This window comes from Lepus europaeus, chromosome 21 (genome assembly GCF_033115175.1).
Source record: "Lepus europaeus isolate LE1 chromosome 21, mLepTim1.pri, whole genome shotgun sequence".
Lineage (NCBI taxonomy): Eukaryota > Metazoa > Chordata > Mammalia > Lagomorpha > Leporidae > Lepus > Lepus europaeus.
The window spans coordinates 52,181,333-52,247,905 of NC_084847.1; the positions used below are offsets into that span (position 1 = coordinate 52,181,333).

The 66,573-nt window shown below is 60.9% G+C and overlaps 3 protein-coding genes across 5 annotated transcripts in view; 2 read left to right on the top strand and 1 right to left on the bottom strand.

Annotated features, from left to right (window-relative positions):
- Positions 1 to 1,410: 1,410 nt before the first annotated feature.
- Positions 1,411 to 14,255, bottom strand: SSC4D (scavenger receptor cysteine rich family member with 4 domains). Its single transcript, XM_062180232.1, has 11 exons — positions 14,206 to 14,255; positions 10,782 to 10,982; positions 8,099 to 8,134; positions 7,511 to 7,816; positions 7,115 to 7,192; positions 6,236 to 6,550; positions 4,736 to 4,813; positions 4,304 to 4,378; positions 3,877 to 4,188; positions 2,889 to 2,957; positions 1,411 to 2,357 (listed from the first exon to the last, which is right to left on the bottom strand). Exons 2-11 carry the CDS (start codon positions 10,933 to 10,935, stop codon positions 2,041 to 2,043), a joined length of 1,740 nt encoding a protein of 579 aa, XP_062036216.1. The 5' UTR covers positions 10,936 to 10,982; positions 14,206 to 14,255; the 3' UTR covers positions 1,411 to 2,040.
- A 4,301-nt stretch (positions 14,256 to 18,556) lies between these two features.
- On the top strand, positions 18,557 to 28,204 carry ZP3 (zona pellucida glycoprotein 3). The gene is made up of 8 exons (XM_062180667.1): positions 18,557 to 18,862; positions 20,818 to 20,936; positions 22,073 to 22,176; positions 22,256 to 22,433; positions 22,524 to 22,641; positions 27,014 to 27,105; positions 27,202 to 27,329; positions 27,990 to 28,204. The coding sequence occupies exons 1-8, from the start codon at positions 18,557 to 18,559 to the stop codon at positions 28,202 to 28,204; spliced, it is 1,260 nt and encodes a 419-aa protein (XP_062036651.1).
- A 6,417-nt stretch (positions 28,205 to 34,621) lies between these two features.
- The window catches only part of DTX2 (deltex E3 ubiquitin ligase 2), a 33,661-nt gene continuing 1,709 nt past the window's right edge, over positions 34,622 to 66,573 (top strand). Inside the window, exons 1-9 of one of the 3 annotated variants that reach the window (XM_062179704.1) lie at positions 34,622 to 34,739; positions 35,749 to 35,907; positions 45,955 to 46,310; positions 48,922 to 49,561; positions 56,686 to 56,786; positions 61,621 to 61,761; positions 64,145 to 64,218; positions 65,028 to 65,186; positions 66,029 to 66,190. In XM_062179704.1, coding sequence (XP_062035688.1) covers positions 46,043 to 46,310; positions 48,922 to 49,561; positions 56,686 to 56,786; positions 61,621 to 61,761; positions 64,145 to 64,218; positions 65,028 to 65,186; positions 66,029 to 66,190 — 1,545 coding nt within the window. In that variant the 5' untranslated portion in view covers positions 34,622 to 34,739; positions 35,749 to 35,907; positions 45,955 to 46,042. The remainder of the gene's footprint in view (positions 34,740 to 35,748; positions 35,908 to 45,954; positions 46,311 to 48,921; positions 49,562 to 56,685; positions 56,787 to 61,620; positions 61,762 to 64,144; positions 64,219 to 65,027; positions 65,187 to 66,028; positions 66,191 to 66,573) is intronic. The other 2 variants (XM_062179706.1, XM_062179705.1) reach the window with 2 other exon arrangements.

The window sequence follows — 66,573 nt, forward strand, 5'->3', positions numbered from 1 at the left end:
AGGTTAACACCCTGAAGCGCCGGCATCCCATGTGGGCTCCGGTTCTAGTCCCGGCTGCTCCACTTCCGATCCAACTCTCTGTTACGGCCTGGAAAAGCAGTAGATGGCCCAAGTCCTTGGGCCCCTGCACCCGCGTGGGAGACCCAGAAGCTCTTGGCTCCTGGCTTTGGATCGGTGCAGTTCCGGCCGTTGCAGCCAATTGGGGAGTGAATGATCGGATGGAAGACCTCTCTCTCTCTCTCTTTCGGCCTCTCCTCTCTGTGTAACTCTGACTTTTGAATAAATAAATTTAAAAAAATAGATGAAAATAAACATCATGGAAGGCCTTAAGAGATACAAATAGAGAGGCACAGAGTGTAAGGGGATGCGCTGACGGGAGTGATGCAAACTCATGGCTAGCCGGTCATGAGCAGGCCCAGAACGGGGTGAGGCCAGCCCCGACAAGGACAGGGCAAGAAAGTGTTTTCTCTAGGTGCTCTGCAAAGACCACTGCCCTGCCAATACCCTCAAGGGGGCCCAGGGAGACCCACTTCACACCTGTGGCTTTGAGAACCGAAAAGATAATAAAACCACAACTCAATCCAGATCTCTCACGTGGCTGGCAGGGACCCAAGTGCGTGAGCTGCCGCCCGCTGCCTTCCCGGGTGCCCAGCAGCAGGAAGCGGGCGCTGGGACATGGGCGTCTCCACGCCCAGGCTGGAGGCCCACTTCCTGCGTTGTCTCGAAGCACTGCTTTCTTGCTGACTGGTACGGGGACCGGGGGAGGCTGATGCAGAGCCTGCAGGGAGCAGGACTGACACTGGCCAGTTGATCCCAGCACATCGTGCATCCCGGGGCCGGGAGAGGAGCTCTGGCAGGATCCCCCACTCCTCGGGGCAAGGCCTGAGCAGGCAGACCAAGGCTGCGGGAAGTCCCGCCGCTGGTTCTTTCTCCCTGGTCTCCCTCTGGCCTTTTCTCGAGAACCCAGGTGGTGCAGTGGTTAACCTGCCACTTAGGACACTGGGTTCAGGTCCCGGCTCCACTTCCCGTCCAGCTTCCTACTAACGCTCATCCCGGGAGGCAGCAGGTGACGGCGCCAGTAGTGGGCTCCCCGCTGCCCAGGCGGGAGACCCAGACTGAACTCCCGGCTCCTGGGTTTGGCCTGGCCCAATCCCGGCTGCTGTGGCCGTTTGGGGAGGGAACCAGTGGGAGGGAAGATTTCCTTTCCTCTTTCTCTCAGCCTTTCAAATAAATAAAAGGAAACGGATGTGCCAGGGGAACCGTCTGGGAGGCTTGGAGGCATGACACAGCGAGTCAGCATGTCCAGGGTGTGGCGGCCTGCCAGGAGCTCTCGTGGACCACACTCTTTGGCCGCTTCCTCCTGTCCTGCCCCAGGGGACGCACCGAGGCCCACACTCTGCCTTCCATCAACAGACCGGGCACAGTGCTTTATTGACTTGGCACCTGTGAAAGGGTGGCTGCAGGCCCCCCCACCCCCCGCATTCTTTGCGGCAGCAAAGTGGGAGCTCTGTGGTGGGGGCAGCACACGTGGGAGACGCTGGTTCCCGCTGCGGGGAGGGGCCCCTGTCCCTGCTTCGGCCCCTCCAGTCCCCTTGTCCAGCTGAGCACCATCCGAGTCCAGGCCCTGGGAGAGCAGGGCAGGGCCAGGGCCCAGGTTCTTCTGCAGGCCCTGGGAGACTGAGGCGCCCCATTCATGGTGAGGCCCCCAGGCTGCAGGTCGGGGAAGACAGGGGTCGAGGGTGTCGGATCAGGAGCCCCACCTAGGACAGGAGGTGAGGGGCGATTTCTCTTCCCCACATTTTGTTTTGGTCAAGCAAAACATGGGAGTGTCCGTGGAAGTGGACCCACAATAGCTGATGACAGGCCAGGGTCACACGGTGAGCAGGCAGGGCCGGGCTTCCCCCACCCCACCCCGCCTGCCCCTGCAGGACCACACCATCCGGGCAGGCTCTCTCCCAGGCAAGGGCAGGAAGGGGCGAAGTGAACTGCAGTAGCCACAGGAGGAGGAGGGGTGAGGGGTGGCCTGCAGGGCCGGCTGGGTCATAACGGCCGGCACAGGACGCCGGCGTCCTCGCCGTGGTCACAGTTGTGAGCGTCCCAGCGGATGTGCGAGCACAGGAGCAGTGTGCTCTCGTCCCCACGGCACTTGACGTTGTCCAGGAGGATGGGGCCCCGGCCTGGGCCGAAGTGGGCCTCGCCGGGGGCCGCCAGGGCCTGGCCACAGCCCAGCTGGCGGCACAGGACGCCGGCTGCCCGCAGGTCCCAGGCATCATCGCACACGGTGCCCCACTGCTGCCCCAAGAACAGCTCCACGCGCCCCTCGCACCGGTGGGCTCCGTTGGCCAGACGAAGGTGCCCTGTGTGGGCAGAGACAAGGGCTGGGGCTGGACGGGGCAGCCTGTGCCTGGTCGCTCCCAGGTTAGGCCAGGGAAGGGGTAGAGAGAGGTACGGGGGAGTGGTCGGGGACCCAGCACTGCCCTGGGAGCCAGTGGATGCTGAAGGCTAAAATGGGACGGGCATAGGGGCGTCAGTCTTCCTTGGGGTCTCAACACCCGCCCAGCCCCTCAGCCTCGGGCCCACACTTTGGGCACTGAGATCACAGCCCCAGGGGCCATCCCAGTCTCCCCGTGCCGCCCCCCACCCCCGAGCGCCAGGCCGAATTCTGAATTCTTCCGCCGCTCCCCCCCAGGACAGGATCTCGATCCCGGCTCTCCCAGTCTCTAAAGGGCTCCAGCTTGAAACTCCCACCTCCTTCCTTTCCCCAACTCCGAAATGAGGCCTCAGAGAAGCGCCAACGGACGAGCATCCCAGGCAGGGCCCCGTGCACACCGCGTGGGTGCTGGCCCACTCTGGTGCCTGCACACTGTCCGGGGGCCCTGGGCGCTTACCATCCCTGGGCCGAGGCGTGGGCACCCGCGTGGTCTCAGACCCCTCCTGCTGGACCAGCTCATCTGGGCCTAGCTCAGCAGAGAGGAGGGGTGGCTGTCACCCTAACGGACACGGTCCTTGGGGCCAGCTCAGCCCCGGCCCTCCCCCAGGGGCCGGGAAGATCCATACAGGGCGGTTCAGAAACGGGGCTGTGCTGCTTCGACTCTGGGGCCCAAAGCAAGCTTCCTGTGGCCCGGGCCTTGGGGGCCAGGGCTGTGGCTGGAGAGGAGAGGCCAACGACCGGCCAGCCTGCAAATGCCACCTCGTCCCACAGGTCACCCCTCGCCCGCGCAAGGCTGACTCCCGCTTTCACCAGCGCGGCCCCGCCCTCCCAGGTGGAGGAAGCAGGGCTGCCCTTGGGCCCGCAGCGCCGCACATGGCACCAGGCCGCCTCCCGCTGCAGAGCGCCAGCCCTTCCGGCCCCGCCCCTGCCGCGCAGGCGCAGAGCGCGCCGACGCTCGGGGCGCTCCTCTGCGGAGAAGGCGTTCCCCCGGGCCGCCGCCGTGCCGCAGAGCGCTCGCGCGCGGCCCCGCCCACTCCCCCGCCAATCCCGTGCAGCCCCGCCCGTGCCGCAGTGCCGCGTACACGTAGGCCCCGCCCACCTTACAGAGCTTGACTCGCCTACGCCGCAGTGCGCGCCTACGCACGGCCCCGCCCATCTCAGACCTGGCTCCGTCCTGTCCGCGCCGCAGTGCGCGCGTACGTTACGGCCCCGCCCACTTCTCACATCCGACTCCGCCCCGGTCTCGTCCCGCCCACGCCGCAGCGCGCGCGTACGCAGGCCCCGCCCACCCCTCACATCCGACTCCGCCCATCTCTCAGTCCCGGCCCCGCCGCGCCCGGGCCGCAGTGCGCGCGCACGGCCCCGCCCGTCGCTCGGCGTCTGCCCCGCCCCGGCCCCGCACCGCAGTGCGCACCTGCGCGCGGCCAGGCGGCGGCGGTCTTTACCTGCGCAGAGCGCGCCGGCGTCCTCGTGGTGGCCGCAGTTGTGCTGGCCCCAGCCCAGGTGGAAGCAGTCGCTGAGGCGGGCCTCGGTACCCGTGCAACCCACGTTGTCCAGCAGCACGGGGCCGCGGCCGTAGCCGAAGTGCCCGAGGCCAGTGGCGCCCAGCGCGGGTCCGCAGCCCGCCTCGCGGCAGGCCACGCGCGCGTCCGCGAAGTCCCAGTCGTCGTCGCACACGGTGCCCCAACCCCCGGCGTACAGCACCTCCACGCGGCCGCGGCACGGGCCCGGGCCGCCCACCAGCCGCAGCCGCCCGCCTGCGGGGCGCACAGGCCCGCGGCCAGAGGGGCTGGGCTGGGGCGAACGGCTCCCGGCCAGAGCCCCGGCCCGCCCACCCTCCCCGCCCCGCGGCCCCAGGGCCCTGCTACTTACTCTTCCTCCCCGCTGCCCAGGCAGCGGTGGTCAGCGGCGCCGGCTCCCCCGAGGGCTGGGCACCGCCCCGAGTAGCTGCGGAGAAGGGGGTCGGGGAGTCCCCCAAAGCTGAACCGCACCCCCCTCCGCCTCCAGCCCAGAGTGGCCGTGCCATCCCTGCGTGGCCGTGGGCTCTCCAGGAAACTTGATTGGAACGAGGCCAGGTCTAATGCCAGTAGCCTCTGATAGTACCAACCCTAATTCCAAACGCACTTTCTAACCGTGACTCAAACTTTTAATTCAACCCCTTTCACAAGCAAGGCCCTTCAAGGTCCCAAAGGCTCCTACTGCCCCCTCCCACCTTGCAGAATGCTGGGCTCCGCGGACCCACCTGCCTGCCTCACCCACCCTGCCTCTCTCCGATTCCAGCCTGGGGAGGGCTGGGGTCTTTACCTGCGCGCTCCGTGTGCCAGGCCGAGTCGTCTCTTGTGGCTGAGGGTGGCGGTGCTGTGGGAGTTGGAGGGTCTAGGACTGGAGCAGGAGAAGAGGGAAGGCGGCAGGCTCAGAGGTGGGGATGGGGTGTCTGGCGAGGAGTGGGGAGGGTGGCCCGAGAGAAGCCAACAGGACTTGGTTTGCATGGCTGGGAGCTGAGCCCCAGCTGAGGCACAGCGTGGTCAGCCCAGCTTGGACATCGGCTGTAATTTACTTTGGCTGCACAGGGACAGGCTTCACGGTTTGGACAGGGCCACGCACACACACACACACACTTTTCATTTCTCTCCAATGTTCTCAGAAGCCCAAGGCGTCCACGAAGTGGAAACAGAGAAAAAGACCTTTCCCACCAGGGCAGGCCATGCACAGTCCCCAGCATTGGGTAGGACAAGCTTCACCATCCCCAGGGTACGGGTGAAATAGGGCTAGACGGGGCCAGGGGTGTGAGCTCAAGGCCATGCAGCAAAGTTAGCCTGCTGTGCCCACGGCGATGCCCCGGCTCCCAGATGCCTGGGGGCGCCAGCCCTGGATTTGCTGCGAACCAGAAGGAGCCATGGGCAAGCACTGTCTGTCTTGGAGAGGTCCTAGGTAGGGAGAAAACGCCAACGTGGAGGCACAGTGGCTAAGTCACCACCTGTGACACCAGCATCCTGGTTGATGTCCCAGCTGCCCCGCTGCCCACACAGCTCCCTGCTAATATGCCTGGGAAAGCAGCAGCAGACGGCCCAGGTGGGAGACCCGGATGGACTTCCAGGCTCCTGGCTATGGTCATTGTTGCCATTTGGCGAATGAGCCAGCGAGCGAATGGAAGATCCCTCTCTCTCTCTCCCCCCCTCTAACACTGCCTTTCAAATAAAGAAAGAAATCTTAAAAACACAGCATCGGGATTACAGAGGGCTGTGCTAGGCAGTTCTGCTATAAACAGAGAACTCTGGGGTATCTCTGGGACGATTCTAGAGTATCCTTCCTTGGAAGTAGTCCATGGAGAGTAATTGGAAATTGCTAGAAAATTCGGGAGGCATTCTTAGGGTACGGGCCACAGGCCTTACACCGTGGAATACTGGCGGGGCAACACTGCAGTACTGCTGCCTGGGTGTGCAGCGTGCCACGGGGGTCAGCACTGAGATATTAAAAATCGCTTGCCCACTCGGGGTGCACTCTTATCGCCTGCAGCATCAGGACAGGGCCCCGCCCCTGGCCCCGCCTTCGCTCGCCGCCCCGCCCCGCCCCCGGCCGGCGCCCCGCACCTGCGCAGAACACGCCCGCGTCCCGGCCCCGCCCCGGCCCCGCCCCGCACCTGCGCAGAACACCCTGCGTCCCGGCCCCGCCCCGGCCCCGCCCCGCACCTGCGCAGAACACGCCCGCGTCCCGGCCCCGGCCCCGGCCAGCGCCCCCGCACTTGCGCAGAACACGCCCGCGTCCCGGCCCCGCCCCGGCCCCGCCCCCGGCGGCGCCCCGCACCTGCGCAGAACACGCCGGCGTCCTCGTGGTGCCCGCAGTTGTGCACGCCCCAGCCCAGGCTGGAGCAGCCGGCCAGCTGCGGCTCGTCGCCATCGCAGTGCACGTTGTCCAGCAGGATGTGGCCCGTGCCGTAGCCGAAGAAGGCGTTGGTGGTGGCGGCCAGGGCCGCGCCGCAGCCCAGCTGGCGGCAGACCACGGCGGCGTCCGACAGCCCCCAGTCGTCGTCGCACACGGTGCCCCACACCCCAGCGTGCAGGATCTCCACGCGGCCCTGACACGGGCCCGCGCCCCCCGCCAGGCGCACGCTGCCTTCGTCTGGTGCGGGGAGCGGGGCGCACGTTTCACGGGGCTGCGACTTCCACCCGTGCACGCCCCCTCCCCCGGCGCCCCAAGACCCAGGCGTACCCACCCCCAGGAGGCGCTGCCTGCCCACCGCCCAGATGGATTGGCTTGTGGATCCCAGGAGAGACCCAGCTTGGCACTCCCGGCGTGGGGTGGGGGGGAGCCAGCCACCTTGCCTCCCATTCTCCCCAGCTTCCTCCTTTCAAGCCACAGCCCTGCCTCCAGGAAGCCCTCCCTGATGGCCCTGATGGGACCCCCTCTTCCTCCCCCGAGTGCCCTGCCTCTTTGGTCCTGACCATTACAGGAAGCCCTCCCTGATGGCCCTGATGGGACCCCCTCTTCCTCCCCCGATTGCCCTGCCTCTTGGGTCCTGACCATTACTCCGTGCGTGGCCGCATCTCCGGCCGGATTCAACGGGCCGCAGCCCCCAGCCCCACTTCCCGCGCCATCCCCAATCCTCAGTTTGTTCCCTCCGCCTAGGGTAGGGCCTGGCTGGGGCTTGCCTCTCTGAGCGCCCCGCACCCCACCCGGGCTCACCTCTCCCATTCTGCGGAGTTGGAGGGGGCGCGCTGCTGGTCGGCGCTCTCCTGGTGGCGGACTGCGAGGGCAAGAATTCTGCAGAGGAGAGGCGGGGGGGGGGGCAGGAGAGGAGGTCAGCCATCTGCCCGTTCTCCACCCTCAGCCCTTGGCACCCCACCCCAGACCTGCCAAGAACCCCGAATCGGATGATTTTCTTGAAAGCTGGTAGCGCTGCTGTCCAGGTCCGAACCACCCCACCACGGTGCTGGGTTTCTTTCTGCTCGACTCGGGGACCCCTGCCCAGCACCGGGCGACGCAGCCCGATGGCCACACAGCCCGATGCCCCCCCCCCCGCCGCCGCCCCGGCCGTCTCTCCCCTGGTGGAGCCCACCGCCCAGCGGCCCCGCGGCTCACCCTCGCACAGGACAGCCACGTCCTCGTAGTGGAAACAATTGTGCACGCCCCAGCCGCGGCTGCCGCACTCGCTCAGCGCCGCCTCCTGCCCGCGGCACTCCACGTTGTCCAACAGGATGGGGCCCCGGCCCTGGCCGAAGGCGAGCGGCCGCGGCACCGGCAGCGCCAGGCCGCAGCCCAGCTGGCGACACACCACGTTGGCGTCCACCACGTCCCAGTCGTCGTCGCAGACGCTGCCCCAGGAGCCGTCGTGCAAGACCTCCAGGCGCCCCCGGCAGCGGGTGGGGCCCCCCACCAGCCTCAGCTCTGCGAAGAGACTGGAGCTGGCGCGCCACGGGCAGGGCGGAGGGAGTCCCTGCGCCCGACCTGACCTCCGGGCGGACCCCCGTGGCCAGAAAAACGTGGGACCCCCTGGAGTCAGTCCCTTCTGTGCAATGGGGAGACTGTGGCGGACCCCCCACCACCACACAGCCCGGGGCAGGTAGGGTCAGGGCAGGGGCCTAGTGGGTCCCCACTCCCCTGAGGTCTTCTCTCTGTCCAGCTGCACACCTGGGGGCAGGGGAGGGCGGGGATGGGCGGGGCACCTACCTGGGAAGGGCAGTGGAGTGGGCTGGAGGGCACTGGCTGAAACAGAGTGGGGAACAGCGTGGGCACCTCCCCCACGGTCCTCTCCATTCCCCCTGGACTCCTGCTTTTCCAAAGCGCCATTGTCTCTGGTCCCCGTAGGACCCCGCCACTTCACCCCCACCCCAGAGAGGTCTGCCTGACACGCCTGCTTCTCCCCCTCTCCCAGCTACCTGCAGGACTCCCAGCCCCTGGGCTCTCTCTGCAAAGCGGCCTGACCAGCCTCCCTTCCTCCTTCATCTCCCCTCTGTCTGGTCTCCAGGTCTTTTACCCCTTCTGGTTAACCCTGCTCGTTATAGCTCTGCAGATCCCAGACCCAGCCTGGAGCCCCTTCCTCCAGGAAGCCCTCCTGGACCCTCCGCTAGAAGCGCTGTTTCCTGGGCCCCACGTGCATGCCTCTCTCTCTCTCTCTGGGCCACCTGTGTGGTCACGTGGCCATGCCTGGCTCCTCTCTGCGTCCCCCAGGGCTTCAGTGCTTGGAGCCTGATGATACGCACAGGTGTGTGATGGCTCACCTGCCTTAAATACGTAAATCAGCTTTGGGGCTCCTGTGGGTTTCCCTTCCCCAAAAGAGTGACTTCCGTGAGCTCTGCTTCCCTGTGTGTGCTCACGGCTTTCTTGGTTCACTGCACCGTTAAGACAGCTTAGGAAGCCGCTAGGCACCTCGCTCCAGCCCTCCAGCAGATAAAGGGAAGAGTGGAGTCCCCGCCCACCAGCCACGGTGTGGCACACATGGTCCTGAGTGCGAGACCCCAGAGGAGAGGAGGCGGGGATGGGGCGAGCCGGCCTGGCAAGGGCTCAGATGCCTTCACGGACATTGCCTCCCAGAATCCTCTCCACACCCCCTGATGGGTGTACCAGGGGCATTTCCTGTGTGGGGGTAGGCGTTTGGTGCTGCTGCCCCCCACACCCCTGTCCCAGCGCCAGGGGCTGAGTCCTGGCTCCGCCCTGGATCCCAGCACCTGGGAGGCAGTAGGTGAGGATGGATCAAGTCCCGGGGAGTCCCTGCCACCCCACACGGGAGACCTGGCTGCCTCCCCCAGCTCCTGGCTCGGCACTGGCCCAGCCCAGCTATCTGTGGGCATTGGGAGCGTGAATCGTCCGGTGAGAGATCTCTGTATATCTGTCTCTCTGCCTTTCCAATAAATTAAGTAAATAATTTTTTTTTTTTTTGACAGGCAGAGTGGACAGTGAGAGAGAGACAGAGAGAAAGGTCTTCCTTTTTGCCGTTGGTTCACCCTCCAATGGCCGCCGCGGTAGGCGCGCTGCGGCCGGCGCACCATGCTGATCCGATGGCAGGAGCCAGGTGCCTCTCCTGGTCTCCCATGGGGTACAGGGCCCAAGCACTTGGGCCATCCTCCACTGCACTCCCTGGCCACAGCAGAGAGCTGGCCTGGAAGAGGGGCAACCGGGACAGGATCGGTGCCCTGACCGGGACTAGAACCTGGTGTGCTGGCGCCGCAAGGCGGAGGATTAGCCTAGTGAGCTGCGGCGCCAGCCTTTTTTTTTTTTTTAAAGTTCGTGGAAGGGGCCGGCATCATGGTGTAGTGGATGACTGCCACCTGCAGCACCAGCATCCCATGCAGGCGCTGGTTCGAGTCCCGGCTACTCCACTTCCAATCCAGCTCCCTGCTAATGGCCTGGGAAAAGCAGTGGAGGATGGCCCAAGTGCTTGGGCCCCTGCACCCATGTGGGAGGCCTGGATGAAGCTCCTGGCTCCTGGCTTCTGAGGCCACCTGGGCAGTGAATCAGTGGATGGAAGATCTCTTTCTGTGGAACACTGAATTTCAAAAAATAAATATTAAAATTTTTTTTCTAAGTTTGATGGGTGATGGAGTTAAAATATAAGTTTATTTCTTAAAAGAGATTTATTTATTCATTTGAAAGGCAGAGCGACAGAGACAGAGACAGAGAGACAGAGAGAGAGACGATCTTCCACCTGCTGGTTCATTCCCCCAATGCCAGCAACAGCCAGGGGCTGGGCCAGGCTGAAGTCAGGAGCCAGAAAGCTCCATCCGGGCCTCCCACGTGGGTAGCAGGGTCCAGATACTTGGGTCATCATCTGCCATCCCCCAGGGTGTGCACCACCAGGAAGCTTGAATTCTGAGTGTAGCTGGGACTCGAACCTTCTCCTGGTACTGCAGTCCGGGATACAGATGTCCCTAGCGTGGTCTTAATTACTGTGCCAAACGCCTTCCCCAATAAACTTCCCTCTGATTCTACTTGTCCATGAACTTTTTGAGGTACTCTAATACTAGCACACCCATTTCACAGATGAAGAAAACTGAGGTTCCATGTCTACCTCAGGACAGTCCCGAGGCCATTTGATTCTGTCTGCTCTATCAACTGCCCTTCCAACAGCTACTGGTGGGCCCATATCCCTCTTTCCTATTTCCAGTATCTCCTCAACTCCCCACTCTTGGGGTCCTTTTAGCTCTCACTTCCGGGCCCGAGCCCTCCGTACCCCCAAACTCTGCCTCTTTGCTCTTTGTCAATCCCGGGCCAACATCCGAGCTGGAAAGAACGCCGAATACCGGCTCATTCACAACTCACCTTCCACCATAATTGTACACCCTGGGACAAGGGCCAGGGACGTGAAGGGCTGGGGACTGCAGGGTAGGGATGAGGGGTGGCGGGGAGCACTCACCCAGTGGCAGGAGGAGAAGGAAGGACAGGGCTGGGGGCAGGGGCGAAGGGGCCGTGCCCCCATCTCCTGGCCTCCACGCTGGGGTCCTTTCATCCGGCTGGGGACCCATTCGTGCCTCTGCGTCCCCGTGCGTCCAGCCGGCCGGTGGTCCCATCAAGGGGCCGGGGAGAAGTCACAGCTGGAACATCTGGAATTCAAGACCTGCACGGCTTACTGTCCACTGGAGGGGGGCCAACCTCAGGCTGAAGGGCAGGCGAGGGCGGGGCCAACAGCGAGGGATGAGGAAGACGGGAGCCCACGAATCCCAGCGCGTGGTGCAGGTGCCATAGGAGCCCACGTCATTTCGGGAAGCTACAGGTAGACTGTGACTGTTTTCTTGTCATTAATTTTTTTTTTTTTAATTTTTGACAGGCAGAGTGGACAGTGAGAGAGAGACAGAGAGAAAGGTCTTCCTTTTGCCGTTGGTTCACCCTCCAATGGCCGCTGCGGTAGGCGCGCTGCGGCCGGCGCACCGCGCTGATCCGATGGCAGGAGCCAGGTGCTTATCCTGGTCTCCCATGGGGTGCAGGGCCCAAGCACTTGGGCCATCCTCCACTGCACTCCCTGGCCACAGCAGAGAGCTGGCCTGGAAGAGGGGCAACCGGGACAGGATCGGTGCCCTGACCGGGACTAGAACCCGGTGTGCCGGCGCCGCAGGCAGAGGATTAGCCTGTTGAGCCACGGCGCCGGCCGATTTTTTTTTTTTTTTTTTTTTTTACAGTGACTTCCACTTATAGCAAAGAACTGTGGTGGTTGTGTTTGCTTTTTCCTAAGATTGATTTATTTATTGACTTGGAGAGAGAGACAAAGAAAGAGAGAGACAGAGAAAGCTCTTCCATCCACTGGTTCACTCCTCTAATGACCACAGCAGCCGGGGCTGGGCCAGGCCAAAGCCAGGAGCCAGGAACTTGAGCTGTCACCGCTACTCTTGCAGGTGCATTAACAGGAAGTTAGCTTGGAAGTGAAGCGGCCAGGGCTTGAACCAGCCCTCTGTTAGGGGATCCAGTGTGGCAAGTGCTGGGTTAATCTGCTCTGCCACAGGGCCCATCTCTGAGCTCTGATATTTATTTATTTATTTATTTGAAAGAGTTACACAGAGAGCAGGAGAGGCAGGTTGGGGGGGGTCTTCCATCTGCTGGTTCACTCCCCAGATGGCCGCAATGGCTGGAGCTGCGCCAGGAGCTTCTTCTGGGTCTCCCACATGAGTACAGAGGCCCAAGGACTTGGGCCATCTCCCACTGCTTTCCCAGGCCATAGCAGAGAGCTGAACTGGAAGTGGAGCAGCCGGGTCTTGAACCAGCGCCCACATGGGATGCTGGCGCTTCAGGCCAGGGCGTTAACCCACTGCACCACAGCGCCGGCCCCCAAGCTCTGGTTTTCTATTCATTGGTACAACATGAGGGTATTTCAAAGAGTTCTTGGAAAAATGAAATCTAAAAAAACATGTTTATTTGGGGACGGGCATTTAGCCTGGCGGTTAAGATGTCCGTGTCCCGTATCAGAGCCTCTGGGTCTAGGACCCAGCTCTGGACCCTGACTCCAGCTCCCTGCTAATGCAGACCCCGGGAAGCGGTGGTGATGGCTCAAGTCATTGGGCTCAGGGCCGACGCTGTGGCATAGCAGGTAAAGCTGCCGCAAGCAGGGCCAGCATCCCACGTGGGCGCTGGTTCGAGTCCCGGCTGCTCCACTTCCGATCCAGCTCCCTGCTAATGTGCCTGGGAAAGCAATAGAAGATGGCCCAAGAGCTTGGACTACTGCACCCGCAGGGAGACCCAGAAGAAGCTCCTGGCTCCTGGCTTGGGATCAGCTCAGCTCCGGCCATTGCGGCCATGAGGGGAGTGAACCAGCGGATGGAGGACCTCTCTCTCTGGGAGAATCGAATGTTTGCCACCTGGGAGGCTGTGTGCTTTGGAGGGAGGAAGCCCTCGACCTTGTTTGTTTTCTGACCGAGGCATCAAAGCAGAAGGAAAAGCAGGGACCGGTGAACCAACACCACAGGAGCTTGATGCTTTCCCTTGAAGGCAACGGGGCAGGTGCACGGCGCACAGCAGGTGGGTTGGCTGCCCAGGTGCACGGCGCACAGTGGGTGGGTTGGCTGGCCGGGGGCTGATGCAGTCAGAGGATGAATGGACAGAAAAGGCACCTGGACAGCTGGACTGGCAGGACCTGGCTTCCCAGGGTTGTGCGGGAGCCCAGCCACCACGATGCAGCTGTGAGGCGGTGGTGCACACTACGGCTCCACGCGGGATACATTTGAGCCTGAGGTGCCCCTTCCGGGAGGATCCTCCCCCCTCCCCCCTCCCCCCTGGGCTCTCCCTGGCCTTGCCTCCTCCCGCCCTGACAGTGAAGATGGGGAGAAGAAAACCTATCTGCACGCGGACACGGGGCTTTCAACACCCATTCATGGGGCCCGGTGCAGCCCCAGCGGAATAATCAGCTTTTGTCCTGGGCTGGGGACAGCTGGGAGATGGGGTCTGAAGCCTGGGGGGAGGGGAGCCCCTCAGTGCAGTCTTGGCTGTGAGGTGTGGGGGGCAGGGAGGCACATAGTTGTCTGGGCTGACCCCTGCCTCCCCACCTTGGGCCACCTCCCTCTTAGCCTCCTGGGACACTGCCCCACCTCCACCCCACCCCAGCTGCCACCCTGCGAGTACAGGGACAACTTCCAGGAATCCTTGGGAGCCCCCTCCCCCACTCAATCCCCCCAACCCAGCCCAGGAGCATGGAAGAAGGACCCCTAATCCTGACCCCAGCAGTCTTCATGGACCTCATGAAGTCTGGTCACCTCCCCCACGGCCGACCGGAACTTGCTCCCCTTCCTCCCAGCCTGCTCCTGCCTCCCACCCTGGGGACCACGGTCAGGCTGGGGCTTCTTCCTCGCCAGTGCTCGGTGACTGTGGCTCCCCGAGGCTGTCTGGTTCCCTCTCTGCTCTCTGTAAAGTGCACCTGTCACCCAGGTGTGGGCAGGCAGCAGGACATACCTGCCAGCCTCGTGGCCTCACCCCGCACAGCCTCACTGTCCTCCTCTGCGGGAGTCACTCAGCCCTTATAGCTGTTGCTAGGCTAAATGAGCTAATGTTTGCAAAACTGTTAGTCCAGTGTCTGGCGAAGCATCAGGGTGGACGCCACTGTTTTGACTGTCTCCCCTTCTAGACTGTGAACCCCTGAGGGTGGGAGCTGGATCGTACCTGGCCCTGGGTACAGACCCGGGACATGTTTGTTGAATGACTGACTGAGGTTTATGGCTGCAGAATCTTAGAATGAAGCAGTAGAAGGGACCCAGGAGATCACCAAGGACACCTCCCCGTCTGGTCAGTGGGAAACTTGTCACACACGCGTGCGCGCACACACACACACGCACACATCAGCCACCATGAAGGGTTCATACCTGGCGGAATGTTCTGGACTCTTTCCGTCCCTTCTCCTACAGTCGGTGCGAGGTGGAGTCGCCGTCTCCGTGCCCGGAAGTTTAGGAGGGGGAAGACGCCCCCAGACGCAGGTGGCCACGGCCCTTTCCTCTTTCCCCTCTGAGGCTGCAAGGCGAGCAGGGGCAGAGTCCCTGTCCATGGGGCTGGCCGGTGGCCCCAGCCTGTCCCCACCCGACCTTGGGGGCAGAGGGAGGTGAAGGGAGGACTGTGGAGGTGGCCTGCACCGCCGGAGTCGGCCCCAGAGAAAGGGCGCCGGGGCCGAGGAGGAGATGGGGTGTGGGGGAGGGCTGTGCCGTACCCCCTCCCCGCCCCCGCCCCAGGAATCAGGTTTCTGAAGCCTGGATAGAGCTCCACCCCCGTGCAGGGCAGCCAAGCCTGCCTGATCTGAGACAGCCCTTAGCCAACCCTGGAGTCCCCGAGTGCCCTAACCCGCGTTGCCCCTGAGGGGTCAGGCCCCCTGCGTGGGCGGGAAGGGCCTCACCACCCCTCGCAGGTGCTGCCAACGTGGCCTTCCTGTTTGGCTCTCAGCAGCTCTGCAGTCTGTGGCTGCGTTCAAGTGGCGGGCCTAACGCTCAGAGCCGGAGGTGGAAGGAGGCCCTGTGTGCTGGGTGCCATGGGGCCTGGCCTCCTGCCGCCCCCCAGCCCCCCGCCTTAGCTCACTTTCCGCGCCCTGATTTTACTCAAATACCTTATCAACTTGAGGGAGTGATACGGCTGGCCCCACAGGAACCCTGAAGGCAGGACTTCATGGAGGGGCCGGCACTGTGGTGTAGTGGTTAAGCATCCACCTGCGGCACCGCCATCCCATATGGGCACCGGTTCAAGTCCCGGCTGCTCCACTTCCCATCCAGCTCCCTGCTGATGGCCTGGGAAAGCAGCAGAAGATGGCCCAAGTGCTTGGACCCCTGCGCCCACACGGGAGACCCAGAAGAAGCTCCTGGCTTCAGCCTGGCCCAGCTCCAGCCATTGTGGCCATTTGGGGAATGAAGTGTGTGCGTGTGTGTGTGTGTGTGCATGTGTGTGGTGTGTCTTTTTCTCCCTCTCTCTCCAACTCTGCCATTCAAATAAATCTTAAAGAAATAAAACAAAGGGGCTGGCACTGTGATTTAGCAGGCTAATCCTCCACCTGCAGTGCCGGCATCCCATATGGGCGCTGGTTCAAGTCCTGGCTGCTCCACTTCTGATCCAGCTCTCTGCTATGGCCTGGGAAAGCAGTGGAGGATGGCCCAAGTCCTTGGGCCCCTGCACCTACCTGGGAAACCCAGAAGAAGCTCCTAGCTCCTGGCTTTGTACTTTGTATTGGCCCAGCACTGGCTGTTGCAGCTATTTGGGGAATGAACCATACGATATAAGACTGACTCTCTCTCTCTTTCTCTCTCTCTCTCTCTCTCTCTCTCTGAAACTCTGCCTTTCTGATAAATAAATAAATTTTCAAACAAAACAAAACGTATCTAGGCTCAAGGAAAATACTGTTGGTTTCTGCATGGTTGCCGCCTTGTTGCCACTAGGGGGCAGCACATCTTTGAAAAATGCACAAGATCTAACATTTCCACGCGGCAGGTGCTGGTCCTGTCCCCTCCCTGGTGGAAGCCTTAGGAGTCCTGTAGTCCTCTCTCTCACGAAGGGGAATGAAGCTCCACTCACGTCGTGGGAATAGACTCACTCCCCACTCCCACACTGGTCGATTTCTTCCCGTTTTTTCTCTGGGGTTTTCAGAGCTGAGGGTGGATGCGCAGCCTCGGGGGGGGGGGGGTCCCTGGTCTCCCCTTCCCAGCCCCGCCTGGCCACGCTCCGGGGACACAGCCTGTCCAGCTCACTGCCCCTTGGGAGCCTCGGGCTGCAGCGGGCGCGGCGCCTGAGCTCTCGCCAGGTTCTCTCTGCCGCCCAAGCCTCCTCTTGCGGCACTGGTGTCCCATATGGGCACCGGTTCGAGTCCCGGCTGCTCCACTTCCCATCCAGCTCTCTGCTTTGGCCTGGGAAAGCAGCGGAAGATGGCCCAAGTCCTTGAGCCCCTTCACCCGCGTGGGAGACCCGGAAGAAGCTCCTGGCTCCAGCCTGACCCAATCCCAGCCATCGTAGCCATCTGGGGAGTGAACCAGAGGATGGAAGACCTCTCTCAGTGTCTCTCCCTCTCTGTGTCTGTAACTCTGCCTCTCAAATAAATAAATAACCTTTTTAAAAAGGAAGAAGAAGCAAACATTTGCAAATGAACGTGTACTTCCGTCCCCCAGGAATTAAACGCCATGAATGTGAGAATTCCCCTTCCCCTCCTAAAGGAGCTCCCCCCAGCTCTGGCACAGAGAATGCAGCCAGCAAGGGCTGCACCTGTCAGTCTTGCACCGTCTCCTGCTAGGACTAGTGCAGTAGACTCTCTCCTCTTGGGGCCCCCTTCCCGCCCGGAGCTGGCCAGAGCCTGCCCAGCCTCCCAGGCCGCTGCTCCTGCTGCCAGCGACCTAAGGCTTCAACAAGACCTGGAGCTCCAAGATGTGCCCAGGCCCAGCTGGGGCCCCTGGACGCCTCTGCTCACAGCTGCCTCTGCCTGAGCTGACCCCGCCCCTCTTAGCACCAGTCAGGGGATGAATTGAGCCACCTGTCTCTCATGTGTGCACAGTGGAAGCATTGGTCCCTGGGTACTTGTATTACAACATACTAAGAGCGAAGGTGAAAAGGTCGGGTTAGCAGGCATCGCCCGATCTGTGCAGCCAGGGGCATTGAAAGCAGTATTTCCAAACCACTAATATCGCATGTGTTTTCCCAAGAACGGGGCCACTTCAACAAGCCTGCGGAAAGTGGAATGAGAGGATAAGCATGGGGGGGGGGGCGTTCTGCTGCAGCAGGTTAAGTGTCTGCTCGACACCCACATTTCATGTCAGAGTGCCCGGTTCAAGTCGCAGCTCTGCTTCCAATGGCAGCTCCCTGCTGATGCACCCGGGAAGCAGCAGGTGGCGCTCAAGCCCTTGGGTCCCTGCCATTGACTGGGAGACCCGGATGGAGTTCCAGGCTCCTAGCTCAGCTCTGGTCACTGTGGGCACCTGGGGGTGGTGGTGGGGAGGTGAACCAGCAGATGGGAGATCTCTCTCTCTCTCTCTCTGCTGACTTTCAAATACAATGAACATTTTAGGGGTCAGCGCTGTGGCGCAATAGGTTAATCTTCCAGTTGTGGCACTGGCATCCCGTATGAGCACCAGTTTAAGTCCCAGCTACTCCTCTTCGGCTCCAGCTCCCTGCTATGGCCTGGGAAAGCAGTGGAAGATGGCCCAAGCACTTGCACCTGTGTGGGAGACCCAGAAGAAGCTCTTGGCTTAGGATCGGCCCAGCTCTGGCCGTTGCATCCATTTGGGGAGTGAATCAGTGGAGGGAAGACCTTTCTCTCTGTCTCTCCTTCTGTCTGTAACTCTACTTCTCAAATAAATAAATAAAATCTTAAAAAATGAACATTTTAAAAAGAAAAATGTTCATTTAAAAAGGCCCATCCTGGGCCGGCGCCGTGGCTCAACAGGCTAATCCTCCGCCTTGCGGCGCCGGCACACGGGGTTCTAGTCCCGGTCGGGGTGCCGGATTCTATCCCGGTTGCCCCTCTTCCAGGCCAGCTCTCTGCTGTGGCCCGGGAGTGCAGTGGAGGATGGCCCAAGTGCTTGGGCCCTGCACCCCATGGGAGACCAGGAGAAGCACCTGGCTCCTGCCTTCGGATCAGCGCAGCGCGCCAGCCGCGGTGGCCATTGGAGGGTGAACCAACGGCAAAGGAAGACCTTTCTCTCTCTCTCTCACTGTCCACTCTGCCTGTCCAAATAAATAAATAAATAAATAGCCCATCCCTTGAAGCAGGTGAAGTGAGACTTTTCTCAAAAATAAAACCACTAAAAAAACGCAATGTGCACGTGGCCCACAGGGGCTGACCATCATGGAGGAGGTGTGGAATCCGCCAAGGCCTCTCAGGTTCCCCTCCTCTGCTCTCCCACTGGAATCCAATCTCCCCATGCTTCAAAGCCTTCCTTACCCGCTCACCTGTCACGGCCCGGGCTGCACCTGTGGGTGGCAGCGGGCAGGTGGTGAGAAGTTAGGGCCGAGCGGGCTGCAGGCCAATGGGAATCACCTGGGGCTTTCGGAGCTGAGACCCAGGTTCCTGTTCAGTGGGCGGGGCAGGGAACTCATGCCCCTCCCCTCCCAGGTGTCCTTGATGCCCTCTGACCTCGGGCCTTGTTCTGCGGCTGCTGGGGCAGGGAGACAGGTGCACCTGCAGGTGGGAGCCGGCCATCGTTCCCTGGGGTATAAGATGGCTGGCCGGTGGCTGCCCGCCAGTCTGTCGGCACCATGGGGCTGAGCTACGGGCTCTTCGTCTGCCTACTGCTCTGGGGAGGCTCGGAGCTGTGCTACCCCCAGCCGCTCTGGTTCTTGCAGGGCGGGACCCGCCAGCCAGCGCCCCCCGTGACGCCCGTGGTCGTGGAGTGTCTGGAGGCCCGGCTCGTGGTCACGGTCAGCAGAGACCTTTTTGGCACCGGGAAGCTCATCCAGGAGGCCGACCTCAGCCTGGGCCCTGAGGGCTGCGAGCCCCAGGCCTCCACGGACGCCACGGTCAGGTTCGAGGTCGGGCTACATGAGTGTGGTAACAGTGTGCAGGTGAGGCTTGGGGCTCCTTGGCCCTGGTGGGCAGGTGTGGGGACCGTGGTTGTATGAGCCATAGGGGGTCGGCTGGGGCAGGCCCCTCTCGCTTGTCTGTAGGGAGGTGCAACAGCAGCGGGCAGCTCCCTGCCTGGCGTTCTGGAAATCAGATAGGTGGGGTGGAGTCCAGGGGTGGCCTGCTTTGGGGGCCCCTCAAGGGGGCACCCCCCCCAACTCCTGAGGACTTAAGGCTTCCTCCATGGCCAGCGTCGGGGGAGGAGGGTCCACCAGGTACTGGCTTGGAGGCCTTGGGAACTCGTTCATAGGAGAGACTTTCTATCCAATTCCTACCTGGCTTCCTACGAACGCACCTGGGAAAACAGAAGCTGGTTCAAGCCCTTGGGCCCCTGCACCCACGCGGGAAACCCAGATGGAGCTCCTGGCTGCTGGCTTCAGCCTGGTGTAGCTTCAGCTGTTGTGACCATTTGTGGGTGAAGCAGTAGTTGGCAGATCTTTCTCTACGTAAGTCTGCCTTTCCAAACTGTCTCAAGAGAAAGGGGGTACTGGAAGAGGAGGGGAGAGATCTTCCATCTGCTGGTTCACTCTCCAAACGGCTGCAACAGCTGGGGCTGGGCAAGGCTGAAGCCAGGAACCAGGAACCCATTCCCGGTCTCTCACACGGGTGCAGGGCCCCAAGCACTGGGCCATCTTCCGCCACCTTCCCAGGTACATTAGAGAGCTGGATTGGGTGTGGGGCAGCCGGGCACTCCGGCACGGGATGCTGGCGATGCGAGTGCAGCTTGAGCCACCAATACACAAAGCTTGGAAGAAAAAGTGGAGCGGGGTTGTCCTGCAGGCCTTGACGCTGCTGACTGGCTCCCCGCAGGTGGCTCCGAGCCGAGGGGGCTCATGGAGGCAAGAGACCTTGGCTTCCAGACCAGCCCCTCTCCCCCAAGTCAGTGGAGAAACGGGCTCCGACTACAACAAGGGGGCTCTCCCCCACCCCCCAAGTCCTGGAACCAGAGCTTGGCTGAGGCGGGGCCAGCTGGGCCCTGGAGCCTCCAGCCGGAGCTCCGATCCCACGTGTGGTTTCCAGGCTCGGGTGGTGGTGGCAGGTGGGGGTCCTTGTTTCCCTGGAGAGGGGGACCCCGGAGCAGCCGGGAGTTATCTGAAGGATAATTAAAGCTCAGTGACTCCCAAACTTCATGCGTTAGGATCACGTGGGAGGCTTCCGAAATGTCGCTGTCCAGGCTGCACTGGGTGCTAAATCGGAGCCAGGCACGGGGCTCTGCCCTGCAGCCCCTGGTCACCTCGAGGCCCAGAAAAGCCCAACAACTTGTCTTCTCCACTGCTGTGTCCCTGGAGCCACGGCCGGCAGACCGGGCGCTGTGCCTGCCCTCCTGCCCTAACCTGCAGTCCTTAACCCTAGAAGAGGGGCCCCTCAAGGTTTACCATGGGCTGGAGGCTGAGGCTGGGGCCGGGTGGCCACCTGCGCCCCAGGTGCTCCTCTCCCTAGGCAGGCCCCTCCTGCGCCCCAGGTGCTCCTCTCCCTAGGCAGGCCCCTCCTCCTCCCTCTGGAGGCCCCCTGGGGGGTGCCGATTGCCCTAGCTGCACCTGCCTGTGCTCTCCTGCCTCCGGCTTCCCTTCTGTGAAATGGGCCTGAGAGTAGGGCAGAATGGCGACAGGTGTGCAGGAAGTTCAAGTTCCTGGGACTCGGGCTGCTTCTTCGGAGCTCCCCCCACCTCCACCCCGAGAAAGGAACCCTTGTGAGAAGGAGAGAGTGGCCGGGTGCTGGGCTGATTCAGCCCTCAGGAGTGTCCTGTCCGTGCCCCCCCACCCCACCGGCCAGCAGCAGAGCCCGAGTCCTCCCCACCCCCCACACCTGCTCACCCTTGATGCACCCTTGCAGGGGTAGAGCGTCCCGGGGGCCATGACGCTGGTGGGCTTCACCCCTTCCCTCCTGCTCCCTTCAGGTGACTGACGACTCCCTGGTGTACAGCTCCTTCCTGCTCCATGACCCCCGCCCCGCGGGAAACCTGTCCATCCTCAGGACCAACCGCGCCGAGGTCCCCATCGAATGTCGCTACCCCAGGTTGGTGCGAGGCCAACTGTGCTAAGGTGGCTTCTGCGCTCTGCCCGTGGCCCTGGCCCCTGGTGTGGAGAGTGTCTTGCCCTGCCGGTGGTTCCCACAGATGAGACGGAGTCCCTCCCGTGCCAGGCTCGGCACAAGGCACACACCCAGCCCTTGAGCAGGCTGGAGGCTGGATGCTGGCACAAAGAAGCTGCTGACCCGAGAACTCGGCCACAGGCCTGGAGGAGGCTCCCGGATGACCACCCTTGCCCCGGGCAGGGTCGTGTGGGCACACGTCCAGGGCAGGGCAGCGGGCCCCTAGCAGCCTGGGTACCTAAAGTAAGCAGGACGAGCAGACTCAAAGCGTTCAGGTTGATCCCTCAGTGAGCGCCACCCAGGACGGGTGAGGATGGCCTCTCGCCCCAGGGGGTCACCTGAGAGCAGGTGGAGAGCAGGTGAGGAGCTGAGGCCCTCCCCTCTGACAGCCGGGGGTGGGGGTGGGGGTGGGAGGGACTAAAGAGCCGAGGGCAGGGTGCTGAGCCAGCCCTCCTGGGGCCATGGCCATCTCTGAACTCAGTAGCTCTACCTGACGCAGATGGACCCGGCCTCCAGGCTGCAGATGCCCTGGGGTGACCTGCTGTAGGCTGGGACGCTTTGACCAGCTCCGGGTACCTCGTCACAGGTGCGTCACTTGGAGAAGCAGCCCCCTGCCCGTTGACCTTGGGTCAGTGGGGTGGACGTCTGTAGCCACCTGGTCCCCCTCTCGCAGGCTGGGGACCCGCCTGTGCCCGGCACGAGCCCAAGTTCTCTTCTGGAGGACCAAAGCCCACCTGTGCTTGTCCCCAACGGACTTTCTCAACCTTGACCCCTGCCCCCGCACAGGAATTCTGAGGATGCGCAGTGCAGGCAGGGCCCCCTGCCCCGGACCCCAGGCTTGGCTGAAGCCAAGAAGGGGCAGATGTGGGTCCAGGAGCCAAGTGCTGAAGCTTGGATACCTTGGCACGCAGCAGGCGCTGGGCCACTCGTGGGTGCGGAGGTTGGGGGGGGGGGGGGGAGTGCGGTAAAGGGCTGGCTTCAGCCTTGGGTGTCTGTAGGCACTTCCGTTCTTAGCCGTGGGCCCAAGTAGGCAGGCCCGGGCAGATTGGTTCCTCTCCCAGGCAGGGCAACGTGAGCAGCCGGGCGATCCTGCCGACCTGGGTGCCCTTCTGGACCACAGTGCTGTCAGAGGAGAGGCTGGTGTTCTCCCTGCACCTCATGGAGGGTAAGCCGGGGGTGGCGGCTGCCTGGGGGGAGCTGCTGGGAGAGCCTAGGGCCGTCTCAGCCCCGGCTGTGCCTTCCAGAGAACTGGAGCCGAGAAAAGATGTCCCCCACCTTCCACCTGGGCGACACGGCCCACCTGCAGGCAGAGGTCCGCACGGGCAGCCACCCGCCCCTGCTGTTGTTCGTGGATCGCTGCGTGGCCACCCCGACACCGGACCAGAGCGGCTCCCCCTATCATACCATCGTGGACTTCCACGGGTGAGGGTTGGGGCTCCCTCTCTTGGGTGACCTTCCTGGCGGGGTGACCGGCCTCCCACGACCTCTGATGGCCTTCTCTCGTTCTCCAAGCTGTCTTGTGGACGGCCTCTCCGATGGAGCTTCCAAGTTCAAAGCCCCCAGGCCGAAGCCGGACGTGCTCCAGTTCATGGTGGCCGTGTTCCACTTCGCTAACGACTCCAGGCACACGGTAACTCTTGTCTATTCTACAGCCTGGAAGCAGGCGGGACGCTGGGTCAGGCTTAGTAACCCCCTGGTATTCCTTAGAGCTCATCAGCCTGGGACTTGGTGCTCGGCCCCCATCCGAGTGACAAGGGACTCCCCAGCAAGCAGATCAAGCCATGGGCTGCAGCGAGGTCTCCCTGGAGAAGGCAGGAGCGACAGCCTTAAGAGGCTGGTGGGAGACCTTGCAGGATGGAGAAGGGCAGGGGCCCTAGAAAAGGGGTGGGGGAAGAGAACTGGGACCCAGGAGACAGAGCTGATGGCTCGAGCGACAACTACGAGGTCTGGAGACCTTGTCCTTGCAAGGCCAGCAGGGCAGAGGTCCCGCCTCCTGCAGGCCTTCTCCAAGGGCGAAGAAGGTGGGTCTGGAGGTCTGGGCAGCGTAGCCTCGGTCCTAGGAGCCAGCTCCACCTGCAGACAGGTGCCTGGGCCCCACCTCTGGGGGTCTGGGAGGAGCCCGGGCTTTGCAGTCCTAAGGAGCTTCCAGGTGAACCTACTTCTCAGCAAACCACTAAGCTAGAAAGCTGCCCCTGAAGCCCAGGAGGGAGGTGAGGAAGGATCCTTCCAGTGGGCAAGGCCATCCCTCCAGGTCGTGGAGCAGGAGGCCAGCCCAGAGCCAGGTGGTGCTGGCAAGGCTCACAATGAAGACCAGGTAGCTCAGGCACCAGCTCCCTGAGTGGGGAGTGGGTGGTGGTGGTGGAGGAGTTTAACAGAACTGGTTGGAGGGAAGCGAATAAAACAGTTCTCGGTGCAAGCTCCCTGGCACTGGGCTGGAAAGGGGAAGCTAAGGCTGGTGTCCCCTGGCAGGGTGGGCCTTGGCCGCCCCTGTCTCCCACCTCTGCTTCCCCCACACACACAGTTGGAAGAGGTCTACAGCCAATGCCTCAAGAGTTCGACCATTAGCTGGGGTAGGGATGATCTGAGCAAAACGCTATCATTATGCTTGGAAGGGCAACAGATGCCACATAAACCTCAGGTGATTGCTTCCAAAAATCGGAGGCGGAGCCTGCGCTGTGGAGCAGCAGGTTAAGCCGCCTGTAGTGCCAGCATCCCATATCGGGGAGTGTTGCTTTGAGTCCTGGCTAAGATCCAGCTCCCTACTTACGTGCCTGGGAAAGCAGCAGAAGATAGTTGGAGTCTTAGGGCCCAGGAGATAAGGACGGCGGGCCAGGCTCCTGGCTTCGGCTTGGCTATCGGGGCCCAGATCGAACAACTTGCTCTGCCACTCAGCCTTTCTCTCAAATATAGCCGCTCTTTAATTTTTCTAAATTGAAAGAAGAGCTAGAGTGCCCCATCCAGTGGTTCTCCCCAAACACCCACAATGGGTCAATGGCCAGGACTGGGTCCAGGGTTCACTCCAGGAACTCGATCCTCCAGATCGCTCACCTGGGTGTTGGAGCCAACACCTGCTGCCTCCCAGGGTCTGCATTAGCAGGGAGCTGGAGTAGACACTGGGAGGCAGGTGCCTTAACTGTCAGCTAAATGCCCACCTCCCCACCACCAGATGACTTTTCTTTTGACAGGCAGAGTAGATAGTGAGAGACAGAGAAAGGTCTTCCTTTTTGCCGTTGGTTCACCCTCCAATGGCTGCTGGGGCCGGCGCATCGCACTGATCCGAAGCCAGGAGCCAGGTGCTTCCTCCTGGTCTCCCATGCAGGTACAGGGCCCAAGCACTTGGGCCATCCTCCACTGCCTTCCTGGGCCATAGCAGAGAGCTGGCCTGGAAGAGGAGCAACCGGGATAGAATCTGGCGCCCCAACCGGGACTAGAACCCCGTGTGCCAGCGCTGCAAGGCAGAGGATTAACCTGTTAAGCCATGGTGCCAATGAAGACGACTTTTTGTAAAGATGTGTTTAGTTCAAAGAGGTCTTCCATCTGCTGGTTCACTTCTCAGATGGCTGCAACAGCTCCGGAGCCAGGAGTGTGTTCCGGGTCTCTCCTGTGGGTGCAGGGGCCCAAGGGCTTGGACCACCTTCCACTGCTTTTTCCAGGCCATAGCAGAGCTGGATCGGAAGTAGAGAAGCCTGGACTTGAACCGGCGCCCATGTGGGATGCCAGCACTGCAGGTGGTGGCTTTACCCACTATGCCACAGCGCCGGCCCCAGGGCCAGGCGATTCTAACAAGTAATCGGCTGTGCAGTCCACTGAGGGCTGGGCAGCATTGGGGACACCAGGGGAAATTTGCAGACCAGTTCCACGGATGCTCCCTCCCTGGCCTCCACAGCCTTTGTAGGAAGAACAAGGGTTCCAAGCAGGCTGGTAGAGGGCAAGAAACAAGACAGAGTGGGCCTGAAGCTCTCCCTTGGCGGGCCGAGTGGGGTGGGGGAACGGACAGGTGGGCAGAAGGTATCCTGGCCCGCAGACGGGGTGTTAGGGTAGAAGATCCTGGCCGGGGTAGGGAGTTGAGGTTGGCTTCAGAAGTGGTTCTGTGGGGCAGAGGATGGGGAAACAGTGTCGGGGGGTGGCCAGCAGCAGGGGTGCAAATGGAGCTGGTGCCCGACTCGCAGGGCAGTGTTGACCATGGGTGGCAGGGATGGCCGTACCCTACAGCCCTAAGACCAGGAAGACCTGATTGAAGAGCTGCAGGGATCTCTGGCTCCGGGTAAGGCCAGAGGGATGGCTGGGAGGAAGCTAAGGACAGAAGTGGTTGTCTGTTGTAGGTAGTGATACTGAGAGGGCGAGAGGGAAGCCTTCCTCCTGGGATGGGGTGGGGGTAGGGGAGGGGGTGTTAGCCGGTCAAGGGCAGGCGGTAGACGAAGGAGCCCTGCAGAAGCTGCTGCTGGCAGGGTGTCCCCTACCTGGGCAGGCAGCGAGGGGATGGGTGGTGACTTAGCAATGCTCCACCCGGGGCTCATCCTGGAGGCTCTGACCCCTTGAGCCCAGGATGAAGCAGGCAAGTCTGGGAGAGATCGACTTCTAGTCTAGAATTGGATTTGCTACTTGGTGTGCAATTTTGGACGAATTAACCCCTAAACCTTGAGCTTGCTTTGACTTCATTGGAAAGGTAGAAAAGGACAGCTTCCCTCCTCTGGCTGACGTCTCCAATGCCATCGTCACGGTTGGGGTTGGCTGGAGCCAGGTGCCTGGAACTCAATCCGGGTCTCCCATGTGGTTGGCAGGCACCCAGCTACCTGGGCCACCACCTGCTGCCTTCTAGGGTGCCCACTAGCAGGAAGTTGAAGAGCCCAGAACAGAATGGGGTACTACAATATGGGAACTGAGCCTAAAGTAGCAGCTTTACCTCTGTGCCAAATGCCTGTCCCCTACCACTTTAGAGATGGGGCTCAGTCCTGCAGCCTGCTGAGGGCCAAGGGTCTTGTTAGAGCTGCTGGCCGCAGGATGCGCGTTAGAGCTAATGATGTGTCCCACATCAGCGTGCTTGGGTTCATTCCCCAAACGCCTGCAACAGCCAGGGCTGGGCCAAGCTGAAGCCAGGAACCAGGAGCTCCAACCAGGTCTCTGTGCTTGAGCCACTACCTGCTGCCTTCCAGGGTATGCATTGGCAGGAGGCTGGATCTTTTTTTTTTTTTTTTAATTTTTGACAGGCAGAGTAGACAGAGAGAGAGAAAGGTCTTCCTTTTGCCGTTGGTTCACCCTCCAATGGCCACCGCAGTAGGCGTGCTGCGGCCGGCACACCGCGCCAATCCGATGGCAGGAGCCAGGTGCTTATCCTGGTCTCCCATGGGGTGCAGGGCCCAAGAACTTGGGCCATCCTCCACTGCACTCCCTGGCCACAGCAGAGAGCTGGCCTGGAAGAGGGGCAACCGGGACAGGATCGGTGCCCCGACCGGGACTAGAACCTGGTGTGCCGGCGCTGCAAGGCGGAGGATTAGCCTAGTGAGCCGCGGCGCCGGCCAAGAGGCTGGATCTTAAACAGCATGGCTGGGACTTGGACCAAGCACTTGTATTGTGGGATGTAGGCGTCATCTATAGGGGCTTAACCCACTGCACCGTAATGCCTGCTCACCAAGGGGAAAAATTCTTGGCCAGTACTGTGGCACAGGAGGTTAAAGCCCTGGCTTGAAGCACCGGTTCAAGTCCCGGCTGCTCCACTTCTGATCCAGCTCCCTGCTATGGCCTGGGAAAGCAGTAGAAGATGGCCCAAGTCCTTGGGCCCTGCACCTGCATGGGAGACCCAGGGGAAACTCCTGGCTTCTGACTGGCACAGCTCCAGCCATTGTGGCCATCTGGGGAGTGAACCAGCAGATGGAAGACCTCTCTGTCTCTACCTCTCTCTGTAACTGTCTTTAAATCTTTAAAAGTTTTTATTTGAAAGTCACTGGCACAGCCTGGAGCTCTGCTCTGGAACTCGGTCTGCTCACAGCTGCTGTTTCTCCCAGGTCTACATCACGTGTCACCTGAGGGTCATTCCTGCCCAGCAAGCCCCGGACCAGCTCAACAAGGCTTGTTCCTTCAACCAGTCCTCCAGCAGGTGAGCAGGCCCGAGCCTGAGCACACCCCCCCCACCCCCACCCCTGCATCTGTTCCCTCCGAGGTGCACGGACCTTAGCTGCTCTCACTTTCTCAGATGGGTCCCGGTGGAAGGCAGTGCTGACATTTGTGAGTGCTGTGGCAACGGTGACTGTGACCTCATCCCAGGCTCCCCCATGAACCAGAACCATACTGCCCGGTCCTCTGTGCGAAGCCGCAGGCACGGTATGACGTGGGCCAGACACTGCCCTCCCTGTGGCCTCTGCCACCAGCTGTCACTCTGCTCTGTCAGGGCCGCTTAGCCCCAGGGGAAGGCAGACTGTTTCTTACACAGAAATCCTGGGGAGGACGGCGCCGCGGCTCAACAGGCTAATCCTCCGCCTGTGGTGCCAGCACACCAGGTTCTAGTCTCAGTTGGGGCGCAGGATTCTGTCCTGGTTGCCCCTCTTCCAGGCCAGCTCTCTGCTGTGGCCAGGGAGTGCAGTGGAGGATGGCCCAAGTGCTTGGGCCCTGCACCCACATAGGAGACCAGGAGAAGCACCTGGCTCCTGCCTTCGGATCAGCGTGGTGTGCCGGCCGCAGCGGCCATTGGAGGGTGAACCAATGGCAAAAAGGAAGACCTTTCTCTCTGCCTCCCTCTCACTGTCCACTCTGCCTGTCAAAAAACCCCGGGACTGGGTAGGAAGGGGTCCGGATGCCCACCAGGGTGGCAGCTGCTTTAGCTCTGCCATTAGCTTGGGCCCCTGCTGGTAGGCACATGGACAGAGCTGATGCCACTGTTCGAGGTCTGAACCAGTAGATTTTACACTGAGATGGAACTAAACCTACAACCGGACTCCTGGCTAGGGACCAAGGTGACGCTCGTGTGTTCTGTGCCTCTCACAGTGACGGAAGAAGCAGACGTCACCGTGGGCCCGCTGATCTTCCTGGGGAAGGCTGGTGACCCCGCCGGCACAGAGGGGCTGGCCTCCGCTGCACAGGCGACCCTGGTGCTGGGCTTCGGCCTGGCCACGGTGGTGTTCCTGGCTGTGGCTGTTGTGGTCCTGGGCCTCGCCAGGGGGTGCCACACTGCTTCCCACCCCAGGTCTGCTTCCCAATAAAAAGTCATGACTTCTCGGAGTCCTTCAGTGGGGACAGATGGGTGGGGGGAGTGGGTCAGAGTTGTCACCCAGAGTCTGGCGATTGAGTCGCCGGTGAGGGGCCAGTGCTTGGTAGGCCCACCTGTGACCTCTGGCTTCAAGTATCACAGTCCCTCCTGGGGTCCGGGCTCCTTCTCCAAGGGGCACATGGAACCTGTTGGTGATAAAGGCGTTGTGGGCCCAGCCAGCCTCCTCCCAGCTCAAAGCTCTGGTCTCCGGGTCCCATGGATCTGACTCCAGGGAAGCAAGACTTCCCGATCCCCCTTCCCCAGGGGCCGTGGGGGTGGGGGGTCTCCACATCCACATTTGGGGGGCCCAAGGTCCAGAGCTGGCTGGTTCTGCACCGTAAGGCAGGGACCTTAGCTCTGCTTCCTGCCCCGTCTGGGGCGATGGCCTTGAGCTGGGTGCCGTGGAGTGCACTGTTCTGAGTATTAAGTGGCTGTGGGCTCTGGGAGAAGGGGTTCTTCTGCTCTAGGGGCTGGGAGGCCTGCGCCCCACCCACCGGTCTTGCTGTCATTGAGGGGAGACTGCTTTGCTGCCACCTCCTCCAGGATCCTGGCCCCCAGGAGTGTTAACCGAGAGTGTGTTCCGGGTCGGGGGTGCCACTGGCCCTGTCTCCTCTGGGAGATGGTCTAGCATGCTTTGCTGTCTGCTGGGCTGAGCTGGCCCCAGCCTTGCTCCAGGCCCGGTCTCCTTGGGAAGGTCATGTTAGCGGTAGCTTCCCAATTTTCCAGCTACCTGCTGTGAGCTTGCGGCTGCTTGTGGTCGAGCTGGGCCTGGTACCTGGTGGGCAGGGTCCTTGGGCATCAACCCACAGGAGTCACGCAGTGGCTAGCGGGCCGCCTCGGCTCTGGCTGAGGGTGGGGCTCAGGTGTGTCGAGTCAGCTAGGGAGACAGGTGTCTGAAGTCCATTCAGAGCAGGGCCTGCTAAGGGCAGCAAAGTCCTTGATGCCCCAAGCTGGCCTGTGCACGCTGTTGGTGTCACCTGGGGGTTTGTTGGAAGTTTAGAGTCCTGGGCTCCATCCCAGGCCTGGGAATCTGCATCTGGAACTCCTGGGTGATTCTTGGGGTGTGGTCAAGCACACTGGGCCAGGGCGTCCATGTTAACAGGGACTTGGGTGGCACAATGGGTTAAGCCACTGCCTGAGACGCCAGCATCCCATGTGAGTGCTGGGTTTGAGTCCTGGCTGCTCTGCTTCGGATCGGGCTCCCCACTAATGCACCTGGGAAAGCCACCTGGAGAGTGGCAAGGGCCCAAGCACCCACGTGGGAGATCCAAATGGAGCTCCTGGCTTGCAGGCATTTGGGGAGTGAACCAGCAAATGGACATCTGTCTCTCCCCCTTCTACCTCCCCCATAATGCTCCCTTTCAAATAAACAATCTTAAAAGGAGTTGTGCCCCTCTCCAAGCAGATTCTGTTGAGCTGTGTACGGGAGCAGAAGACCAAGGGCTTTGGTGCGGGTGGGCTTCCTGGAAGTGGTGGTCCTGAGCAAATTCTCCAAGGACTATGGGGCAGTGGGTGTGGGTTGAGAGAAGGCAGGGAGCCTGTGGTCCCCAGGAAACAGTGGGGCCTGGGCTGCAGAGGGAGCTTCCTGGTGCAGGTGAGGGTGCTGCTGAGCCCCTGGCATGGGTGTATCCCCTCCCAGGAAAGTCACCTGGGACAACGGGGTGTGGCCTGCAGCCCACCTCCCTGGGCCTTGGTCCTGGTTTCCTGCTCACCTTCTGGCTTGGCAGGTGGTGCTGATCTGTAAAATGGGCACAGCAGGACCGTTTTGGGGGGTGACCGGATAGGAAGGGGCGATAGAATCCTGGTTCCCGTGGCAGGTCTGTGGTCCGGCAGCCTCGCACGTCCCCCCCTACTGATCCCTTCTCTTCAGCAAGCCAGGATGTCCACACCTGAAGGTGGAAGGCCCCTGGTGGGGTGTGCTCGCCGCCTCGAGCACCTGAGCATGCTCTGTTACTTCAGAGCTACAGGAAGGGAAGGTGGCCTCTGACTCGGCACCTTCAGAGCTGCTGCTGTGGTGTGGGTCACACCTGGGGCCCGGGCGGGGACCCAGGCCGGCTGCGGCCTCTGACCAGACGGTCCTGCCAGAGCGTCAGATGCAGCCCAATTAGCAGGGGCAGTAGGCAAGAGCGTTCCACCTTGCTAAGCACGCGGGCGGAAAAGCCCAGAACCCCTCGGAGGTGATGGGGAGGAGGGATGTCCCATGTTTTACCTTTTCTCAGGTTTGCATTGATCTTTTTTTGCTCCTGGGTGAGCTGAGTGGCCTATAAGAACTTAAAAAAATACATACATATATATATATACACACACACACATAAATATCTTAAGATATATTTTCGTTTTCCATGGATGTATAATTGCAGATACATATGGGATACAGTGTGATAGTTCAACATATGCAAGACCAGGGCCATTGGCAATTTCATCTTTCCTTTTTTTTTAAACAGGCAGAGTTAGGGCTTCCTTCCGTTGGTTCACCCCCCCCAAGTGGCCACTATGGCCGCTGTGCGGATCTGTAGGCAGGAGCCAGGTGCTTCCTCCTGGTCTCCCATGCGGGTGCAGGGCCCAAGCACCTGGGCCATCCTCCACTGCCCTCCTGGGCCACAGCAGAGAGCTGGCCTGGAAGAGGAGCAACCGGGACAGAATCTGGCGCCCCAACCAGGACTAGAACCCGGGGTGCCGGCGCCGCAGGCGGAGGGAGGATTAGCCTAGTGAGCCGTGGCGCCAGCCCCATCTTTCCTTTGTGCTAGGAACATTCAACAGCCTCTCTCTGAGCTGATTTAAAACATGCGGTTAATTGCTGTCAACCCAGCCATCCAGCTCTGGAACGTTGTTGGTTCCTTCTCTCACCCAAGGCACTGCAGCTCTTGATCCAAGTTCCCTGGGTCCCGGCCCCTCCCTCTGGCCAGGGGTCAGGATTTCTTCTGGGCTATGTCATTCGTTCCCAGCTGCTCCCGGGCACACCGGGCCCTAAGGGCAGGCAGCAGCTGGAATCCCAGGCAATTCAGAAAAAGGCACCTCCCTCTAGGCAGACAGTTTGTGACAAAGGACCCTCTGCAGGAATGTTTCTACTCCACAAAGCTTCCTGTGTCGGTGTGGGTCCAGCCAGTCCCGGAGGAAGGGCTGCTCAAAATATACCTAACAAATTAAAAAAAAAACAAAAACCACCTTTGCTGGGGCCAGTTTCCGGTGCAGAGATTAAGAAGGGGGGGACTCGGTGGGGGGGATACTCAGGTCTCTGGAGCTGTGCTGATACTGCTTCCTACTCCAGCTGCCTGCCGACGTGCATCCTGGGAGGCAGCCCAAGTCCTTGGGCTCTGGTCCCAATGTGGGAGGACTGGGATGGGCTCCCAGCTCCCGGTGTGTGTCCTAGCCCTGGGCTACTGTGGGCATTTGGGGAGCGAACCAGCAGGTGGACTTTTTTTTTTTCTCTATGTCTGTCTCTGCCTTTCAAATAAATGTAAATAAACATTTAGAAGGAAAATCGGCCAGGCCAGCGCACCATGGCTCACAAGGCTAATCCTCTGCCTGCGGCGCCGGCACCCTGGGTTCTAGTCCCCCCTGGGTTCTAGTCCTGGTCGGGGCGCCGGATTCTGTCCCAATTGCTCCTCTTCCAGTCCAGCTCTCTGCTGTGGCCCGGGAGTGCAGTGGAGGATGGCCCAAGTGCTTGGGCCCTGCACCCGCTTGGGAGACCAGGAGGAAGCACCTGGCTCCTGGCTTCGGATCGGCGCAACGCGCTGGCTGTGGTGGCCGTTTGTGGGGGGGGGGGTGTGAACCAATGGAAGGAAGACCTTTCTCTCTGTCTCTCTCTCACTAACACTGCCTGTCCAAAAAAAAAAAAAAAAAGAAAATCCATTTCGTTCTGCCCCTGACTTCCTAGGGCTCCCTGGGTTTCCTCCTGGACACTTCCCAAGGGAGCGAGGACAAATAGCCTTAGATCCGTGTTGGCCTCTCCCCTACATAGCAGCGCGCAGGCCCCCACTTCTCTGGACTGCTGGACACACCGCTCTCTGAGGAGCCCGGCCATCAGCCTGAGCTCTCAATCCTCCCAGGCTCTGCCCCCCCCTCCCCCCAGCGCAGCAGCTCAGCCCTGGAGTCCAGCCTCAGCCCACACCCCTCCTAGCTCACACAGGAACCCCGCAGGACCTTCAAAAGGAGCCCAAGCAAGCCCCTTCCTGCCATTTTGCCCTATATAAACCACTCGTCTGTAGGGGAGGGGGCTCTCTCTCTCTCTTTTCCTAACGCATCCTGTGCCTGCAAGCCTGTGTGTTGCATGGAATTATTTTATTATTTATTTATTTATTATTTTATTTCTTGAAGATTTACTCATTTTTAGTTGAAAAACAGTGACAGAGATAGATCCTCCATAACTCTGGTTCATGCCCCAAAAAGTTACAACTGGCGGAGAGGGAGGGGTGGGGTGGGGTGGTGCGGGGACTGGGCCTTGAACTCCGCCCAGTGTCCCACGTGGGTGGCGGCGACAGGGAGGGGCGGGGGCAGGGCGCTCCCCTGGGGCATCACATGCAAATATTTAAGAAACCCAGGCAGCCGCATATTCCACTCTGCCCTCCATTCTGAAAGGTCCTTTTTACTTAACAATAGAGCTTGGTCTGCCTCATTCTTTCTGGGGCTACCTGGGTCCCTTAGCCACCTGCTGGTCCATTCCTCTGACTCTAGCCCTTTGCTATGTATATGAGAGCCCTGTGCTCCCGAGGGTAGTGCCGGGGTTCCCCGGGGGCCTCCTGCTGCAGCCTCTGGCACCACGCACTGACCTGTCTTCTGAAAACAAAGTCCAGGCTCCGCATCCGCTCTCCCAGGCTGCTGCCCTACTTCGCTTCTTATCACAACCAGAACGCTCTTTTTTGCAAATAAAAATAGTCTGTCTTGTCAGCTTATAAAAGTGGGGCCCATTCATCAGGGGGCACGTTCACAGGAACAGAGAAAGGACAAGGCACCCACGATCTGGCCCCTGGGGGCTTCTGTGTCAGCCACGGTCCTCAGTAACGTGGACTCAGCCGTGGGCCTTCCTCGGGCTCCCATGCTGGTCCTCCCCAGCCAGGACAGCGGCGGCGAGGGTGGTGACAGTGGTGGGGGGTGTTAGCGGAGAAGGTTCCTGTCTTCGTGCAAGGAAGAAGCCAGACGTGAGACAGAGAACAGTAGTCAGCGAGGTAGCCAGGTCTTTTGGGGCAGGGCAGGTGGGACAGAATCTGAGTGCTCGGTCACTCAGACTGGGGACAGCAAGGTTATGTGGTTACATGGAGAGAATGCACCTGGCAGGCTAGGCGGGCGGCTCCGCAGAGAGCTGAGAGCCAAGTGCGCTTTCCGTATGCAGGCTGGGGAAAGGGGTCCAGTTCTTCCTGCTGTTTCTCCTTCCCCTCCTCCCCCTCCTCTTCCAAGACAAAGGGTTGCCGAGTGAATTAGGTGGAATTCTGCCCAAGGTGTCCCCACTCAGTGCGGTCAGCCCACCCGGCGCCAGCAGAGGCGCCTCCCCTAGGGTGCCCGCCTAAAGGAAAGATTTTATTGCTTAGTGTTGTCAGGCCAGGTAGCCCATTTGGTGCTGAGCAGAGGATTCTCCCGGGAGCTTTCCTCGGTGGGCAGCTGAGACCACCTGGGAAGTTGTCAGGGTCCGGGCAGGACTTTGCAGTGTGACATCCCGGCTGCTTCCCAGGTGAGCTGCTGCTCAGTCTTCTGGTATGGGCTCAGGCGTCCCAAGCAGTGGCTTAACCTGCGGTGCCACCACGCCTGCCCCATTTTTTTAAATCATTGTATCCCCCCTACTATATATATATATATTTAAAGATTTATTCATTTATTTGAAAGTACATCTCTGATGTACTTTTCAATCCTCAGTATGCAGCAGAGCAGGCCCTGGCATCACGCCTACACCAGTAGAACTATTTGAAATGAGTCGGGGGCAGGCATGTGCTTAGGGGTTAATCACCACTTTGGCGCCCATATCCAGGTATCAGCGTGGAGTGCCTGAGTCCCAGTCCAGCACCCTGCTACTGTGCACCCTGGGAATCAGCAGACGATGCCTCGAGTACTTGGTCCTGTCACCCACGTGGAAACCTGGACTGAGTTCTAGGCTTCTGGCTTTAGCCATCCCAGCCCCAGGTGTTGCTGCCATTTGAGGAGTGAACCAGCGGAAGACGTCTGTGTCTGCTTTCCAAGTAAAAAATAAATAAATAGAAGTTAAAAAGTGAGCCCGTAACGAGAAAAGCAGTAACTCCACGAGGGAATAAAAGAAAACCACACACACCTGAGCAGGTGTGCCAGAGGCTCCGCCCCTCTCCCTCCGCCCCGCCCCCTGACCCAGGCCGGACTACATTTCCCAGAAGGCCCCGCGCGCTGGGCATGCGCGGCGGGGCGCTCGGAAGCTGCGACGCCGAGTTTTACTCTGGCTGGTGTCTCCCGCTCGGAGTCGGGAGCCGCAGCCGGAACCCTGCCCGGGCCGAACCAGAGCTCCGGTCCCCTCGCCCTTCTCAGCCCCGGTGAGAGAAGCGGGCAGGCCTCCTGCTCGTCGGCCGCGTTGGGGGTCCCGCGGCGGAGGGAGCCCGAGCCGAGCGGGGGCCGGAAGGGGGCGGCCGTGGGCGTGAGGGAGGCCCCGGAGTCCCGGGGGATGGGGAGCAGTGGCTCGCGCGCCCCCGGTCCTGAGGCCGGGAGTTGAGGGGGGTTTGGAGGTGCTGGGCGCGGGGTCGCAGCGGGAGGAGGGGCGCGGAGGAGTTTGGGGCGGGAGGAGCAGACCCCTTCCCCCGGGACCTGGAGGAGGCGGTGGGCGAGGCTGTGGGTTTTCTCCCGGGTCCGCCCTCAGGTGGAGGCGCTGGCCGGGCCGGGGACTTGGGAGGAGTTCGCCCCGTCACTCGGCTTCCCCCGCCGCCCCCATCCCCGTCTAACAGTGGGGTCCACCTTCGCCTAAGCTCCCGTTTCCCGGGGGCCCGGGTCACTTGCGGGGATGCGCGAGGGGTGTTGAAGAGGACCTGGGGGGACGCGTCCCGTCTCTGGAGCTGGGGTTTCAGGCCGCCCGCCCTAACCAGCTGCACCGGTTCCACTTCCCAAAGTGCCGGCCGCGTAGACCCCCCGCCCTCCCCCCAGGAAACTCAAATTTCCGCGTGACCGCCCCCCAGACCCTCCCGGCGTTCTGGGTAGCCAAAAATCAGGGCTCTCGGAAAACTGTCCCGGTAGCTGGCCCTCTTGGTCGCTTGCTGTGTGACCTTGGCCAGATTGTCACCCTGTCTGGTGTGTGGACTTCCTGGATGCCTACGCAGCCTGCGGGCTTTTTCAGGCCTCTTCTGTGAACGGGCTCGGGTTTTTAAAATCCTCTCCTTGCCTTTGAGTGGGGGGAGGAAAAGACTCCCGCCGCCTTCTGCCCTGCCCGGGCTGTTGGAAAAGAAATCGGGTGACTTCCAGTCCCGGGCCACGGCCACAGCATCTGTGCACCCGCGTCCCCTCCCTGCCGTTTCTCAATTGAAAACCTGATCGCCGTCTTCCTTGTTGGCAAAGGTGCCTTGGAATTCGTGCCGCCGAGTCAGCAAGCCTTTCGGATTTTCCCGGTTCTTGTTGTCTGTGCACCGAGATGGGGACTCGGGCCAGCGCTTCCTCCTGAGGATCTGGGTCTGCGTCCTGAAGGGGCGGAGAGTGCCAGCCCTCCGGAGAGAAAAGGTGAGCGCCGGGGGGCCTCGCCTCGCTGCCTTCTCGGCCTGGGTTCCGGCAGAGAAGGTGGACACCGACCGTGGAGGGTGGAGCTGGAGGTGTCCGGAGTGGAAGCGAGGCCCTGGGTGGGAGGTGGACCGTGGGTGCCGGCTGCCCCAGGTACGTCCACACGTGCCGAGCGCCGCTCCTGCTGAGCCAGTCCCAGGAGGTTTTGCACTCAAGACCCGCAAGTCGTGATTTCTGCATTTGAACCGGAAATGTTCACATCTTGTGTTGCATAAACCACGCCCGGGGCGGGGGGCACCAGACAGTATCCCTGCCTTCTTGGTGTAAGATGGCACAGGCTGTTCCAAGGCGACTTTGAGCTGGGGGAACCGCAGGGCAGAGCCCCCCCACCCTCTCCTGAGGACACGGGGAGAGGTGGCCGGGGAGAGGTGGCCGGGCAGGGGAGCCAGGGCAGAGCGGGGCCGCCGGCAGCTGCAGCAGGGCCCGGTGTGGGGTGGTGCAGGCTGCAGGAGTAGGCAGGGGGCCGAGCCGGGAGGGCTTGTGGTTTGCTGTGGCTTGACCATTCGTGTGCTTGAGGTCCCTGGTGTGGAGGTGGAGGCGTCCCACAGAGCTGAGGCCTAAGGGAAAGAGAGGAGCGGGTGGGTGTGCTCCCCTGGGAGAGGATTCCTGTTCCTGAAAGCCGATGGCCGTAAAGCCGCTCGCACCGGGTGCACGGTCCCTTTTGTGCGGTCGGGTCCCTTTGTGCAGGTGCAGCCGAAGGGCCCTCACCAGGATGCTGCCACCTGGCTGCGTGGCCCCTCCAGCCACCAGAACCACGAGCCAAACCCACCTGTTGGCTTTGTCGGTCACCAGTGCCGGGTGTTTTGTGACAGCCCCGCCATGGCTCTGGCAGTGGCAAGGTTTCAGCAGAATTCTCGGGGCGGCGTGCCGTGGACTGGGCTCCCCTTACGGCCGGCGCCTTACACCGTGCCGGCCTCTGGTGGGGGAGACTAGGTGAGGGCTTTGGCCCTCAGTGGCTCGTCGTCCACTTGCAGGGATAAGATGCAGGGGAGGTCCCTGACGCACAGGCCGCAGTGGGGGTTAAGGGGCTGCTGCCTTCCCTTGGGGTCCTCAAGGCATTGTGCAGGTGCGTTCCAATTGAGCCCCTGGAAGGTGAGGACTGGGTAGAGCGTGGAGGTGAGGATGCCTGGATGGGTGTGGAGGAGGAGGGATTGGAGAGGGGACCTAGGCCTGCAAGTGTGTTGTAGTGGGGGAGGGAGGGAGGCAGGCTGGCTTAGACTGTCAATCCCGGGAAGTTTGGACTTCCGGCGTGGAGCCGTGGAAGCCAGGGTGAGAAGCGTCCTCGCACCTGTGCCCGAGGTGGGCTGCAGGGAAGAAGAGGTGCAGGCCCCTGGAGTGAGCATCAGGGCTCAGCAGGTGCTCCCAGCCCTGCTCCGGCGGTGAGGCCATGCAGCCGCTGTGCTCTGGGGGAGAAGAGGAGCCAGAACCTCGGGTGTTTCCCCAGGCCAGGGAATCCAGGGGAAGGGAGAGTTCGGGAGGAAGATGAGCTTAGTTCGGGTGTGTTGCAGGCACTTAGGAGGCCAGCGGGAAACGAGGCCACGGGCTAGGAAGGAAGCCGCCCGGGGACCCCACTGGTGTGGACCGCGCTGACTTTCGTGTGCCAAGGGTTGTGCTGGGCCGTCAAGAGGACAGAGATGAATTAGAGGCTCTTGGGCGTGCGTCCGGTAGACCGGGAACGGGGTTAACACAGGCTCAGTGTTCAGTGGGCTAAGCCGCTGCCCTGGGACACCGGCAGCCCCGTGAGCGCTGGTTCGAGAGACGGCTCCCCCAGACGGCTTCCCATCCAGCCCCTGCTGATGTCTGGGAAGGCAGCAGAGGACGCCCCGGTGCCCAGGTGGGAGACCCTGATGGAGCTCCAGGTTTCCGGCTTTTTCCAGCGGGTGTGGCCATTTGGAAGATCTCTCTCCCTCTCTGACACTCTGCTTTTCAAATAAAAAAGCTTTTTTTTTTTTTTTTTTAAATCTATTTACTTATTTGAAAGGTAGAGTGATAGAGGTAGAGACCCCAAGTGTGCGCAGCAGCCCGGGCTGGGCCATGCTGGAGCCAGGAGCACAGAACTCCATCCAGGTTTCCCGCGTGGGTGGCAGGGGCTCAAGGATTTGGCCATCATCTCTGTCTTCCCAGGCCCAGGAGCAGGGAAGTGGATGAGAAACAGCCGTCGGAACAGGAACTGGCACTCCGCGGGACGCAGGCATCTCAGGCGGTGGCTTAACCCACTGCGCCGCACCGTGTGTCGGCAGCCCTGGCAGCAGTAGTAGCTACCACGGTGGCAAATGCACATCCCGTCATTTCCTTGATGCCCGGAGCTGGGGCAGGGCAGGGTGAAGATGCATTCCGGTGATGTGTGTGGGAGTTTCTTGAGGCCGTGGGAGCAGATACAAGGGCCAAGGGGAGTGTAGGGGAGGGAGAGGGTAGGCCAGGGTCTGACAACCCGAGGCAGAGAAAGTTCTGAGTGCTGGGCGGCTCTGGAGTCATGCCGGGCTGGGCAGGGGCTGGGCAGGGCTGACATGTCTGCGAGGACAGGGCGTGGCGCTTGGCCAGGCTGACCGGGAGGCACCTGAGGTTCAGAAAAGGTATTTCTCAACCACAGCAGAGCCTGCGGGAGGCAGGAGGGTGGGGACCTGCACGCCAAGGCCTGTGGGCGAGATCCCACCCACTGCTATTTTGTTCCTGGTTTTATTGGAGTACAACCAGTCTCGTACAGTGGCAGAGTTGAGCCCACACGACTAAAATACCAACTTGGGGCCCTCATAGGAGTTTGCTGGCCCCTCCCCAGGGAGTCCCTGGCCCAGCCACCACGGTGGTTCAGCTGGTCCTTGCTGGGTGGGTGATGGATTTAGGTCAGGCCTGCCAGTGTTGCTATCTTTCTGGTTTTCAAGAGAATCTACAAATCAGGATTTTTTTTAATGGTGGCTATTGCAGTTTTTAAACATCGGCTCATTTAAAAAAAAAAACAAAGCAAAACAAAAACCAGAAACACAAAGATGCATTTGCAGGCCGGTTTGTCCAGAATTGGTGGACCCCTTCCGGCTGTGGTGGAGGACGAGGACTCTGGAAACAGACCTGGGTTCCCGTGGACCCTGGTGTCCGTGGGCAGGTCACTTCTCACTTCGGTCTCACTTCCCTGTCCACTATGAAGTGGGGGAAAGCAGCTGCCTCCCTGGAGCCCAGGGTTAAACAGGAATACCCACAAGGTTCTTAAGACAGTGCCGCCAAGCATAGCAAGCAAGCCCTCGTGTGGCAATGGCTGTGCCTCCGGCTGCTCCTGCCCCTTGCCTCCACCATGCCTTCATCTTGGCCCCTTGAGCCAGGGCTCTGCCCTCAGACCAGGTGGCACGTTTGTGGTTCTGGGTGAGGTGGTTCCTCACTATTTTATGTTTCTGGGGCCTGTACCCTGGAGCATTAGAGAGACCTACCATCTGCTGGTTCTCTCCCCAAATGCTCAGGACAGCAGGGGCTGGGCCAGGCTGAAACCAGGAGCCCAGCATTCCATTCAGGACTCCCACATGGGTGGCAGGGGCCCAAGAACTTGAGCCACTGTCCGCTGCTTCCCAGGATGCATTAGGGAGCTGGACTGGAAGCAGTAGCCGGGCCTCGAACTGGCACTCTCTGGGAAGCCGGCCTCCCAGGCAGCAGCCGAGCACGCTGTGCCACAGCGCCGGGCCCATGTGTTCGGGTCCACGTGTTCAGGCCCACGTGTTCGGTGTATTAAAGAAGCTCCCTCCACCCCGGTAGCTTAGAAAATGTGAAGAATTCAGATATATAAGGAAGTTGAACAAAAGGCCTCCTGTGGTTTCTCCCTTGTTAGCATTCTGTTACATTTCTATTGAGTTTTTCCCCTATGTTCTTTTCCTGTGTTTGTCTTGTACATAATAGGAGTCTTTTACATAGCAGGAGTTGTGCTATGGTGAATATTTTTGTGTTGAAATTTTTGTATAATCTCCTTTTTTTAAAAAAAGACTTATTTATTTATTTGAAAGACAGAGTTACTGAGAGGTGGGGGGTAGGGGAGAGAATGAGAGAGAGAAATCTTTCATCCGCTGGTTCACTCCCCAGATGGCTGCAATGGCCGAAGCTGCACTGATCTGAAGCCAGGAGCCAGGAGCTTTTTCCGGGTCTCCCACACAGGTGCAGGGCCCAAGGACTTGGGCCATCCTCCACTGCTTTCCCAGGCCACAGCAGAGAGCTGGATCAGAAGTGGAGCAGCTGGGACTCGAACCGGCGCCCATATGGGATGTCGGCACTGCAGGCGGCTGCTTTACCCGCTATGCCACAGCACTGGCCCAATATAATCTCCTTAAAATAGAATCTTGGGACAAAGGAAATGAGCATTTTTGTATAAAAATGTTGGTTCACATCACCAACTTATTTTCCAGGAAGGTTTTATCCTTCCCAGCTCTGTGACATCGCCATTTACTGTTGCCAGCTGAGTATTGAAATTTAAGTTACTTTTATTAATTTTATAGGCAAAAGTTGTATACTTTATAATGGTTTAATTATTTTATGTTAGAGAAACTGCGTGTTCCTGTCCTCTGGTTCACTCCCCAAATTCCTGCAGTGGCCAGGGCTGGGTCAAGGCCAAAGCCAGGACCCAGAAACCTAATCCAGGTTTCCCACATGGGTGTCTGGGACTCGGGTCCTTGGCCGTCACTGCTGCCTCCCAGGTCAGTACTGGCAGGAAGCCCGGGTCCGGAGCTGAGGCCAGGAGTTGAAGCGAGGCGCTCCAGGACGGCACGCGGGCATCTGAACCCGAGTTCTTTAAGAACTTTCTGGGACGGCAGACGTCGCTGTGACGCCTTCATGTCCAGGACTGGCCTTTCCCTGTCTTTGGAGAAGCTCCCCGACAGGGTCTGCGCTGTGAGAAGCCTTTGGAGTTGGGCTCCCACTGCCGGCTGGTGGGCTGTGGCTTTGCAGGCCCACGCTTCGCGGAGACCTCCAAGAATGAGGTGGGGTGAGGATGGAGAAAAACATTCAGCCCGTGATGGTGGAGTCAGAGCTGGGACGAGGTCCTCGAAGTCACCTGGTCTCACTCGGGCCTCTCCTGTCCTGCAAAGCAGCTTCAGGGGCCGCTGGAGAAAGAGCAGGAACGCAGGCCCCCTGTGTGTCCAAAATCGCACCCGGAGTCGGCGCTGGGCCGAGAGGTTATCGCCTGCTTCCCACGTTGGAGTGCTGGTGTACAGCAGCTGTGTCACAGTTACAGCTTCCTGCGTGTGCAGAGCCGGTCAGGCGGCCGTGAGGGCTCAGGTGATGCGGGTGATCGGCCTCCTGCCGCCTCGTGAGAGACCTTCCTGGAGTTCCCAGCTCCCCGCTTCAGCTGCACCCCCGCCCGGCAGTCGTAGGCATCCGGGGAGTGGACCAGGGGATGGCAGTGTTTTCTCTTCTCTCAAATAAATAAAAACAATCCATCTCAGCCTTCCTTCCCAGAGGGAGCAGTTGTCAAGGGGCCCATTTGTGTGGTTACCCCACTCTGAGGCGCGTGTTCATCCATTCACTCATTCATTGCTTTGAAAGGCAGAGGTAGAGAGGCCTCCGTCTCTGGTTCATTCCCCAAGTGGCCGCAGCACCCATGGCTGGGCCAGGCCGAAGCCAGGAGCTGCACCCAGGTCTCTCACATGGATACGGGGCTCCGTGTGCCCGGGCCTTCCTCCACTGCTTTCCTAGGCACATTGACAAGGCTGGAACTGGCACTCTGATGGGGGATGCCGGCCTCCTGGCGGGATGAGTTCTCGCTCTGATGGCTGTTGTTCTGAGTTCTCTGGTCACCTGTGGGTTTTTTCTCATGTGCGACAGTGGCTGTCAGCCAGAACGGCAGCGGTGCTGCTGTGCCTCGACCATGGTACCGTTGGCAGGCACCTGCAGCCATAGGTGGCTTTTCTCTAGAAAAATTAGCATAACCATTGCAGGAGGGGTGGAGGAGGAAGCCTCTCACAGTTCTAACCCTAGTGCATTTGAGCATCCTTCCCGGCCCTCTGAAGGTGTTCATTGTGGGGGATGCCAGCTGGGGCCCCTGCATCCTGTATTGCAGTGCCTGGTTCTGCGTCCCAGCTCCGCTTTTGAGCTGGCTTCCTGCTAGTGCAGATCCTGGGGGCTGCAGATGGTGGCTTAGGTGGTTGGGTCCCTGCCACCCACACAGGGGATCCGGGCTGAGTGCCAGGCTCCTGACTTTGGCCTGGTCCAGACTCGGCTGCTGTGGGCACTGAGGAGTGAGTCGGTAGCTGGGAGAGGTCTATCTCTTTCTCTGCCTTTTGAATAAGGCATAAATAAATAACAAAAATTTTTTAAAGATTTATTTTATTAGCCGGCGCCGCGGCTCACTAGGCTAATCTTCCGCCTGCGGCGCTGGCACACCGGGTTCTAGTCCCATTCGGGGCGCTGGATTCTGTCCTGGTTGCCCCTCTTCCAGTCCAGCTCTCTGCTGTGGCCCGGGAGTGCAGTGGAGGATGGCCCAAGTGCTTGGGCCCTGCACCCCATGGGAGACCAGGAGAAGCACCTGGCTCCTGGCTTCGGATCAGCACAGTGCGCCAGCTGCAGCGCGCCAACTGCGGCGGCCATTGGAGGGTGAACCAACGACAAAGGAAGACCTTTCTCTCTGCTCTCTGTCTCTCTCTCTCACTGTCCACTCTGCCTGTCCAAAAAAAAAAAAAAAAGATTTATTTTATTTATTTGAAAGAGTTACAGAGAGAAGTAGAGACAGAGCAATCTTCCATCTGCTGGTTCATTCCCCAGATGGCCACAATGGCTCTAGCTGCACCGATCTGGAGCCAGGAGCTTCCTCCAGGTCTCCCACGTGGGTGCAGGGCCCAAGCACTTGGGCCATCTTCTGCTTTCCCAGGGCACAGCAGAGAGCTGGGTCGGAAGAGGAGCAGCCGGGACTAGAACCGGTGCCCATATGGGATGCCTGCACTTCAGGCCAGGGCTTTTAACGTTGTGCCACAGTGCTGGCCCCCAATAACAAAATTTTAAAATTGCTTGAAATGGAAACAACATGGACTTCATGGCTTGACAGATTAGATTGTTGGTCTTGGGTAAATACTTAAAAAAAATTAAGAAAATTTATTTAATTTATTATGAAGGTTTTTTGTTTTTGTTTTTTTTTTTTTAAAGTTATAGAGAAGGAGAGACAGATCTTCCATCTGCTGGTTCACTTCCAAAACGGCTGCAACAGGCAGGTCCGGGTCAGGCCAAAGCCAGGAGCTTCATCTGGGTCTCTCACAGGGGTGGCGGGAGCCCAAGTGTTGGGGCGTCTTCCTCTGCCTTCGCAGGCGCATCAGCATGGATTGGCAGTGGAGCAGCTGGGACACAAAGCGGCACCCGTATCCGATGCTGACGCCCCAGACAGCAGCCTGAGCTGCCGGCCCCTGTGAATACTTAGTGTCTTTGTGCCTTGGCTCCCTTGTCTGTAGAACCGATAGTCCTGCTTTTGAGGGTGGGAGACCCGAATGGCAAAACACCACGCAGGGTGTGGGTCACACAGTAGCTGCTGGGGCAGTGGCACCCCCACCCCCGAGTGCTCAGTGTGCCTGCGGTTTTAGATCTTGTGTTCAGCCTGCTGGGGGCCTTATCGTAGGAACGCAGGCTTTTTTTGTTTTTTGTTTTTTTGAAAGGTTTTTGTTTATCTGAAAGGCAGAGTAATGGGAGGGAAGAGAGAGAGAGAGAGAGCGATCTCCCATCTGCCAGATCACATCTCAGATGGCTACAGCAGCCAGCCAGGGCGAAGTCAGGAGCCAGGAACTCCTACCTGGGACTCCCATGTGGGCCCAAGCAGCTGGGCCATCTTCCACTGCTTTCCCAGGCACTTCAGCAGGGAGTTGGTTTGGAAGTAGAGCATCCGGGACTTGAACCAGCACCCTAGAATGGCGGCGTCTCAGGCAGTGGCTTAACCCAGGGCATCACAACACTGGCTCTGTTTGAACATTTTTTTTTTTTAAAGACTGACTTCTAGTCCATCATTAGGATGTGCCATAATTTACTTAAGAATTCCCTCATTGTAAGGTGTTCAGGTTGTCTCCAGATTGAAGCCTTTTCCACCGCCAATTATAATAACACTAATCATAATTGAGGGCTCCCCAAATAGCCCCGTCATTGGGAGCTGAAACAAATCAGGTTTTTGATCTGCAGCCGAGCGAGCGCTGTGGCTGGTGCACCAGACCTAACTGCTGGGTTCCCGTGGGACACCGTGGGCGTTTCTGGGCCCCGTGCCCCTGCAACAGAAGGTTCCCCTTCCTTTGTCTTTGGAGGTTTCAGACCCCCGGGATATTGGGCAGTTGAAAACCTCGGCTCTGTCTTGGAGCCAGCCTTCGCCAGTTCCTGCTCCAGGGCAGTCCTGCTGGGGGCGTGGAGACAGGCGGCTGCGAGGATGGGGACTTGTACGGAGGGGAGCATGGGACTGGGAGGTGCGAGAGGGCTCAGAATGTTCTAGAACTTGCTGGATTCACGTGGGGTGGCCTGAGGTCTTACGTTTAGAGGGCTTGGTATGAGTGGGGACGGGACCCGTTGTGGAGAGGCCCGGAACGTGGCAGGTTCCCCCATCTGGGGGGGCTGCACACCTCCTCATAAAGCTTGAGATGGAGTTGTGTGTGTTGACTCACCTGGGGATGTGTGGACATGCCGGGGCACAGCCTGTGGGCCATGATATGGGAGGCCCTGGCCGCCGGAGCGGCGAGCGACTCCTTGGGAGCAGGCGGCTCCGCCACCCTCCTGATTTGTGCCTTGATGCGGTCACAGACTTTGATTGCAGGCCGGGAGCTCAGCCAGCCTGCCCGAGGGCGCCCGGGGCCAGTCCTCCCTGGCAGAATCTGGGCTCTCGGCAGAGGCCTTGGCGGCTCAGTACAGGCCTGGCAGCCACAGCTGTGTTCCTGGGCCTGACACGGCCTGTGTTCTCGGATGCGTGCCGCGGCCTCAGTGCTGCCCTCGCCGTCAGCCTGCCCCAGACATGTGGGTGGGAGGGCACTGGGGGAGAGGGGTGGAAGCGAGCGGGAGCAGCTGCTGGGTGCCTGGGCTGCTGGGGGCCGGGGCTTCATATGCATTCCGCTCTGTCTCGGTCCCGGGAAGAGCACTTGGGAAACGCTGGTGTCTCCGCTTTCCAAGGAGGAGGAAGCCAGCTTAGAGAGTTTGAAGGCGTACAGGGAGCGCGGCGTCTTGGTGCCAGAGCCCGTGCAGGGGAGGTGGCCTTGGTGCAGTGCAGCCTAAGGGGACAGCAGCAGAGGCACAGCAGAGGGATGTGTGTGGGTGGCTGGGAAAGCTCTCTGAGCGACACAGGTTGGGCCTGAGGAAGAGGCGGGTGGAGCGCCTAGGAGGAAAAGGTCTCGGGGCCAGGGGCCCTGCAGATGGCAGACAGCCAGTCGGTAAGGCCTGGGTGGGGAGGCCGAGGCGGGGTGGGCATTTTCCTGTCTGTCTGGGGCTTCCTTCTGCTCGGGGATGCTTCCAGGGTGGCCAGCAACACAGAGGAGCCAGAATCTGTCTTCGTCCCCACCTAAGAGAAACAGGCATCAAGTCCCAGCTTTGCCACCGGCCCCCTGGGTGTCTGTAAGCCCCAGGTCCTGTCTGAGACCCAGTGTTTCCTTATCTGTAGCATAGTGAGTGTCAATCCACATTGCTTGGGTAAACCTGGGTTGGAAACTGTCAGCTTGGTACACAGGGATGAGGGGTGATCGTGGCTGTACCACACAAGGATTTGGGTTGGCTCAGAAATACGTACGGCTCAAGAGGATAGACTGAGTGATCGGGTCAGAGGGAGAGCAGTGGTGGCGAGAGAGGAGCTGGCCTCAGTCTTAGCGGGGCACGCGCTCTGCCACGTCTGAGCACGTGCAGAGCTGGGAGGAGGGTTGTGGGACTGACTGGACTCTTCCTGACTGCCAAGGCGAAGCCGCAGGAGCAGGTACTGCATTCATGGTGCCCTCGAGGTATCGGGGAGAGAGCTGCTGTGCAATGGGCTGACTCGGGCAGAGCGCGTGGTGGGCACTGGTAACTGCTGTTCTGTCTGGTTTCCAGGTCTGCTGGAGGCGCTGGGCCATGAACCCGAGATTCCATCCCAGAGCGCTCTGAAGCCGTTTGGGCAAGCAAAGGAGTCCGAGGGAAGATGGCCATGGCCCCAGGCCCTTCCCTGGCCCAAGTGTACGCCGGCCCCGTGGCAGTGGCTGTGTGGGAATGGCAGGACGGGCTGGGCACCTGGCACCCCTACAGCGCCGCCGTCTGCAGCTACATCGAGCAGCAGTTTGTCCAGCAGAAGGGCCAACGCTTTGGGCTGGGGAGCCTGGCCCACAGCATCCCCCTGGGCCAGGCCGACCCCTCGCTGGCCCCTTACATCATCGACCTCCCCAACTGGACCCAGTTCCGCCAGGACACTGGTAAGACACCTGTGCCCCGCTGCACATCGGAGCACGTGCTCTGGCCCAGGTGCCCCGCGTGCTAGGTGTTGTGTGTTACCCAGGCACTGCGTTGTCCTTGCCAGTGAGGTGGACGTGGCAGGGAGCTGGGTGCTCTGAGTGGGAGCGGCTGCCCACCCCGGTGAGACGGCCTCCGGCAGCAGGGGAGCTCCCGGCCCTCCTCCCCTTGTCTCCCCAGCCAGGGGTGCCTGCCTCGCCCTGCAGTCACTGAGGGGCTCTTTTAAAGGATGAATTTATTTGAAAGGCAAGCAGCAGAGGGGAAAGATAGATCTTCACCCACCTGTTCACTTCCTCGCAACAGCTGGGCCTGGGCCGTGCAGAAACTAGGAGTGGGCATCCTTCCTGCCGCGTGGGCAGCAGGGGCGCGGGCACGCGGGCCACCGTTTGTGGCCTCTCAGCATGCGCATTGCTAGGAAGCAGAGTGTAGACACTGGAAGCAGGCACTTCAGTGTGGGATGTGGGTCCCATGTGGCATCTTTTTTTTAAAGATTTATTTATTTGAAAGTCAGAGTTACACAGAAAGAGAGGTCTTCCATCCACTGGTTCACGCCCTAGCTGGCCATGATGGCTGGAGCTCTGCCGATCCGAAGCCAGGAGCCAGGAGCTTCTTCCGGGTCTCCCATGTGGGTGCAGGGGCCCAAGCAGTTGGGCCATCTTCTACTGCTTTCCCAGGCCAAAGCAGAGAGCTGGATCTTAAGTGGAGCAGTTGGGACTCGAACCAGCGCCCATCTGGGATGCTAGCACTACAGGCAGCAGCTTTACCTGCTATGCCACAGTGCCAGCATCTTAACCTGCTGCACCATGACATCCCGTCCTTTCTGATTTTTAATTTTTTTTTTTTTTTTTTTTTAAGATTTTCTTATTTGAGAGGCAGGATAACAGAGAATGAGACAGCAAGAAAAAGGTCTTCCATCCACTGAGTCACTTCCCAGATGGCTGCAACAGCCAGGGCTGTGCCAGGCCGGAGCCGGGAGCCAGGAGCTCCATCCAGCTCTCCATGTGGGTGGCAGTGAGCTAAGTGCTCAGGCCATCTTCTGCTACCTTCCCAAGCACATCAGTAGGAAGCCGGGTCGGAAGTAGGGTAGCCTGGACTTGAACCAGCCATGGAGCTGCCCCTCTCCTCAGATCCACTGGTTCTCAGTTGGAGTGATTTTGACCCGTGGATGTCTGGAGACATTTCTGGTTGTGAAATTTCTGTTTCTGATACGGGATGTAGACACCCCCAACGGCGTTCTTTAATAACAGCCACACCAGATTCCTGCCCTGGGTTTGGTCTTGGTTAACCAAGTGAATACGTTAGAGAAGATGTTTTCCGGGAGCTGCAGACATCAGAGGGAGTGGTTCATCTGTGTAGGTGGTAGTGAGGAGCTGAACAATTGTTTAGAGACACAGATGATGTTCAGGGCACAATAGGGGGATACTTAAAAAAAAAAAAAAAAGTCACGGAAAACATGTATTCCAGAAAAGCTATGAGTGGATTTCAGAAATCTCTGCATCAGAATAAAGTTCCGTCTGTCTGGTCTGTCTACTTATTTTCACCTGCCTGCGAGGGAGAGCGGCAGAGAGACCTCCATCTGCCAGTTCGTTCCTACAGCTGCCAGGGCTGGTCTAGGCTGAGGTCAGGGTCCCAGACTCACTCCATCCCGTCTCCCATGGGGCTGGCAGGGTCCCAAGCACTCGAGCTGGCATCGGCTGCCTCCCAGGATGCACTAGGAGGAGGCTGGATCAGAGACAGCTGGGACTGAAACGAGGCCTTCCAGTATGGGGTGCAGTCACGTTTGTGTCGGAAGGCCTCCCCCATAGGCCTGCCCGTGCAGCCCCTGCTTCCAGGGACTTTTGGAAGTGCCCGGGTGTGTACGTAGCAGGGCGCGTCTCCCCTCTGCTGCTGAACACCTGTGTGAGAGACAAGAAGGGAAGTGAGGCATCGCAGCGTGACGCCCGCCGCCTCCTTGGCTTCCGGGTTGGATGAGTTTCTTTCTTTTTTTTACTTTTTTTTTTTTTTTTTTTGACAGGCAGAGTGGACAGTGAGAGAGACAGAGAAAGGTCTTCCTTTGCCATTGGTTCACCCTCCAATGGCCACCGTGGCTGGCGCACTGCGCTGATCCGAAGCCAGGAGCCAGGTGCTTCTCCTGGTCTCCCATGGGGTGCAGGGCCCAAGCACTTGGGCCATCCTCCACTGCACTCCCTGGCCATAGCAGAGAGCTGGCCTGGAAGAGGGGCAACCGGGACAGAATCCGGCGTCCCGACCGGGACTAGAACCTGGTGTGCCGGCGCCGCAGGCGGAGGATTAGCCTATTGAGCCGTGGCGCCGGCCTGATTGTCTTTTTGAATTTTTTAACGTGCGGTTTTGTGATTGGAAATACCGTTTTGAAAGCTTCTTCAAGCCTGAGCCATGGTTGACCTGTGCTTCCAGCATCTCCCCTCCCCCAAAGGAGTGTGGGTCCCCCTCTGCCACCTGATCCGCTGGGGCCCCAGTTTCTCTGCCTGGCGTACCTGTGCCGGGTGTGAGGGGAGAACAGGGGTGGTGGCCAGCCGATGAGCCGCTCACGTGTTGCATTTCCTCTTCTAACAGGCACCATGCGGTCTGTGCGGAGGCACCTGTTCCCCCAGCACTCGGCCCCTGGCCGAGGCATCGTCTGGGAGTGGCTGGGTGACGACGGCTCCTGGATTGCCTATGAGGCCAGCGTCTGTGACTACCTGGAGCAGCAGGTGGCCAGGGGCACCCAGCTTGTGGACTTGGCTCCCCTGGGGTACAACTACACCATCAACTATGCCACCCACACACAAACCAACAAGACCTCTAGCTTCTGCCGGCGTGTGCGGCGCCAGGTGGCGCTGCCCTACCCAGTGACCAGCGTCATTTCCGTGCCAAGCCACACGGGAGCTGCCTGCTCTTGCCACCAGTGCCTCCACGGCAGCGGGACTGGCCCTGTGTCGGGCCGCTACCGCCACTCCGTGACCAACCTCCCCGCCTACCCTGTGCCCCAGACCCCCCACAGGACCGCTTTTGTCTTTGGGGCCCACCAGGCCTTTGCCCCCTACAACAAACCCTCCCTCTCCGGAGCCAGGTCTGCGCCCAGGCTGAACACCACCAACCCCTGGGCTGGAGCAGCTCCCGCCGTGGGGAGCCAGTCCCTCTTCTTCCGCTCCAGCCTCTCCCACCTGGGACCGCAGCTGCTGCCCCCAGGAGCCTCCACGTCCGGAGGAGCCAGGTATCTTGTGTTGCCGCCAGTGGTCTTGTGCGCCTTGTCTGGGCTCTGTTGGGACTTGGCTGGGGAGGCTCGCCTGGAATCCTGCAGCCTCAGCACCTGCCCTCCTCACTCTCGCTGTTGTGTTGTCTCGTTGGCCTACGCCGCGTGTGTGCTAGGGTGCCCGCTGAGCACCTGGCCTGTGGTTCTTGATTCCTGGTGGTCGCCATACTGGATAAACCCGTCCATCCTTGTATTCGCTCATGAGAGCCAAGTTAAAGACCTGTAGTGCAGTACCGGGCCACGTTTCGGGTAACTCCGCGTTCTCCAAGTCTGCCCTGTGCCAGGCACTGGAGGTGCAGGGGGCTGGGAGCCCCGGTGAGGAGAGCATAGAATGGCGAGCATGTGCGAGTAGTTGCAGGTGGTGGCCGTGGTGCAGCTGTGGCTGCTGGGCTGCTTCAGCCCGGCCCAGGGTGCTTGTAGCACTGTCAGCTCCTGAAGACGGAGGGTGCCTCCGTGGGCCGGGGCCGGTCCAGAGGGCAGGCGAGTGCTGCGGGGCTGGCTGGCGCTGCCGTCGCGCTTCACTGTGAGAGCGCTGAGGATGCAGAGTGGGGGGCCCGGGGGGGGGGGGGGGGCTTGTTTCCTCCAGAGGGTGATGTGGCGGGGGCCAGTGGAGTGTGCAGGCCTGCAGCCGCGCTGCTCCCCAGGGAGAAGTGTCTTCCTGGCTGGCTGACAACCGGTAAGTGGCGTGCTGCCACACCCCCGCCCACCCAGCTTCCCACGGTGACAGACACTTTTTTTTTAATTATTTGTTTGAAGGGCAGAGTTATGGGCAGGCGGGGAGAGATCTTGTCTCTGCTGGTTCACTCCCCAAATGGCTGCAAGGGCTGGGGCTGGGCTGGCTGGGCCAAAGCCCAAGCCTGAAACTTGCATCTGGGTCTTGCACCTGGGTGGCAGGGCCCAAGCACTTGGGACATCTTCTGCTGCTTTCCCAGGCGCTTTAGCCGGGAGCTGGATCGGAAGAGGAGCAGCCGGGACTCGAACAGGTGCCCATTTGAGATCCTGGTGTTGTAGGCAGGCTTAACCTGCTGCACCACAGTGACAGACACCTCGGCAGCTGCTTGGGTATCCAGTATTTTTTTCGGAGGACCCTGCCAGTCTCCACAGGAGACCCACAGAATGGGCTCTGTGTTAGTGGCAGGCAGAGTGATCGCCTTCATGGCCCTGAGGTAGGCTGTGTCAGCTTGTGGCACGTGGAGGCTGCTGGACTTGGCTACACAGCCGGCAGTGGCAGAACTGGCATGAGACAGGCTCCGGGGTCGGGGCGCCTGGGGGGTCCTGGCAGCTAAGAGCTGACCGGAGCGAAGTGAGCAGGAGTCCGGGAGACAGGAGGGCGCCGGACCTTGGAGGAGCCCGAGCATCCCCCTCCCCGAGTCGGGACCCCGGATACGTTCAGGGAGGTCAGCAGGCTGGGCTCCAGAGGCTCCCCCACCACGGAGTGGGGTGTCTCCTCAGCAGCGCTGGGGCCCCGCGTTCTGTGTCGCCCTGCTTCGTCCATCCCACTTAATCTTGAGGTCTATGTCTAGATAGCGTTAGGGCTGGGGTTCTGGGACTGAGTCAGGCGGGTTAATGGGACATGGCTGCTTTCTCCCACCGGCCTCCCCTCTTCTCCCGTCTCCGCCCTGCTGTTTCTCTGGGTTCTCCTCTCCCCAGCCCGAGGGCCCTGCTGGTGCAGGCCAGGCAAGTTCCAGGAAGCCGGCGGCTGGCCCCCTGCCCCTTGGAGCTGGGCGGGTCACACTTGTTGCTGCTTGCCCTGTGCCGCGAGCCAGGAGGGAAGCAGGCCAGCCGGCAGTGTTGGTTGAAACAGCCTCAAAGGGGCCTGCCTCCCCTCTGGCCTTCCTGGCGCTGGGAGGGTGGCAGTTCACCCTCGTTGACCTCTCGGGGCTGGGGCCCTACCCGGTCCCCCCTCTTCGGATGGGTCATGGGGTCAGAGAAGCTTTGTCAGCAGCCGACCTCCTAACCAGCAGGCACTGGGGAACTGGAAACACTTGGCACACTTGGCGCCTCGTCAGCCCGAGGGGCTGTGTGGTTAGGTTCTCTGAGCCAAGTGAGTGGCAGCAGCACTGTGGAAGTTGCCCGGGTACAGAGCAGGGAGGGGGCCGGGGCAGGTCTGAAGGTGGCATCTTGGCTGGGGTGGTGCTGGGGGGTGGGACCCAGCTCCGTTCCCTGGAAGTTCCCTGGAAGTTCCCTTCCAGCAGTGACGTGGAGAGTCTGATCGCGCCCACGTGTTCTGTTGTGCTTTGGGAGCTCTTGTGCAGACTGGCTGCCTCGGAGCCTGGGGCTAGGCGCTAATCCTCCGAGAAGCCTCAGTCGGTGACTGAGCTGCTGGGCTTAAGAAGTTCGTCCCTTTAAGCACCAAAACTCGGGACCCGATGAGGCGAGGCTGGAAGCTTTCCCTAGGGAGCCGTGCCCTTGTCTCCTGTCACTGAGGGTGTTTGGTGACTGTGGTGCCGTGAGGGCCCACGGCCCTGGGCACTCTGCTCCCAGCTCCTACAGCTGCGTCCTTGCCCCTCAGAGGCCCCCACTTCCTCTCGCGGCGGGCCAGGCCATCTGAGCTGCGGCTGGAGTCACGGGTTCTGGGTGGGACCTTGCTCCCGACCTGCTGCAGGCCCTGAGGTCAGCTCTGGTCCTTGGCCACGGCTCTGCATCCTCCTCTTGAGATTTGGGAGCAGGACTGGGCAGAGCCTGACCTTCCCGTTGGTTCTGACGCTGCTGTGGCTCCAGCATTTCCCGCGGTGCCTTCGGTGCCTTCTGCTCCCCTGGGACCTGGGAAGCCGCAGATGCTGTGTTGGTTTTCTCGTTGAGCCTCTCCACTGCACTGGGGGGCCTTTTGCAGTCATCTGCATTTTTATAAATTATATTTTCTTTTTTTTGGACAGGCAGAGTGGATAGTGAGAGAGAGAGACAGAGAGAAAGGTCTTCCTTTTTGCCGTTGGTTCACCCTCCAATGGCCGCTGCGGCCGGCACATCATGCTGATCCGAAGGCAGGAGCCAGGTGCTTCTCCTGGTCTCCCATGGGGTGCAGGGCCCAAGGACTTGGGCCATCCTCCACTGCCTTCCCGGGCCACAGCAGAGAGCTGAACTGGGAAGAGGGGCAACCGGGATAGAATCCGGTGCCCCCACCGGGACTAGAACCCGGTGTGCCAGCGCTGCAAGGCGGAGGATTAGCCTGTTAAGCCACGGCGCCGGCCTATAAATTATATTTTCAAAAATATTTATTTGTTTGAGAGTCAGAGAGAGCTCTGACTCACGATGGCCAGGGCTGAGCCAGGCCAAAGCCAGGAGCCAGGAGCTTCATCCTGGTCACCGGTGTGGGCCATCTCCCATTGCTTTTCCCAGGCCATTAGCAGGGGGCTGTGTTGGAGGTAGAGCAGCCGGGGCACGAATCAGCAACCATATGGGAGAGGCCTTACCTGCTATGCCACAATTCTAGTCCTCCCGTTGTATAAATTAATTAATTTTCCATTTTATTTGAAAGGTAGACACAGGTGCTCCCAACAGTTGGGGCTGGGCCAGGCTGAAGCCAGGAGGTTCTGGGAATTGGGTCTAGGTCTCCCACCAGGGTGACGGGGCCCAGGTGCAGCCGGCACTGCCTCCCAGGGTGTTGACTGACAGGAAGCTGGAAGTGGGAATGGACCTGGGACTTGAACCCAGACCTTCCGATACAGGATGCAGGCACCCCGAGCCCCCGCCCCTCCCTCATCTCCTAGATGGAGCAGCTGCTGTTCACGCACATGCCGCAGCAGGGCGCCAGTCTCCTGTGCTCCCTTGCCCAGTGCTGGCCGCCAGCCTGCGTTCCCATATGTAAGGGCTGAAGCGAGGCTGTGGGGGTCCCTACTCCGCAGCCCCCTGGCTTTGTCCCTAGTCGGGGATGTGACGCCCCTGTCTGCCTAGGAGACCCAGAGGTCGCAGGTCTGTGCTCAGCTCCGTGTGGGAGCTCCTCCAGCTGGTCTCGGGCAGGAATGCCGGGTGCAGCCCAGCAGTTCTCGGAGGACACTGTGGGACAGTTGGCGCCCACACTGGGGAGCGTTCTGCGGGACTGAGCCCGTGGAGTATCGGGGTGGGGGGTCGGTGACCTTTGAGGTCCTGTCTGTCCTGGGAGGCACTGCGTCCTTGCACTGATCACAGCCGGGAAACGCAGGGGAGGGGCCTGAGGAGGGGCAACACTTGGAGGCTCTTCGGCAGACCTGGGCTCCTGGCCCCAGGTGCGGGGTGAGCTGCCCGCGGGAGGCGTCCCGCACGGGTGCTGTTTGCCGTGGTCTTGCTGATGGAGCCTGACACTAGCCTTTCTCCCCAGATGTGTTCCACACTGTGGGGCAGCCAGGGAACCCATCTCTCGAAGGGACCGTGGATCTGCCCAGCCCCTGCCCAGTGAGGCCACGCCCACCATGTACCAGCTTCTGCTCTCTGGCCTCCTAGCTGAGGGCTCCAGCTGTGTTCCTGGGAGACCTGAATGCCCTCCCGTGGGGAACCTGAGGACCACAAAGACTGGAAAGAGTGGAAACAGACTCAGGAAGGGGGAGGGGATGCTCCCGGTGACTCCGAACGCTGGGCAGAGGCAAGGCTGTGCACTGGTTCCAGCCCCACACTTGCTTCTCCGCGTCCTGTCCTTGTCATGGGCTTGGGAGGCGCTGAGCACAGCCCTCTGCCCTTTTTCTGTCCTCGTCACACGGGCAGTCTCGTTTGGGAAAGAACAGCCATGACATGGAAATGAAAGACTGTTCTTGGCCCAGCACATCTGGGAGCACCTGCTGTGCTCTGGCCCCTGTGGAGGCCCTGCAGCCTCAGCTCCCGAGGGCATGCGGGTTTCTCCTTGCAGTCCCCAGCGTGGGGCAGCCCTGGAGGCATCGGCATTGTGTTACCCGCACAGGGCTGGTGTGCTGACCATGTTGGGGTAGCCTGGTGGACACAAGCCACCCCTCAGAGGCTGGGACTGGACCTGTCCAGGGGAGCGCCAGTGTAGGGAGTGTGCCAGCCAGGATTTCACACCCTTCCTGTTGCTTCCGAGGGAGCAGGGAGGGAGCAGGGACGGACGGGTGAGCCAGGGACTGGGGGGAGGAGCTGGGGGCTGGGGGAGGAGCCGGCACGCTCTGGGCCTTCTGGCCTCCTGTTTGCAGTGCAGGGCTCCTTCCTGGATGTGTTTTTGTTTTTTTTTTTTTTTTTTTTTTAAGATTTATTTATTTGAAAGAGTTGGGGCTGGCACTGTGGTGTAGCGGGTAAAGCCACCGCCTACAATGTTGGCATCCCAGATGGGATATTCCACTTCCAACCCAGCTCTCTGCTATGGCCTGGGAAAGCAATAGAAGGTGGCCCATGTCCTTGGGCCCCTGCACCCACATGGGAGACCTGGAGGAAGTTCCTGGCTCCTGGCTTCGGATGGGTGCAGCTTCGGCCATTGCGGGCATTTGGGGAGTGAACCAGTGGATGGAAGACCTCTCTTCTCTCTGTGTAACTCTGACTTTCAAGTAAAATAATAAATCTTAAAAAAAAAAAAAAAGGAAAGAAAAAAGAAAAGAAAGAGTTAAACAGAGAGAAGGAGCGGCAGAGAGAGAGAGAGGGAGAGGTCTTCCTGCTTCTCTCCCCAGGTGGCCACAGTGGCTGGAACTGAGCTGATCCAGGAGCCAGGAGCTTCTTCAGGTCTCCCCCACGGGCACAGGGGCCCAAGGACTTGGGCCATCCTCTGCTGCTTTCCAGGACATAGCAGAGAGCTGGATCGGAAGTGGAGCAGCTGAGACTAGAACCTGCACCCATTCGGGATGCTGGCACTGCAGGCGGTGGCTTTACCTGCTACGCCACAGCGCCGGCCTGGCCGTGTTTTTACAGCTGAGTGTAGTCACGTGGGAGGCAGGGCCTTTACTTAAACCCAGAGCCTTGCTCTTGTGCTACGTTGTGATTTATGGGAAAGTTAGAGACGCACGTGTCGGCCTCCCTCACCTGGCTGGGTGCTCACGTCTCCAGTGGCTGTGACGCGGTCGTCAGCACCAGGAAGTTAGCATTGCCTCAGCGCTGCTCACTGCGGGCTTGTGGGGTTTTTTGTTTTGTTTGTTTGCTTTTTTAAGATTTATTTATCTGAAAGTTACAGGAGGAGAGAGAAAGATCTGTATTTGCAGGCTCGCTCTCCAGAGGGTGGCAACGGCCGGGGCTGAGCCAGGCCAAAGCTGGGAGCTTCCTCCGGGTCTCCTACATAGGTGCAGGGACCCAAACGCTTGGGCCATGTTCTGCTGTTTTCCCCAGGCCGTTAGCGGGAAGCTGGATTAGAAGTGGAGCAGGGGACAGTGCTGTGGCACCTTGGGTTAAAATCACGGCCTGCCATGCCGGCGGCCCTGTGAGCGCCAGTCCAGCTCTCTGCTGTGGCCTGGGAAAGCAGCGGAGGATGGCCCAAGTGCTTGGGCCCCTGCACCCACAAGGGAGACCCGGAAGAACAAAACAAAACAAAGTGGAGCAGCCAGGACCAGAACCGGCACTTCACCCGCTGCACCACAGCAGTGGCCTCCACCAAAGGCTTTAATTTATTTTTTTCCCCTCCCTACTTTTCATTACGTCTTGGATGCTGCCCAGGGCTCCCCCATGCACACAGCTGTTGTTCTTTGACTCCCTGACAACAGCGGCGCCCAGCCTGCCTTCGCCTTCTGGAGCCGTGCCGCTTCTGAAGAGGGCCTTGGTCCGGTGTCCCTTAGCTTGGTGTGCCCGGTGCATCCCCCCATGGGCCTGGGGTCGGGCAGTTCTGGCTGGAAGCCGCAGGGGTGGTGCCGTGTCCTCCTCTGAGCCCCGTCACGGGGGCTCCGATACGGGTCGGTCCTGGTGCTGGTGCTGCCACCTTCTCCGAGCGAGTCTCCTCGCACCCAGAGCCCTCGGTGTGCTGAAACTCGTGAGCTCCAAGCGCGTTCGGGCTGTCTCCGGGGTTTGACTTGCCCAGGGAAACCAACCCCAAGGCCTCCCTGCCCCCGCAGAGGCGGCTGGGCAAAGCAGAAGTGGCGGGGGCGGGGGCTGTCGCTCGGCCGAGTCCCCGTTCTTAGCTCGCTGCTTCCCTTGCCCTGGTCAGCTGAGTCAATGCCACCCCGTCAGCTTTGTTCTCTTTTCTCCCCAAGCGCCTCCGTCCCCAGCGGCCCCTCGAGCAGCCCCGGGAGTGCCCCTGCCACTGTGCCCGTGCAGATGCCGAAGCCCAGCCGGGTCCAGCAGGCGCTCGCAGGTAGGTGCCCTGCACAGGGCGCTGTGGGGAGGCCCGGGCGGGGGTGGGTGCCTTGTCACTGCTGGGTCCTCGGGACGGCAGGCGGGCGAGCCCTGGGCGGCCCCTCTCGTCTCTGGGGGAGTTGGGCCGGGTGACAGGCGCCCTGCGGTGGGCCCTTCTCACCGTTCTTACTTTTCCATGCATTCAGTCACAGGTGAAGTCGATTCCCTGTCCTGCGTGCCTTGAGCGTTCCCGTCAAGGGGCCCTCCGGGGCTGTAGTTACCTCGCGGCCTGAGAGCGTCTATCAGGGCAGGGCGCGTCCCATCCCCGGGCCCTACAAGACCTGCAGGATTCGTTTGGTCTGGGCCTGCCCAAGTGACCGCAGGCGGGACTCAAAATGGAACAAGTCTACAGCAGGCTGATTTTTAAGTTGCTAATTCCGTATGGCCCAAGAGTGATGTTTGTATAAATATACAAATGGCCCTTGTCGGGAGAGAAGCTCCCCACCCCAGAGAGGTTTTGTTATCTGTCCATCTTCTTTTTTCTTTTTAAAGATTTTAAAAATGTATTTGAATGAGTGGCAGCAGAGAGCCAGAGAGAGAGAAATCTGTGTGCTGGTTCCCTCCCCAAAGTTCCTGCACAGCCAGGGTCACCTCGGGGGCCGGGGGGAGGGGGCTTCAACTTTAAACATTCCCAGGGAAGAGTGGAAGTAGGAGAGAGAGGCCTGCGGGGCCCCACTGCCAGGCTGGTGCCGTGATGGGCGTCGCAGGGCCTCGCTTGTGCGTGCTCGTGTCCTCGTCCCGAGGGGACTCCCGGAGATGGGTTTATTCCCATTTTGTGTTTGAGGAAATAATTGAGACTCACCCTTGGGTTTCTGGTCTGAGTCCAGGGAGCAGTGTATGGGCAGTGGCTGTGGTGTAGACCGTGGAGCTGGCCCTGGACAGCCCGTGCATGGCCGTCATCTTAGGTGGGCAGCCGGAGGGATGGTGCCCTCTGCCCGCTGTGGGAGGGCGGGAGCCCACAGAGCCCACGGGCAGGACGCTCGGAAGAGAAGGACAGACGGAGAAGCCCGGAGTCCAGAGAAGGCAGCTGTGGGGAGGGCGAGGGCTGGAGTTGCCCAGGTGGAGCCCAGGAGGGGAGCCCTGCTCAGGAGGCCGCACTGAACCCGCTTCAGCCGCCAGCGCCCCTACTGGGGCCGTGCAAGGAGCCGGGACGCGCTGGCCAGGCAGTTCCTGCCAGCGCAGGTCACCCTGCGGCCTGGGTGCCTAGTGAGTCAGCCGGTACCACGCGTGTGTGTGTGTGTGCAGCAGCAGGGGCTACGCTTGGGGCCCGGATCTTTTTTTTTTTTTTTTGACAGGCAGAGTGGACAGTAGAGGGAGACAGAGAGAAAGGTCTTCCTTTTTGCCGTTGGTTCACCCTCCAATGGCCGCTGCGGTAGCGCGCTGCTGCCGGCGCACTGCGCTGTTCCGATGGCAGGAGCCAGGGACTTATCCTGGTCTCCCATGGGGTGCAGGGCCCAAGAACTTGGGCCATCCTCCACTGCACTCCCTGGCCACAGCAGAGAGCTGGCCTGGAAGAGGGGCAACCGGGACAGGATCGTTGCCCCGACCGGGACTAGAACCCGGTGTGCTGGCGCCGCAAGGCAGAGGATTAGCCTGTTAAGCCACGGCGCCGGCCCAAGGGCCCGGATCTTCATCAGCCTCTGCGCAGAGCCTGGCAGGGAGAGGAGTGCGACCCAGGCACTGACACAGACGCCGTGGCCACCTGAGTGGAGCTCGGGGGGCCTGGGTTTTCTTCTGCCGAGGCTGAGGGCCGGCTCCTGACTGCATCCAGGTGATCTTTAGCGTCCCTGTCACCTTGGCTCTTGGCAGTCCTGGGCTATCCGACGATTTTTAATTTTTTTTAAAAGGACTTATTTATTTAAAAGAGTTACAGAGAGAGGCAGCGACAGTCGGATCTTCCATCCACTGGTTTATTCTACAAATGGCTACAACAGCTAGAGCTGAGCCAATCTGAAGCCAGGTGCCAGGAGCTTCCTCCAGGCCTCCCACATGACCGAGGGGCCCAAGCACTTGGGCCATCTGCTGCTGCTTTCCCAGGTGCATTAGCAGGGAGCTGGATCGGAAGTGGAGCAGCCGGGACTCGAACCAGTGCCCATATGGAATGCTGGTGCTGCAGGCTGGGGCTTTAACCTGCTGCACCCCAGCGCCAGCCCTGGGGTTAATTTTTATATATTCATTTTTACTTGAAAGACAAACGGACAGATCTGTCTGCTGGTGTACTCAAAGGCGTGCAACAGGCTCATGAAGCCAGGAGCCAGGAGTTCATTCTGGGTCTCCCACACGGATAGCAGGACCCAAGTCCTCTGAGGGGACACATTTGCGGGAAGCTGGATCAGAAGTGGAAGCTGGACTTCAACACAGGCGCCCCAGTGAGGGGTGCAGGCCGGCGTCGCAAGGGGCGTCCTGGCTGCTGCGCCAGACGCAGCCCGGCGTCGGGGAGACAGGAACTTGTTCCCGGCTGGGCCAGGACAGCTGCTTGCCCCGCGTTTCAGGTTGGCGGGAGCTGTGTTTAGGGCCCTGGGGAAAGGGGGTCCTGGCCAGTTCCCGGGGAGCAGGAGGAGCCTGTGGCCTCACTGGGCGCTGTGCTTACGGCTCCAGGAGTCGGGCGCCGGGGGCGGGGTTTTACAGGCAGGTGTCCAGACAGCTGGCTGTGGACTGGGGGTGCTCAGCCTTACCTAGCAGTCTCCTTTGTGGGGTGCAGCCTGGTTCTGGGACTGTCACCTGGCCGCCGCCTGCCCTGCAGGGAGGAAGCAGGGGTCACGTGGGGATGACACGGGGTCGGGGAGGCCAGGGCCTGGGGACAGGCTTAGGTCCCAGCCGAGGCCAGTGTACACAGGGCTGCCCCCGGAGTGGGCAAATTGGGAAATGAGTCTGCATGGGGTCTTGGCTCTCTAGGGGCCCTGGCAGGTGAGGACGGCAGGCTGTGGTGGCTGTTGGAGTTGTCCAGTTATCTGGGGGGTACAGGAGCCTAGGGGTGTCCCCCAGCCCTCACGGTGAGGGGGCGTGGTGTCGTGATGCCCCTCCCACCCGTTGTGTGCTGCTTCTGTGCAGTGTTGGGCATGGGGGGCTCAGGCTTCGCCACGGAAAGGCAGAGCTACAGAGCCCGGCTGCTTCCCGTCCAGGCCCAGTGGTGAGGCCTCTGTCTGACCTGAGCTCAGGGGCAGGGCCTGTGTGGGTCAGGGCAGGCGTGCGTGATGCCAGCTTGCAGGCAGTGGTGGCGGCTGACAGTGGACGACTTTGTTCCACGGGCTCCCTGAGGGCTTCCCGTGGGCCCGGCACTGCCCTGGAAGTGCCGTATCCTCAACCCATGCTGACAGACAGCCGTCAGTCAGCCAGAGCAGGTGCAGGAGTGACTTCAACGGCCAGAGCGGGAGGGGGCCGTGGCCCTTGTAGGTGGGGCGGAGAGGGAGTGCCAGAGGGCTGCTGGGGGACAAGGTCAGTACAGAGGCCCAGGGCTCGCTTCAGGGGAGTGCACCTGTCTCTGCTCGCCCACTCCTGTCACCTGTGCCTGCTTGAGGTTCTGCCCACCTGCCTTTGGGTTCCCAAGGGAAATGCACTTGAGCCCAGGGACAGCTCGGGGGCGTTGGCAGCATTGTTGGTGACCATTAACGGGCCAGCTGGGGTGCAGGGCAGCAGCTGAGCCCCAGCCTAAGGCTCATTCTCCTGGCGAGCCCTTGAGCAAGTTTCCTACTGAGCGGCTGCCACGGAGCCCTGGGCTCGACTGGCCAGGCCACCCAGGCTGGTGGCTGGCCTCAGCTGGCCCCAGCCAGGCACCTAGGTCGGGTTGAGCGCCTTTGTTTTTCTAGAAGCCACAGCCACTTGCCTGGCCGCCCTTCCCCTCTCTGAATCCCCTCTGGTGGAAGAGTGTTGTCTGCCCAGGCCGTCCTGGAAGGGAGTGGGGCCCTGGATTTCCTGGAGGGCCAGATACCCCACTGTGCCCAGCCCCAGGGCCAGAGAGCTGAGAGCCTTTCCCTGGGGAGGTGACAGAGAGCACTGGGACTGGACAGCCAGGTAGGCCAAGGACGTGCCAGGAGCAGGCTGTCTGGCAGGTGAGCACCCTAGGGCCAGCAGGGAGTGTAGACGGCAGCACAGGGTGAGGGCCCAGCCAGGCATGCTCCCCAGGCATGGGGTGCAGTGAGCTCTGGGGGGAGCGGCCCTCTGTCTGTCCATCAGCACCACTGCCTGCTTCTGCCACCTCCCCCGGGCACCAGAGCAGCAGGCTGCAGTCTGGGAGCGTTGCTGCTCCAACAGAGACTCCTGAGTGTGGTGCCCGAGGGGCAGCCTCGCATGCACGCACCCCAGCGAGGTCCCTGATAGACTGGATGGGCATGGAAGGCAGGCAGCATCCCTGGGCAGGGTGACCGGGCGCCATGAGGGCACAACGGGGCCACTGGGGAGGACAGCCCTCGTCCTGTCCTCAGAGTTTGGCTGTGCCCTGCCACGTCGCCTCTCCTGTCTGCTTCCCCATGCTGGGCACTGGGAGATGGTGCGCTGGCCTCTGCCCTCATGAAGCACTGGGCCTGGTCCCCCCTGCATGTTCTGGGCATGGGCTGGGCGGCTGCTTGCACAGAGGCCTGTGGGTCATGGGCACCAGCTCCCGGGCCTGGAGCGCTGTCCCACCGGCCGTGGTGGACCCTGGCTGCCCGCAGAGGTCAGACGCCCCAGGGAGACGTGCGGGTCCTGATGGCCGTTCACAGAGCCACCTGGGGCTCGGCAGGGTGTGGTTGCCACGTGGCGAATGCCTCCTTCTAACATTTCTCCCCCCTGCATGTCTGGTCTCGCACCCCATGTAGGCATGACGAGTGTGTTGATGTCAGCCATCGGACTCCCTGTGTGTCTTAGCCGCGCACCCCAGCCCACCAGCCCTCCCGCCTCCCGCCTGGCCTCTAAAAGTCACAGCTCAGTTAAGAGATTGAGGAAAATGGCCGTGAAAGGTAGTTCCTGCTCGCATACGCTCTCTGGCCTCTGCCCAGCCGCCTCGAGCCTCGCTGCCTCTGCCTGTCCTGCGCCATCGCTCTCCTCTCCCCTCCAGGGCCCTCCGCGGCCCTTCTGCCTGTCCTTGGTCAGCAGCAGAGGTGGCCCCTGGGAATCCTTCCCGGCACAGGTGCAGCGAGAGGGCTGATGGTTGAGGACCCCAGTGAACACTAAAATGTGGGTGAGACCTGGGACCTTGTCAGGACCAGGGGACTTGTGTCCCTTCTGTGAGCCTGGCCCGCTGCCCTGCCTGGCCACCTGTGTGCCTACCGTGGGTCGAGCAGCCAGGGAGAAGGGTGTGGGAGCCGTGGACGTGCTGGCGGCTTTGAGGTTTGTGGGGGGGTCCTGCACTAGTGAGATTTCTGCCTGCTCTGCGATCTGGCGCAGGTTCTCTGTTGCCCAGTTGTACCTCCTGCTTCAGTGTGTTGGCGAGGAAGAGGAATCGGGCCCTGGCACCATCTAGTGCTGGCTGCTCTAGTCTGGTGTGGTCCCACCCCCACCCCCAGGCCAGGGGCGAGGCCCGGACTCTGCACACTGCACTCACACTTGACCTTGGAGGTGGGGACCATCTCCCCGTGGCCCTTGACAGACCCTGGGCTTTCCTAGCTCAGATGTCCCTTTCCTGGGGCTGGTGGTCCTCTGGCCTGGCCCCTTGGAGGGACGCAGCTTGTGGACAGAGCCTTTCAGTTCACGAGTGACCCGCACGTAGGGGGAGGGGATACGGAGGTGGGCGGGGCTGCTCCCGGTAGATGGGGCGCGGGCTTGCCAAGCCTTCTGCAAGACGGGCTCCCCTCAGTCCTAGCGTGCCCACGGACAGGGATCGTTCTCGGCCCAGTGAGCAGAGTGGTCCTGGAGGCCTCTGGGGGGCACCGGCATGGGGGAGGGGCTGCGTGTGGATGGCTTATGTGTACCAGGATATTTCAGAAAGTTCATGGAAAATGGAATTGGAAGGTAAACGTGTTGTGGTGCAAAAGACTGAAATTACGACTGTTTTCATAAAGCTCATTCTCCATGAACTTTCTGACGGTCTCCCCCTTCCAGTATGCATGAATTTCAAAGTAAACTTAATCTTTTAATTCTGTTTTCCACAAACTCTTCCAAGTCCGTGTGGGTCAGGAGCGTGTCGGGGTGTAGAGGAGGTGGGGTGTCTGGGTCAGCTCCCGCCTTTGACCCAAGGTCAGCTTTGCTAGCTGCTGGGCATCCGCCTTTCAGACCAGGGAATGGAGCCGCGGGTGGCCCGACGTCCCCACGCCAGCCTGTCTGCTGTGGGCTCTCTGCAGAAACCCCAGCCCCCACCCCCCGGCCACGGGGCACAGCCGCCGAGGCTCGGTCTGCCACAGGTGACAGCTGGGAGCTTGTGTGCAAACCTGAGCCGCTCTGGGCTGAGAGGAGGACCGCGGTGGGAAACCAGGAGCCTCTGCCTGGGTGCCTTCCGTGGGGCTGCCGTGGCCTCCACGCGTGGCCTCCCTGCCGTGTCTCCCTGTGTGGGCTTGGCCACCACTCTGATGGTTTTGCTGCTGCCACCTGGGGGAGGCCTGGGCTGTGCTAATTCTCTCACTAGGTGGGGCAGTTACCGCTTTCTTTGTTTTTGTTTTGTTTTTTTTTAAATTATTTTTGAAAGGCAGAGTGACAAGGAGAGGCAGAGAGAGAGCTTCCTGTCCATTAGCTCACTCCCCAAATGTCCACAGTAGCCAGGGGTAGGCAAAGCCAGGAGCCAGGAATTCTCTATGGGTGGCAGGGACCCAAGTACTGGGGCACATCCACTGTCTTCCTGGGGCGTCAGCAGGGAGCTGAAGGAAGCAGACTACAGAAGGGGTTCACACGGGCCCCCCGGAGCATCCTGAGTAGCAGCCTAACCCGCCGCAGGTGCAGGCTCCCCCTGGCGTCACAGACCTGCCCGCAGATGAGGAGCAGGGCAGCCAGGGTGTGCTTCCTGCCGCATCCCCGCCCTGGGGGTGTGTGAGACCCACCATGTTCCCAGACCGGCGGTCCATGGTGACAGCGTGCACAGTACCGCACGCTGGGCTCCAGGCACACGCCGACTCGAACCCTCTCCATGCCCCCATCCCCCTGCGGGAGTAACGGAGGTTGAAGGAAGCCGCGCCACCAGAGCCCGCTCCCTCACGGCTCCGCGAGCAGGGACGTGCTGCTCCTCCGATGGGCGGCCTGAGCGGGCTTTCCCAGTAGGGCTGCAGAATGTTCTGTCCTGTCTTGCACGCTGCCTTCTGTCTGAGCCCTTCTGACGTTTCCTCCCCGCAGCTTGGACTTCTTCCTCCTCCTGGCACCCTCGCCCTCTCCACTTCCTGCTCCCAGGGGCCCCACTTTTGTTCTTGTCTCTTCCAGGGGGGACTCCGAAGCCAGAGCCAGAGCAGGTGATCAGAAAGTACACCGAGGAGCTGAAGTCGCCCCCCGATGAGGTGTGTGCCGGGCGGGCGCCAGCCCAGGAGGACCCCGGTCTCCCTCCGCCTGCAGGGCGCATGCCCAGGTGCCTGATCTAGCACTGCAGAGCGGCCAGGCGTTCCCACGATGGCCAGGCTTGGCCACTCGAGCTATGGTCCTGACCAAGGCCTCCCGCATCACCGGGGAGTCGGGGGTCCTGGGGACAGGCAGGCTGTGTCCACCCAGTCCCCCAGTAGAACCTGGACCTCTGTGCCCAGCCACGTTTTGGGGGCCCTAGCCCTGGGGGTGGTAGGTGGGGAAGGTCGAAGTCGGCCCGCTCCACGCAGAACCCAGGGCTCTGGACTTCCCCTCTGTCCTGCAGTTGGAGGGCCGAGAGCAGTGTGGTCAGTACAGGTTTGGATCCGGGCCTGGAGCCGGCCTCCTGCACCCCCTCACCCTCTCTGCACTCCCACTTCCCACACACTTGTCCTGTCCTGCCCTGGGCTCCTGTCTGAGCTCTGAGAGCCCCCATTTAAAACACCTCACCGGGCCCCTGATGCTCAAGTCAGAGCCCCAGCCCCAGAGCCTGGCCGTCTCCTGTGCCCCCTGGAGGTGCCTGGTCCCGTCCTCCACAGTGCCCGGCTCCCAGAGCCTCGCCGTCGTCCTGGGCACGCGACGGCGCCCTCTGCCACCTCAGGCCTGTGTTTCTGGCAAGTCCTTCCTGGGCGTATGTGCCAGTCACCCGCCCGTGGCACGCGCGGCCGGCTTTGGTCGGTGGAGCAGGCCTCTCCGCCGCCTGCCACCTGGCGAGCACTGGCGAGCGCGCCCTGTGTCTGGTCCCCTCCAGGACTGCATCATCTGTATGGAGAAGCTGTCCGTGGCATCTGGGTACAGCGACGTGACCGACAGCAAGACCATGGGGCCCGTGGCCGTCGGCCGCCTCGCCAAGTGCAGCCACGCCTTCCACCTGCTGTGCCTGCTGGCCATGTACTGCAACGGGAACAAGGTGCCCGGGGCAGGGGCGGGCTGGGGTGACACCCCCCATGCTGCTGTGAGGGGCGGCAATAGGGGCTGACCCAGCCACACAAAGACCATCGAGGGCCCAGGCTGACCGAGTGGCCGTCGAAAGCTCAGCTGAGCTCGCCCCTGCCTTAGGACAGGAGCCCTGGCCCCTCCTCGGAGCAGGACAGCCTCTGTGCTCCACGGTGTCCCCTGTGGCCGGCCATGTGCTGATGGGGAGCAGGCCCAGGGGCCGTGTCCGGGGTCACCTGCCGGGAGGTGCGAGCCCACACTCAGACACAGGGCTGAGGCCCGGCTGCTCTGTGGTGGAGCTGAACTGGAGTGGACCCTTATCGAAGGAGGGCGCGAACCGGTTCCCGCGGTGGCCACTCTGGTGGAATCGCTTTGGTGAACGGGGCCGACACAGAGCAGCCGAATGAGTAGGGGAAACAGAAGTGGGTCCCGGGGCTCAAGGCCCCCAGGCACCAGAGCCCCATCTCTTGTATGAGAAAGAAGCCGCACCCCAGCACTTCCTTGCTTGGAACAATATCTTCATCCGTAATGGCGCTATACACACGTCAAGAGCTGCTTTGTCGGGAGGTGATTTTTCCCCATACGTGCTTCTCAGTGTGTCTGGACTGCTCCCAGAAGGCCGACGCGCGGACCCTTTGACTCCGTGTCGGAGGCGGTGGGTCCTCGTGCAGCCCCGTCCATCCCGCACGGCCGCGTGCAGCGGATCCAGTGCTGCGTTTGCGGTTCGAGTCAGGAGCGTGGGGCTCCAGGCGCTGAGGGCCGGCCTGCTCCTGCCGGCCCCTCCCCTTCTCAGCCTGGGCCTCTGCCTTGTTCCAGGACGGGAGCTTGCAGTGCCCCTCCTGCAAGGCCATCTACGGAGAGAAGACCGGGACCCAGCCCCAGGGGAAGATGGAGGTGTTCAAGTTCCAGGTGTCGCTCCCGGGCCACGAGGACTGCGGGACGATACTCATCGTCTACAGCATTGCTCACGGCATCCAGGTGAGGGCCCGCGCCTTTCCCAGCATGCCCCAGAAGGGGCCAGGATGCCCAGCTCCCTGAAGGCCTGCCTAGGGAGGGTCAGGACTGGACCTCAGGAGCCCCTGTGGCGCCCAGCCCCTCCCTGAGCCAGGGGAGTCGTTTTCACTGCCCTGGGCACGGCAGAGGACTTGGAGAGCCGGGGAGCCCTCCAGGTGCCCGAGCACGGCAGGGAGGGGCTGTGGGGGGCGCCGGACCCTTGCTCCCGAGAGCCCAGCTCAGTGACCAGATCCAGGCGGGAATGGGAGTGGCAGGGCCAGGGCTGGATGTCAGGAATCCAAGCGCGAGGCCCCAGAGGCCCAGGGACAGGAGGTTTGGCGCTTCGGTTCTGCTTTGAGCCAGGACTG

Bases quoted from the DNA above. Each gene is read 5' to 3' on its own strand.
- SSC4D (XM_062180232.1), bottom strand. From the start codon at position 10,935: ATGGGACCACCGGCCGGCTGGACGCACGGGGACGCAGAGGCACGAATG. The intron at 7,193-7,510 runs GTGAGCCGCGGG...TCTCCTCTGCAG, and splicing joins CGTGGCTGTCCTGTGCGAGG to AATTCTTGCCCTCGCAGTCC. The intron at 4,379-4,735 runs GTAAAGACCCCA...CCTTCTCCGCAG, and splicing joins CTGGCACACGGAGCGCGCAG to CTACTCGGGGCGGTGCCCAG.
- ZP3 (XM_062180667.1), top strand. From the start codon at position 18,557: ATGGGGCTGAGCTACGGGCTCTTCGTCTGCCTACTGCTCTGGGGAGGC. The intron at 22,434-22,523 runs GTGAGGGTTGGG...TCGTTCTCCAAG, and splicing joins ACCATCGTGGACTTCCACGG to CTGTCTTGTGGACGGCCTCT. The intron at 27,330-27,989 runs GTATGACGTGGG...TGCCTCTCACAG, and splicing joins TGTGCGAAGCCGCAGGCACG to TGACGGAAGAAGCAGACGTC.